We start from the raw sequence: 72089 nt of genomic DNA on the forward strand, positions 1-72089 counted from the left end.
TGGGGTGGGTAGCTATTCCCTTCTCTAGGGAATCTTCCCTACCCAAGGATAGACCCCAGGCCTCTTGCACTGCAGGCAGATTCTTTACCGTCTGAGCCATGGCACACATAGAAAGACCAAGAGTACTAGTTGTCAAGGAGATATAAATTAAAATCTCAGTGAGGCACCATTTTACACCCACTGCAGTGTCTGATATTAAGAATAAGAGACTATAGGAACTTCCCTGGTGGTCTGGTGGTTAAGACTTCACCTTTGTGGGTTTGATCCCTGGTCAGGATGCTAAGGGAGAAGGCAATGGCAACCCACTCCAGTACTCTTGCCTGGAAAATCCCATGGACGGAGGAGCCTGGTGGGCTGCAGTCCATGGGGTCGCTAGGAGTCGGACACGACTGAGTGACTTCACTTTCAGTTTCATGCACTGGAGAAGGAAATGGCAACCCACTCCAGTGTTCTTGCCTGGAGAATCCCAGGGACGGGGGAGCCTGGTGGGCTGCCGTCTCTGGGGTCACACAGAGCCGGACACAACTGAAGTGACTTAGCAGCAGCAGTAGCAGCAGGACGTTAAGATCCCACATGCCCGACAGCCAAAAACTAAAAGGCACAAGAGAAGCAGTATTGTAACAAATTTGATGAAGATTTTTAAAATGGTTCATATCAAAAATAAGTCTACTAACACATATATATGGAATTTAGGAAGATGGCAATGACGACCCTGTATGCAAGACAGGAAAAAAGACACAGATGTGTATAACGGACTTTTGGACTCAGAGGGAGAGGGAGAGGGTGGGATGATTTGGGAGAATGGCATTCTAACATGTATACTATCATGTAAGAATTGAATCACCAGTCTATGTCTGACGCAGGGTGCAGCATGCTTGGGGCTGTTGCATGGGGATGACCCAGAGAGATGTTGTGGGGAGGGAGGTGGGAGGGGGGTTCATGTTTGGGAACGCATGTAAGAATTAAAGATTAAAAAAAATTAATTAATTAAAAAGAAAATAAATAAATAAATAAATAAAATAAAAATACTAAAAAAAAAGTCTAAAAAAAGACTGTATATATTAACTATTAGATAAATGTGTAAGAAACAACACTTTCATATTTTACTGGGGAGAATGTCAGATGGTTTGAAGAACTGATTGGCACTTTCTTATCAAGTTTAGCATACGGCCAATGTGTGACCTTTTAAATTTCAGTTCTAACCAGCTATTCAAAATAAATGCAAACATCGGTCCATAAAGATGACTTGTTCAGAAAACTGCTGCTGCTGCTGCTGCTGCTGCTAACTTTATGGCAGACTAATTCATAAGAGCCCCTAGCCAGAAAGAATCCAAGCGCACATCAATACAAAAGCAAATTAAAAATACCACCCCCGAGGTAGACCCAAGCAGTAAACTACTAGTCAGCAATTAGAGGAAAAAGCAGAGACATCATTTTGCTGACAAAGATCCATATATAGTCAAAGCGATAGCTTTTCCAGTAGTCATGTATGGATATGAGCGTTGATTCATAAAGAAGGCTGAGCACTGAAGAATTGATGCTTTCAAACTGTGATGCTGGAGAAGACTCTTGAGAGTCCTTTGGACTTCAAGAAGATCAAATTAGTAAATCCTAAAGGAAATCAACCCTGAGTTTTCATTGGAAGGGCTGATGCTGAAGCTGAAGCTCCAGTACTTTGGCCACCGGATGCTAAGAGCTGACTCAATGGAAAACACCCTGATGTGGGGAAAGATTGAAGGCAAAAGGAGGAAGCAGCAGAGGATGAGATGGTTGGATAGCACCACTGACTTAGTGGACGTGAATCTGAGCAAATTCTGAGAGATAGTGAAGGGCAGAGAAGACCTGTGTGCTATAGTCCAGGGGGTCACAGAGTCAGGCATGACTTGGCGACTGAACACAGATCACAGTTAAAGAAAGCAGACCATTGATCCATGCAACATCACAGATGAATCTCCAAAAGGATATTTTAAGAGAAAATGAACACAAAGAGGATTTGTGCAGTGAGGCAGAGCACTGATTTTTTCTGTTTATAGTGTGTCTGCAAACTCGCACAACTACAGTGGCAGAAATCAAAGAGTCTCCCTGTGGTGGGTTGGAGAGGGCAGGAGAGAATGATCTGATAGACTGTTCAACATCTTCCTTTGAGTTTAGTTGCATAAATAGAAATAATCTACAAAATTTATAGGACTGAGCTCTTAGGATTTGTACATTTCAATTACTTTAATGGATGTTGATATTTTCCCTTTGTTAATCAGGGCTTTCCTGGTGGCTCAGACAGTGAAGAATCTGCCTGCAATGCAGGAGACCTGGGATTGATCCCTGGAAGATCCTGTGGAGAAGAGAATGGCAATCCACTCCAGTACTCTTGCCTGGAGAATTCCATGGACAGAAGAGCTTGGAGGACTGCAGTCCATGGGGTAACAAAGAGTTGGACACGACTGAGCGATTATCACATACACACATACACACCCATGACTTTGTCCACACATTTCAACATTGCTTACTTCACGATATTAAATTGCTATAGACAATCATGTCCTGGCTATTTCCCATTTTATAACTCAATTCTGTATATCCACTTTGAATATACATTTTGCAGGCCTTCTTTTAGAAATTAATGACATACCTATGTCCCACCTCCTTTGGCACACTGATAGTCACGCACCTGCTGATTTTCCATCATCTGACATAATTTCCCAAACTGCCACCTGCGATAGAACATATTGTACAGCTTCAATTGAAAAACGTTATGAATATTAAAAGCCAACACTACTGTTTCCTGGAATGTGCTTGGCTTCATATTCTACTCGCCGTGCCTAACCCAGGTGTTGATTTAAAATTCGGTGACATGAAACGATTATCTATCATTCTAAATCATCTCATATTCTTTTAATTCTTGATGTATCTAAGACAGAAGCCTGAGAAGCGCTTCCTTCCCCATTGACCATATAGCACATTTTGTCATTAAGTCTCCTGCCTCATCATTTGGAATTTCATTCTAAACAAAGACTCATAAGTGAGCCTTCCAGCTGCCTTGTCAGGTTGGTGAAACGGAAAAAAATAAATCTACTATATTTATTCCAAGCTTTTTCTGTAATGGATCTCATATGCGAGCTTCATTTTATTTTCTGTTTATCAGAAATAAGGCCTATCAAACTCAGGGTAGGCCAATAATTAGGTACAGATGGTAGGTAATAATGAGAAATTGTTGATGGAAATCTGTCCCTTTAGTGAGCAAAGAGAAATGGCCTTTGACTCTCTCTTAGAAATGATAATACCTGGTGCTTGTTACATGGGTTGACACCTCCACTTTACCAGAAGGAGATCTGGTATTGATAAGAAATGGTTTTGAATGGGGTGAAACATCTCATTTTATTTTATCAGTGCAGGTAGGCAGAGATATTAGAGAGAATGATAGATGGTATGTAGACAGAGCAATACTAGATCACAGATAGATAGATAGATGATACATAGATAGATAACAGATAAAGTGATAGATAGATGATAGATACTTTATTACTATTGCTGTTCAGTTGCTACGTTCTGTCTCACTCTTTGCGACCTCATGGACTAAAGCACACTAGGCTCCTCTGTCCTCCACTATCTGCCAGAGTTTGCCCATATTCATGTCTGTTGTTTTGATGATGCTTAAAACTATCAAGAAACTGAAGGTACATAGTTGGGATGAGTCTTTCATGAATGACAGTCATCTTTTTTTTTTAAACAGGTAACACACCCTTCCTTCTTTTTTTTTTTTTAATCTGCAATTTTTACAAAGATCAAATAAAACCAGGCTCAATTTAATAGTCTTCTGCAGAATCATTTAACCTATTTTTTCTTTTTTCTTTTTTTTTTTTGGCCGCACAACATGCAGGATATCCGTTCCCAGACCAGGGATAGAACTGGGACCACGTGCAGTGGAAGCAGAGTCTTAACCACGGGACCACCAGGGAAGTCCCTGACACTCATCTTTAAGCAGTTTTTAAAAGTTAACATCACGGAAGCAGATATGCAGCATTGTATAATGCTTTCATTTTCAGTCTTATTTATGTCATTACCGTTAAAATGGTAAGGCATAAAAAAACATTGGTTTGAATATTTATTAATTTATTCATTTAAAAGTATCTAATTAAGAAATCGGCATGTTCCTGACACTGTTTAGGAGAATAAGTTGTGAATGAGACCTCCTGGGCTTTACATTCTGCCTAGTGAGTGGTGCTTTGCAAATGGTTATCTGGTGTAATCTTAAGTCTCTGTACATGCATGCTAACTCACTGCAGTCATGTCTGACTCCTTGCAACCCTATAACTATAGCCCGCCAGGCTCCTCTGTCCATTAGATTCTCCAGACGAGAATACCTGGGTGAGTGGTCATGTCCTTTTCCAGGGGATCTTCCCGACCCAGGGAACAAACCCGGTCTCTTATGTCTCCTGCATTGGCAGTCAGGTTCTTTGCCACCAGTGCCACCTGGGAAGTCTCTGAAATGAGATTATATTCATCAAGCATGTATTTGCTCAACCAGAACTCTGTGAGTATTTACTATCTTCCAGTCTAGTGGGAAAGTGAGACTAAAATGAAAAAGTCCATGAGAAGCTTCACTCAGGAAGACTCATACTGACATTTTCAACCTCCCCACATGTAAATGTGTTCCTGCAAGTCAGTTAATCATCAATATGCCTGATGTGTGTAAGGCGTAAAGTTCAGGTTAGTTGCAGTGGTGATAGTATAAGTTCAGCAGTGGACTGCTGCGGGGGCAGGGGCTCTGGGTGCAGCAGACTTAGGTATGGCATAAGCCCTCTTGGAGGAGGTTGCCATTAACCCCACCATAGAGCCACCAGAACTTACACAGGACTGGGGAAACAGACTCTTGGAGGGCACACTCAGAAGCTTGAGCACACCAGGACCCAGGAGAAAGGAGCAGTGATCCCACAAGAGACGGACCCAGACTTGCCCGTGAGTGTCCGGGAGTCTCTGGTGGAGGCGTGGGTCAGCGGCGGTCTGCTGCAGGGCTGGGGACACTGAGTACAGCAGTGCCTGCAAGGGACTTTTTGAAAGAGGTCACCATTATCTTCATCACCTCCACCATAGTTTGGCCTCAGCTAAATAGCAGGAAGGGAACATAGCACCACCCATTAACAGAAAATTGGATTAAAGATTTACTAAGCATGGCCCTGCCCAGCAGAACAAGACTCAGTTTCCCCCTCAGTCAGTCTCTACCAACAGAAAGCTTCCATAAGCCTCTTATCCTTCTCCATCAGAGGGCAGACAGACTAAAAACCACAATCACAGAAGACTAACCAATCTGATCACATGGACCACAGCCCTGTCTAACTCAATGAAATTATGAGCCATGCCATGTAGGACAACACAAAACGGAAGGGTCATGGTGGAGAGTTCTGGCAAAACATGGTCCACTGGAGAAGGGAATGGCAAACCACTTCAATATTCTTGCCTTGAGAACCCCATGAACAGTATGAAAAGGCAAAAAGATAGGACACTGAAAGATGAACTCCTGTGGTCAGTTCAGTTCAGTTCAGTCACTCAGTCAAGTCTGACTCTTTGCAACCCCATGAATCGCAGCATGCCAGGCCTCCCTGTCCATCACCAACTCCCAGAGTTCACTCAGACTCATGTCCATCGAGTCCGTGATGCCATCCAGCCATCTCATCCTCTGTCATCCCCTTCTCCTCCTGCCCCCAATCCCTCCCAGCATCAGAGTCTTTTCCAATGAGTCAACCCTTCGCATGAGGTGGCCAAAGTACTGGAGTTTCAGCTTTAGCATCATTCCTACCAAAGAAATCCCAGGGCTGATCTCCTTCAGAATGGACTGGTTGGATCTTCTTGCAGTCCAAGGGACTCTCAAGAGTCTCCTCCAACACCACAGTTCAAAAGCATCAATTTTTCGGTGCTCAGCCTTCTTCACAGTCCAACTCTCACATCCATACATGACCACAGGAAAAACCATAGCCTTGACTAGATGGACCTTTGTTGGCCAGGTAATGTCTCTGCTTTTGAATATACTATCTAGGTTGGTCATAACTTTTCTTCCAAGGAGTAAGCGTCTTTTAATTTCATGGCTGCAATCACCATCTGCAGTGATTTTGGAGCCCCCAAAAATAAAGTCTGACACTATTTCCACTGTTTCCCTATCTATTTCCCATGAAGTCAGCAGGTGTCCAATATACTACTGGAGATCAGTGGAGAAATAACTCCAGAAAGAATGAAGAGATGGAGCCAAAGCAAAAACAGCACCCAGTTGTGGAGTGACTGGTGACCAAAGTAAAGTCTGATGCTGTATGGATGAATATTGCATAGGAAACTGGAATGTTAGGTCCACGAATCAAGGCAAATTGGAAGTGGTCAAAGGAGATAGCAAGAGCAGACATTGACATTTTAGGAATCAGCAAACTAAAATGGACTGGAATGGGTGAATTCAACAAAGATGACCATTATGTCTACTACTGTAGGTAAGAATTCCTTAGAAGAAATGGAGTAGCCATCAAAGCCAAGAAAAGAGTCTGAAATGCAGTACTTGGATGCAATCTCAAAAACAGCAGAATGATCTCTGTTCATTTCCAAGACAAACCATTCAACATCACAGTAATCCAAGCCTATGCCCTGGCCAGTGACGCTGAAGAAGCTGAAGTTGAGCCATTCTACGAAGACCTATAAGACCTTCTAGAAGTAACACCAAAAAAAGGTGTCCCGTTCATTATAGGGGACTGGAATGCAAAATTAGGAGGTCAAGAAATACCTGGAATAACAGGCAAATTTGGCCTTGGAGTACAAAATGAAGCAGCGCAAAGGCAATAGAGTTTTGCCAATAGAATGCACTGGTCATAGCAAACACCTTCTTCCAACAACAGAAGAGAAGACTCTACACATGGACATCACCAGATGGTCAAACCCAAATCAGATTGATTATATTCTTTGCAGCCAAAGATGTAGAAGCTCTATAAAGTCAGCAAAAACAAGATGGGGAGGGGACTGTGGCTCAGATCATGAGCTTCCTATTGCCTAATTCAGACTTAAATTGAAGAAAGTAGGGAAAACCACTAGATTATTCAGGTATGACCTAAATCAAATCCCTTATGATTGTACAGTGGAAGTGACAAATGGGTTCAAGGGATTAGATCTGATAGACAGAGTACCTGAAGAACTACGGACAGAGGTTCATGACTTTGTACAAGAGAGAGGGAGCAAGACCATCCCCAAGAAAAAGAAATACAAAAAGGCAAAATGTTTGTCTGAGGAGGCCTTACAAACAGCTGTGAAAATAAGAGAAGCAAAAGGCAATGGAGATAAGGAAAGATGTACCCATCTGAATGCAGAGTTCCAAAGAATAGCAAGGAGAGGTAGAAAGCCTTCCTCAGGGATCAGTGCAAAGAAATAGGGGAAAACAATAGAATGGGAAAGGCTAGAGGTCTCTTCAATAAAATTAGAGATACCAAAGGAACATTCATGCAAAGATTTGCACAATAAAGGACAGAAATGGTATGGACCTAACAGAAGCAGAAGATATAAGAAGAGGTGGCAAGAATACACAGAAGAACTGTACAAAAAAGATCTTCATGACCAAGATAATCACGATGGTGTGATCACTCACCTAGAGCCAGACATCCTGGAATGTGAAGTCAAGTGGGCCTTAGGAAGCATCACTACAAATAAAGCTAGTGAAGGTTTTGGAATTCCAGCTGAGCTATTTCAAATCCTAAAAGATGATACACTGAAAGTGCTGCCCTCCATATGCTGGAAAATTTGGAAAATCCATCAGTGGCAACAGGATTGGAAAAGGTCAGTTTTCATTTCAATCCCAAAGAAAGGCAATGCCAAAGAATGCTCAAACTACCGCACAATTGCACTCATCTCACACGCTAGCAAAGTAATGCTCAAAATTCTCCAAGCCAGGTTTCAACAGTACATGAACCATGAACTTCCAGATGTTCAAGCTGGATTTAGAAAAGGCAGAAGAACCAGAGATTAATTGCCAACATCCATTGGATCATCAAAAAACCAAGAGAGTTCAAAAAAAACATCTATTTCTGCATTATTGACTATGTCAAAGACTTTGACTGTGTGGACCACCACAAACTGTGTAAAATTCTGAAAGAAATTGGAATACCAGGCCACCTGATCTGCCTCTTGAGAAATCTGTATGCAGGTCAGGAAGCAACAGTTAAAACTGGCATGGGACAACAGACTAGTTCCAAATAGGAAAAGGCCTATGTCAAGGCTGTATATTGTCACACTGCTTTATTTAACTTATATGCAGAGTACATCATGAGAAATGTTGGGCTGGATGAATTACAAGCTGGAATCAAGATTTCCAGGAGGAATATCAATAACCTCAGATATGCAGATGACACCACCCTTATGGCAGAAACTGAAGAACTAAAGAGCCTCTTGATGAAAGTGAAAGAGGAGAGTAACAAAGTTGGCTGAAAGCTCAACATTCAGAAAACTAAAATCATGGCATCTGGTACCATCGCTTCATGTCAAGTAGATGAGGAAACAGTGGAAACAGTGACTGACTATTTTGGGGGGTTCCAAAATCACTGCAGATGGTGACTGCAGATATGAAATTTAAAAAAATGCTTGCTCCTTGAAAGAAAAGTTATGATCAATCTAGATAGCATATTAAAAAGCAGGGACATTACTTTGCCAACAAAGGTCTGTCTAGTCAAAGTTATGCATTTTCCAGTAGTCATGTATGGATGTGAGAGTTGGACTATAAAGAAAGCTGAGGGCAGAAGAATGGATGTTTTTGAACTGTGGTGTTGGAGAAGACTCTTGAGAGTTCCTTGGACTGCAAGGAGATCCAACCAGTCCATCCCAAAGATAAATCAGTCCTAAATATTCATTGGAAGGACTGATGCTGAATCTGAAACTCCAATACTTTGGCCACCTGATTCGAAGAACTGCCTCACTGGAAAAGACCTTGATGCTGGGAAAGATTGCAGGTGGGAGGAGAATTGGATGACAGAGGATAAGATGGTTGGATGGAGCACCAACTCGATGGACATGAGCTTGAGCAAACTCCATGATTTGGTGAAGGACAAGGAAGCCTGGTGTGCTGCAGCCCATGGAGTCTTAAAGAGTTGGACACTACTGAGTGACTGCACTGAAGTATAATTTCCCGTTATCATCATCATGATTGCTAGTATTAAGACTTTTTTCCAAACTTTTACATCTATATGTTCATTGTTCTACAATAAAACCAAATGCTTGAAACAACCATGAAACTGATAAAAATTTCTACTACATTTCTTGTGAAATATTTTGGGATAATATTATTAATAATCAATCCAATGGGGGGAAAAAGAGAGTTGAATATCATGATCAGAAAAGCAGATGGCCTCAACACAGTGCAACATAAAGTTGAATATTATTAAAAATATGTCTTAAGTGTGATCCTTTGAATAGCAGACAAATGTGTGCAGAAAATATTTCTATTTTCATTTGTTAGTCTTTAAAATGTTTATTTTATGTTGGACTAGAGCTGTTTAACAATGCTGTGCTAGTTTTGGGTATACACCAAAGTGATTCCGTGATACATATACATATGTGTGTGCATGCATGCTAAGTCACTTCGCTATTGTCCAACTCTTTGGGAGCATAGGCACTGTAGCCCACAAGGCTCCTCTGTACATGGGATTCTCCAGACAAGATTACTAGAGGGTGTGGCCATGCCCTCCTCCAGGGGATCTTCCAGACCCAGGGATCAAACCTGTGTCTCTATGTCTCCTGCATCGGCAAATGGGTTCTTTACCTCTAGCACCACCTGGGAAGCCCACATATACACTTACATGTACCTGTTCTTTTACAAATTCGTGTACACACTGCTATATTCAAAAGAGATAACCAGCAGTGACCTACTGTATAGCACAGAGAACGCTGCTCCATATTCTGCAAAAAGCTAAATAGGGAAATGGATTTGAAATAGTCTTTTTAGAGCATTCTTTTTGTGGATTTTTCAAAAACTCAGTCTCTAGAAGATATCAATTTGAATTAATCACTCTAAGAAGATACAGACATCAAGGTGGGAACCATTCAATCAACACAATATTATTATAATCATTTAGCATTTCATTTTAGAATGACTCAGAATAGATTTTTGTCATCCTGATATTGTTGGTATTTGGGGTGATATAACTTTATGTTGGGGTGACTGTCCTGTGCATCACAGGATGTTCAGCAGCAGCCCCGACCTGGACTCAGGAGTCCCAGAAGCAACCCCTCCTGGTGCTTGTCATGACAACCCAAACCTTTCCACACATCAGGGAATGTCGCTGAAAGCATCTTACCATCACCTGTGGAGAGCCACTGACTATGAAGAAGTGAATGAGAAGAAGAACAGTAGAGGCTTCTATAACGCAGAGCAACAAACGTCTCTGAAAAATGGTTTATACTTAAGAAACTGACCTGCCAGAAGCTGTGGCTGAGTATGACTTGGGATAAAAGAAACAAGCTAATTATGTGCAGTTAGTATTCTGAAGCCATTTTTGAGTACCACCTGAAATATAAGCTGGAATCAAGATTGCCGGGAGAAATATCAATAATCTCAGATATGCAGATGACAACACCCTTATGGCAGAAAGTGAAGAGGAACTAAAAAGCTTCTTGATGAAAGTGAAAGGGGAGAGTGAAAAAGTTGGCTTAAAGCTCAACATTCAGAAAACAAAGATCATGGCATCCAGTCCCATCACTTCATGGGAAATAGATGGGCAAACAGTGGAAACAGGGTCAGACTTTATTTTGGGGGGCTCCAAAATCAGTGCAGATGGTGACTGCAGCCATGAAATTAAGACGCTTACTCCTTGGAAGAAAAGTTATGACCAACCTAGATAGTACATTCAAAAGCAGAGACACTACTTTGCCGACTAAGGTCCTTCTAGTCAAGGCTATGGTTTTTCCAGTGGTCATGTATGGATGTGAGAGTTGGACTGTGAAGAAGGCTGAGCGCCAAAGAGTTGATGCTTTTGAACTGTGGTGTCGGAGAAGACTCTTGAGAGTCCCTTGGACTGCAAGGAGATCTAACCAATCCATTCTAAAGGAGATCAGCCCTGAATTTCTTTGGAAGGAATGATGCTAAAGCTGAAACTCCAGTACTTTGGCCACCTCATGCGAAGAGTTGACTCATTGGAAAAGACTGTGATGCTGGGAGGGATTGGGGCAGGAGGAGAAGGGGACGACAGAGGATGAGATGGCTGGATGGCATCACTGACTTGATGGACGTGAGTCTGAGTGAACTCCGGGAGTTGGTGATGGACAAGGAGGCCTGGCGTGCTGAGATTCATGGGGTCGCAAAGAGTCCGACACGGCTGAATGACTGAATTGAACTGAACTGAAATACACGCACAGGCTAAAGTAAGAGCAGGCAGACAAATCTCCAGAAGTAAAATGGTAAATGTGTTTTTCAAAGATGAATGTTAAAGCTTTAGTCTCTCCTGTCTGGCTCTTTGCGACCCCATGGACCATAGCCCACCAGGCTCCTCTGTCCATGGAATTTTCAAGGCCAGGATACTGGAGTGGGTGGCCATTCCCTTCTCCAGGGGATCTTCCTGACCCAGGGATCACAACAAGGTCTCCTGCATTACAGGTCCTTACCATCAGAGCCACCAGGAAAGCCTAAAAACGATGAGTGATTCTATATTTTAGTGAAAATAGTCTTAATCAGACACTTTATTTCAACACGTGTTTAAATATTGTCCTTCTCAGATTACAAATATAAAGTTATCACATACAGGTTTTGCCTATCTCTGTAATCATATTTTGACTTTCTTTTAAAAGATCAAATCCATATGTATACTAAATAGGTTATCATCACTTTTCTCAATGATCCAAACAGTAATTATGTCTAAAAACTAACCTTAATGAAACACGTGGTGTCTTTAAGAGCCTGAAACAATTTACATAGGAGTTTTACGCGATTTCAACTCATTTCAAGTACTGAATTTCCCAGTTGGGGAGATTTATTTATGGTAAACATGACTTTCCCCTAAAATGTTGTGAAGGTGGGCGATGGGGCAGTGTGAACTTCCTACTTAACCTTTCTCTTTTTTGGCCTGTGGTTTGGCTCCACTGCTGCACTCGGCCTTCTCTAGCCATGGCGAGTGGGAGCTACTCTCTAAGTTGCAGTGAGGCGGCTTCCCATTGCATTGCCTTCTTTCGTTGTGGAGCTCAGCCTCTACGGTGCGTGGGCTTGAGTGCTGGTGGCTCCCCAGCTCTAGAGCACTGGCTCAGAAGCTGTGGCACATGGGCTTAGCTGTTCCGTGGCATACGGAATTTTCCCAGACCAGGGATGGAACCCCTGTCTCCCGTATTGTCAGGCACCACTGGACCACGAGGGAAGGTCACCACCTTAGTCTGGAAAAATAAGTTAAAATGACAGCCACATCTGTACTATCAATAGGAAAATGTTGAAACAAATTCCCCAAAATCCAAACTATTTTCTTTGGCTATTTTTTTTTTTTTTAGCTTTCCTTTTTGTAAAATGGGAAAGTTCATTCTGAAAATTCACTCCCATTTGAGTTATTGGTAGAGCAGTAGCCAGCACCAACCCATTTTGAGATTACGTTCACCTGCACAGCCTAGAATTGAGTGAGGAACTGAGACTTCTCCCTGGCTTCTCTGACAGCTCAGTGGATAAAAAAATCTGCCCACCAGTGCAGAAGACGCAGGAGATGCCGGTTCGACCTCTTAGTCAGGGAGATCCCCTGGAGGAGGAAATGGCAGCCCACTCCAGTGTTCTTGTCTGGGCAATGCCAACGGCAGAAGAGCCTGGTGCGCTCCAGTCCATGGGCTCCCAAAGAGTCAGAGACGCCTGGGCAACTAAGCACAGCACCTGTGTGCCACAGAGCCAGGCCCTGACCCAGGCTGCGCCATCCTCTTGGTGTAGACTTAGACTCACTCTTCTCTATCTGTCTACACCTGTCTCAATCCACTTTGAATGCTGACCATGGGCCACCTTGCCACCATTTCAACCACATAATCCCCGAGGGCACTCTTAGGAATCTTAGCAACAAAAGATTCTTGCAGGCTTTAAAGGAGGCAAGGAAGTTTCCCTTGATTGCATTACTTTGGGAAATACCAGATGATATTAAGAAAAAGAAATTCCTTTCCAGGAAATAGAAAGTGAACTCCGTTTCAATGAGTGTAAAACTGACAATTCATGGTAGAAAAACACTGATGACTAAAAATATGTAAAAAAAAATTCAGACATAACATTTTCCAACGTTGTGTAATAAGCATATGGAATGCATTGACCAAAATCGCCATCAAAGAAAACACGCAAATGAGCTTAAGAAGCAGACGTTTCTACATCAGGAAAAGGATTACGGCATACAACCGGCAATCTAGTGAACATAACTCTGATAAAAGTGGACAGACTCTTTGAGACACATGGTACTTTCAGTCCATCCATCTAAAGTATAAATCTGTACTTTTAATTAAAATATGCCTCCAAAATCCAGCGCACATGGCTTAGCATGCTTAGTATTAAGCTGGCCTTGGCCTGGGTCATAATTTACATAGGTGGTTCAAGTTCTTGCCTCATTAATGAAAAACATACTCAGGACACTGGAAGGAAAATTGAGAACAATTTCTATCACGCCAGTTAAGCCCAGGATTAATTTTACTGTGAACTTCGTGTTGTGTTAGCCAAAGGAAGTTTGTAGGTGAATAGATTAGAGCTAACACACGTATGCATCTAATAATAGTACATGTATAAAGTATTTTAGTAATCCTGTTTTATAGTTTTGATCTGATTTCTGCTTAGACCTGGAGACAAAGATTTTCTTTCACTTCCTGAGTAAGGCGAGGAAGTAGTGAATACCAGAATAGATAGAATCATACAAAGGGAAAGTGAAGTCGCTCAGTCATGTGCAACTCTCTGCGTACCTGCCAGGCTCCTCCATCCATGGGATTTTCCAGGCAAGAATACTGCAGTGGGTTGCCATGCCCTCCTCCAGGGGATCTTCCAGACCCAAGGATCAAACCTGTGTATCTTATATCTCCCACATTGGCAGGGAAGTTCTTTACCGCTAGCGCCACGTGGGAAACCATGGAAAGTCCTTGAATGACCTTTGCTTGTGTTGCCGAGGTCACGCCAAGTACTTTGTGTGTGTGTCACCTGATTTTATCCCTATGTAATTCTGAGAGATTATGTTTAATATGACAGCTGTGGGTTGGATTGTGTCCCACCAAATTCACATGTTGAAGTCTTAACCACTGCCCTTCAAAACATGACCTTGTTTGGAAATAGAGTCAATGCTGATGTAGCTAGTTATCATGAAGTCACACTACAGGAGGGTGCGGCCCTCATCCCATAGAATCGCTGTCCTCATCAGAAGGTGGGCAAACTTCCCAAGTGGCGCAGTGGCAAAGAACCTGCCTGTCAGTGCAGAAGACCCAGGAGGAGCAGGTTCAATCCCTGGGTTGAGAAGATCCCCTGGAGGCGCAAATGGCTACCCATTCCAGTATTCTTGCCTGGAAAGTTCCGTGGACAGAGGAGCCTGGCGGGCTACAGTCCATGGGGTCACAAAGGGTTGGCTGAGCCTGAGCATGTACATACATCATTAAGAGACAACTGGACACAGAAGAATACACATAGGGAGAACACCATGTCAAAGAGGCAGAGATCTGGGTGATGGGTTTGCAAGCCCAGGGACACACTGATTGCCAGAAAATCGCCAGAAATGTGGAACCACCTGGGAGAGGCATGGAACAGACATGAACTCGGAAGGAAGTAACCTTGCCGGCACCCTAGTCTCAGACTTGTAGCATCTGGGACTGGGAGACAAAAGACATTTGTTGCTCTTGCTGCTTTAAATTTTTTTATTGGAATATAGCTGATTTACAATGTTTGTTAATTTCTGCTGTACAGCAAAGTGAATCAGTTATACATATACACATATCCACAATTTTTCAGATTCTTTTCCCATGTAGGTCATTATGCTATACAGTGGGTCCTTATTAGTTATCTATTATGTGTGTGTGTGTGCATATATATATATAGTATATATAATGTATAAACATAATAAAATATAAAACAAATCATTAAATTATATATATATATATATATAATTTATATAATACTTTGACCACCTGATGCGAGAGCTGACTCATTGGAAAAGACCTTGATGCAGGGAAGATTGAGGGCAAGAGAAGAAGTGGGCGACAGAGGATGAGATGGTTGGCTGGCATCACTGACTCAACGGGCATGAGACTAAGCAAACTCCAGGGGATCGTGAAGGATAGGAAGCCTGGTGTGCTGCAGTCCGTGGGGTCGCAAACAGACACGACTCAGAAGCTGGACAACCACAACAAAGTCCAAAGGCCAGTCAATCTAGCAGGAGTTCACCATTCTTTTCCTCACCGACTCTCTCAATAGGCTTCCTTCTGCCTGACTCTGTCCACTCTCCTCATCCCAGGAATGAGGGATTCGGAGTCACGAGTCTTTCCTCCCAGGCCTGGAAGCTGGCAGAAGCTGGAGAGGGAACCCTGGGGTCAGAGGTGTTCTGGTCAGGGAAGTCTTCCGCTACGTGCCACATGGAAGCTTGCTCTGAGCAAAATATCTCTTACTGCACAGGAACTAAGAGCAGGGATTCCCCCTCCCACGGCCCTGCACCCATCTAAACCCCTACTCATCCCTCCAGGCTAGTATTGACCCATCTTTCACTAAGTCATGCTCCTTTGTCTACTCTGAATTGCCTGGGGAGCTTAACCTGCACCCTGCAAAGTTTCCATTTCACAAGGAACACTGGGAGGGGCAGCGGATAGGCTGTGAGAAATATTACACTTTCTCTATATTGTATACACAAAAGAGCGGGTGATGCCTAAGATTGCTGTTGTTTAGTCGCTAAGTTGTGCCCAACTCTTTGCAACCCCAGGGACTGTAGCCCACCAGGCTCCTCTGTCCCTGGGATTTCCTGGGCAAGAATACTGGAGCTGGTTGACATTTCCCTTTCCAGGGGATCTTCCAGATCCAGGGATCAAATCCGCATCTCATGCATTGGCAGGAGAATTCTTTATTGCTGAGCCACCAGGGAAGCCTGATGAATAAGATTAACCCTAGTCTTTTCAATGCCCTTTATCAAAATTGCTCTACAAACACCAGTAAATAGCTCAGCATTGGTAACCAGTCTGAATGATCACCGGTTTTTGCTAACTCTGCCTGTCAAGCTTAAGTAGCTTTTGCTATCCAGCTATTCCCCTGTAAAACCCAGTGGTCAGTCCTCTCCTCTGCATTTATTTCTGCTTTCCTTGCAGTGACATTTGCCCTTCCCTTCAATTTCCTTCTCACTGTACTCCTGTTACTGAAAGTGGATTCTGGCTGCTTGCTGCTCTAAAACCAACACTGGAGAGACAAGGCTGGTGGAAAGGAAAGTTTGCTTCATTTCTGAGGCTGGCAACCTTGGAGGGAGAAGGGATGGGGCAGGACTACTGGCCCAGAGGGGGTGAGCGGCGGTGGAGATGGGCGCCAGGCCGTGGGAGGACCAGCTCCCACTGCCAGAGATCCATGGGCAAGAGCTTTCCAAGGGGCGTTTCAGGGGTACAGGAAGGGGGCTACATGCAGAAACAGCACAGTCAGCTCTGGCAGTCTTGAAGCTGGTCATCAGTGGTCTGATTAGTGTCATCCTGACTGTTTTCAGCACAATGAGTCTTCAGTACAGGGTTGGTTTGCTCCCATTTCCGTGAGGCCATTTCTCAGAGTTGAGGCAGCTTACGTCATGACTACAGTCTGTAGCTTCCTACCACAGATGGGGGTTTCAGTATCTATAAAACAGGCATAGGATATGGCTCTGAATATCATATACAGATCATGAGGAGGAAATGAAGCTCCTTGATTTTGCTAAATGACTTTTGCTGTTCAGTGGCTCAGGCACGTCCAACTCTTCGCACCCCATGGACTGCAGCACACCAGGCTTCCCTGTCCTTCACCAGCTCCCAGAGCTTGCTCAGACTCATGTCCATTGAGTCAGTGGTGCCATCCAACCCTCTCATCCTGTCACCCCCTTCTATTATGGCTTGGTCTTGTTTGCTTTCCTTTGCTTCTGTATTTTGTCGCTTCTCGGATTACACTTACTCCCTGTTTAAAGTGTTTCTATAGACAAAAGGCAGGTGAAAGGCATGGGGGTGGTTGTGGGCCCTGGGGGAGGCATAAGTCTCTGATCCTTTTTCCTCCTATTATCTGTCTGTAGCCTCTTCCTCTGCTGTCCACCCAATTCCTACTTGGATGAGCTGTTGTTGGAATGCTTTCCCACTACCAGCAACCCTCATTTTCTCACTGCTTTTGTTGTTGTTTGATGTGATTTTTTTTTTTTTTTTTGTTAGCCCTAACCTTCTAATCAACCATCCGTGGCCAGGAATTTTTTCTGTTTGAGTAGAGGGGTGCCATTTTTGAATCTCTGGTCTTCCTGATGACTGCTTCTCTGCAATGCTCCCCTTTTCCTTTATTTACTGCTAAGACTAGTTCATATGATGCTAAAAATAAATATACTGGCATCCTGAATCTCTCTTCAGTGGCAAACAGATCTTTGGAGGAAAAAAAATTTTTTTCTCACAGACATCTGATTGGATGGCCTCACCCACTTGATGTTATGAGGCAAATTGTGTATAGCATATTGCAAGGCTATTGTGCCTACATCATGATGGTGTTGCAGCACTGTTTCCGTGGCAGGTCATGCTGTAACTATCAGATCCATTCCACAGCTTCTGGAAAGACGGCCTTGAACTAGAGCAAAGCCAGAGCATGACGACACAGGAGCATCCTCAGCGCAGGCGCAGGATGCAAAGAGCTCTGCGTGAGGAGGCGGGGTCGCGCAGAGCCGCTGGCCGGGGTACAGCTCTGTCTCTGATTGGTCACATGATCTCTGAGCTCTAGTCTTCACATCTGGAAAATAAAAGAGCTTGCACGAGACAGTTTCTAAAGCCCCTCAACGTGGCTGGAGAAAATCAATTTCAGATTGTCAAAACCTGTTTTTCACATGGTTTTTAAAATCCCGCCAAGAAATAATAGAATAAATATGATAAAGAAGAAAAGCCCCCAACAGATGGCAGATAGTGCAGAGTCACTTAGACATGTTAAGTATTTCTATTTAGTAAAAGTAGGTAAAAAGTCTTATACCAGGAGAAGAAAGGAACTGCTCTCAGCTCTGCTTTCGCTGATGAGGAGAAAAGCCTCCAGAAGGTTTGGGGGATAATGGGGCTGTGCTGTGTGAAGCAGAAAAATGATTTCATAAATTGTGAAATGAAACCCTATGGGAAAATGACCACCTAGATGGCTTTTGAATGTGTAAGTTATCTGACGTCGAGGCGTTGGTCTGCAGGACGGATTTGATCAGCGGCATGTGTGCAAAGTCCGTTCAGTCATGTCCAACCCTTTGAGACCCCGTGGACCATCTCCACCATACTCCTCTGCCCATGGGATTCTCCAGGTAAGAATACTGGAGTTACTATGCCCTCTTCCAGGGGACCTTCCTGACCCAGGGAATGAACCCGCATCTCTTAGGTCTCCTGAGTTGGCAGGCAGGTTCTTTACCACTAGTGCCAACTGGGAAGCCCAATTTGATTAGTATAGGATGCTAAGAGAAACTTTCATCTCTCTTAGAAATCCCACCCAACCATCCCAAGGCCATTTTCACAGGTCACATAGTCATCATTAGTGTTTAGAAAAGGACCTACTCAGATGAAAATAAAGACAACTAAATTTCTTCTGTTACGACCTTCAGAAGAGTTGTTCCCTCACTTTTGGGTCTCAGAACTCTCTGATACCATTACCATCATCGAGAACTGACCTCACAGATATTTACCTTATTAGAAATTAAAGCTGAGAAAATTGAAACATGTTTATAAATTAATTAACATAAAATAACAATAAACCCATATGATATTATCAAAAAATATTTTCATGAAAAAGAACTAAAAAGCAATGAAAAGGTTGGAATTCTATTCCATATTTGTAAATCTTTTTAATGTCAGGCTTAATTAAAACTGAGCTGAATTCTCACATTTGTTTTTCATTCTATCTGTAGCAATACATGTTTTGATGGAATTATATGATGAATCTTCAGCTTCAAGCAGATTTGTAGTATTTTAGTGGTCATTTCAAATAGTTGGGGAAACTTTTATTTGATTTTACATCAGTGTGTGATGAGTGGTGGCTTTTTAAAGGTTAGTTGCAACTGAAACCCTGTTAATAGATGCTTCATATGACAATGCATTAAAATCCATCGATTTATCTGGCATTTTGGATGAATCTGGTAACCATGCACGTTTCTGTAGTTATGCAGTGGCCATTTGGAAAGTATTAGTTCACTCCATTATTTATAACTTTCAAATGTGGACACATTTCATTGTGCAATGTAAAATATTCACATTTGTTAATATCACTGCCGAGCAGAAGAGTCTTCAAGTAGAAGGTTCTTATCAAGTTCATAATAGTGAGGACAAATGTTCAAGATTCTGATTTTTCCTTCTTAGCTCAAAGTTTCTCATGGGTCAACCAGGTTGTAAGCTACTTTTAGGGACATAAAATATGCTCATTTTGTTCATGCTTGAGAAAAAGTTTGCAAAAATACCCAAATATAAATAAGCATCATCTGTCTACAATAGGCTGGGGCATGGAAGCATTGGTTTCATATTTGCTAATCAGTGGGTTTAATAGGCTGGCAAGTGAAAGATTCATAGGTGGGTTGATGTTCTCCAAGTTCCAAGAGTGGCTGTTTCCTTTCCTTCCAGGGTGCTTGCTATAATTCATCAGGCTGAAAATTTCCTGTTTTTATAGCTAGACATGCTAAGGTGTTGATTTAACTTTGATCCAGAGGCTACTATGTCACCTATTGGAATCAGCTGGAGCTCAGAGAGTCAAGCACCTTCTGCCATGGTTGAGTGTGGATGATCGGAAGGAAAATGGGAAGGAGGAAAGGAAGGTGGGAAAGGAGTATAAACTAGGTTGCATCTCTGTGTGCAGATGGGTTGGGAGGTGATGGTTGAGATTCTGGTGCCAGACATTTTTACTTTACATCCTACATTGCATCCAACGTTTGCTTGATTGCCCAAGAGGAAAAACTCTTAGAAGTCTGTGTCTCAGTTTCTTGATGTTTAAAGGGGGTGCATGCTGGCATCTACTACCTGAGATTGTGTGTTAGCTGCTCAGTCATGTCCGACTATTTGAGACCCCATGGACTATAGCCCACCAGGCTCCTCTGTCCATGGAGTTTCCCAGGTAAGAACACTGGAGTGGGTTGACATTTCCAGGGGATCTTCACGACCCAGGGATCAAACCCATCTCTTGTGTCTCTTGCCTTGACAGGAAGGTTCTTTACCACTAGCACCACCTGGGAAACCCCATGTTTGACCTCAGTACCCTCTGTTTCTTGAATCACTGAATAAACATCATATGTCAAGAGGTTCTGAGCGTGGAAAGCACTGACTAAACTTTTTAACACTAGTTAATATAACGTCACTTTTCATAGTCTTGTACGTCCTACTTGAGCCCTTTTAACTGCCCATTTCATTGTCAATGTTCTGTTGATTCAAAGATCAGAAAGCCTCCCAACATCTGTCACACACGCTGTATTTATTCACTTTCCTAGGAATCACCCCCAAGCTCTTGTGTCTTCTCATAAACCCCCGATTCGATTGCTCGAAACTCACTGATTTCTAATTAGCTCAGTTGATATCATTGTTATTTTCTCATTTCATTTCATTTTTCTCAAGATACAATTTTTGGAAGCCCTGATCTTTCATATTTTCAACATTCAAACCCCTATTTGAAAACCACTTTGCTCCCAGAAAAATTTCTGTGTCTGGAAAAAAAGATTCTACCCAACCTAGAATCTAACCTAAATCAAGATACTCCTTTATGTTATGAATAAATATATATGACATTTAGATGGTCATATTCATATAATGTATAATGTAAAACAAACCTCTACTTTTGAATTTTTGGAGAAAGCTTGTCAACTTTTCAAAATGAGTCCACGTCCTGAATGTGCATTTATGGGCCCTCGATATGAGATGTCTAATTCCTGTAGACCAGTGATGAATACAAGATATATGACCTTGAAGAAAATAAATTGCCAAGACTTCATATTTATATTGCAAGACTGATATTTCAAAATGCTTGAATTTTTTTCCATAGGAATATTGACTCATGAAAGGTTGATGTTTATTAAATGTTTTCATTTTCAGAAAGTTTATTAAATATGGTTTTTATCATCATGATGTAGAAACCACTGAATTTCTTTTTTAGCAAAGTCCACAAATGGAAATGAATAATTGTAATAAAATCCATACACTCAAGTTCTGAATTTGTCTCCTAAAAATAGTTTTGGAGAAAATCTTTATATTGTATTTATTATAAGTAAATATAATTATTGTCATTTCCCCACTAATGTAGTAGATATTATATCAATATAAGGAAACAATTATCTATCTGTATGCGAGCAATAAGTTGATCTTATTCAGAAAATTGAGTGATTGTAACATTCTTTTCCATCTGCTGCATCTGGTTTCTTATATATATATCTCACATTTTCTCTGACTCAAACCACATAATTTAAAGAATGGATTTCATTTGTAGACATACTTTAGGCTATTCATAAACCTTGTCAAAATACTTCCTAAAAAAATAGTTGAACTTATCGTTAATCAAGTTATGTATAAGAAAACCCACCTCCAGGTAGACTTTTCAGCATTTATGCATGGTTTTTTAGGTTGTAATTGAGAACTTTGATTTTTGTTATCGAAAGTAAATGAAGACGACAGGCTTGTTCATTTTGTTCTTTCCTAGGACTGACCATCCTTTTGGAAGCCTAAGACTGTAGTTTAGGTAGCTAATGTAAATGACAAAGTTTACAAGTCATTTCAAAAGTTGAAGGAATCAACATCAAAAGCGGAGGATTCATAAAATATATACATATATATTTTTTAGCACTGTATCCTAAAGCTATCTGATGGATTTACTTAACAGTTTTAATGGAGATAGTATTTTTTTAATCCACTTTCATCCTAATTAACATTTATTCTGATTCTCTGCTCTAAGTAATCTTTCTACCCTAGTCAGTAGCAAGCTAGCTTCAAGCTGGAGCAAACTCACTGTACAATACTTCAAAAGTTTAATACAATTCAAGGCACTATTCCTTGGCTCCCCTGATAGCTTAACAGTTAGAGAACGTGCCTGCCAAGGCAGGAGACACAGGAGACGCAAGCTCGACCCCTGGATGGGAAGATACCTTGGAGAAGGAAATGGCAACTCACTGAGGTATTCTTGCCTGGGAAATCCCATGGACAGAAAAGCCTGGCAGGCTACAGCCCATTGGATCACAAAAGAGATGAACAGGACTTAGCAACTAAACAGCAACAACAGCTCATTATGATGACTGTACTTTAGTAGTAAAGTATACTCCTAAATGAAGAATCAGTATGGTCCACCTAGTTACCCAAAATGAGTGAAATAAAAAGATATTCCATGTCTATTCCACGTATACTCTATCGCCAGTCTTTCTCAATTCTCTTTCTCTGTCTGAGCAGTTTTTCTTTTCTTGTACACTCAGATGGAATCTATGTTTACTCTTGGGACTAAAAGTGGAAACAATCATTCACTGATTTTCAGAAGAAAAATATCAACATGATGTGACCTGTCTGCAACCTATTTCCAGAGACAGGAATCCTGAACTCTTCACTGATGTAAAACAATCTTAACTGATGGCGCACTGTTAGGAAAACATGACAACATGAAATCAAAGTGAATTAAGGTAGCCCAAAGGCTGCAAGAACACCTCACTGCTGGGGAATGCCTGAGCTGATGACTATGGTGTATCAGTCGCCTTTGTGCTCCATCCAGGGCAGGCAAGCCCTGGCACCAGCAACTGCTGTGAAGGAGCCCCAGGCTCAGTGCTTGCCCAAAAACAACAGTTTGGTCATGGACCTCTGGAAGCAGATTTGTGGGTTTCCATCTGCTGGTTTGGGTCTCTGTCAAAACAGTATAATGCTTTTGGGGCTTCCCTGGTGGCTCAGACTGTAAAGAATCTGCCTGCAATACCGGACCCCCAGATTTGATCCCTGCTTTGGGAGGATACCCTAGAGAAGGAAATTATTCCCTATCCCAGTATCTTGCCTGCACAGTTCCATGGACAGAGGAGCCTGTTGGGCTGCAGTCCATGTGGTTGCAAAGAGTCAGACATGACTGAGCGACTAACACACACATGATGCTTTTAGTCATGTGTCATCATAGAGAACTTATCTTCCAGTGTGTTATTAAAGCACTTAGTGAGAAATAAATATGTGTTACTAAAGGGGAAAAGATGTGGGGAGATAAATTTGTAATTTGGAATTAACATACACACACACACACAAAAAACAAAGACCTACTGTACAGCATAGGGAGCCACTGATATCTTGTAATAATCTATAATGGAAAAGAATATTGAAAATAATGCATATATGTACATGTACAGCATTGTGGTAAACCTGAAATGATGTAAATCAAGTATATTTAAATAAAAAATTAAATTAAAAATTATATTAAAACTTTAAATGTTAATTCAATTCCATTAAGCACTAAATAAATGAATCCATGCATACACAGGTACATCCATACAAACACACATGTATACATCAAAGTAAAGGTGGGTTTCAAATTATGATAAGAATATACAGTGAGCATGCATTTGATCTGTACATGATATACACATTGAGAACAGAGTTGATGCATTTCAGTCAATCTGTCGTGTCGCCAGAGGAGGAATGAATGACAGCAAACAGCACTTTGTGCAGGAACTCAGGGGTGGAATGCTGATGATGCAGGGAGGCTGGGTTCCCTCGGCCTCTCATGGAAAGTCAGACTCTGGCACACCGCACCTCTGGTCAGTGGGCGTGACTGCTCCTGTCTCTTGTATTCCTGGTGGCAGGAAACCAGAGCCCTGGGGAAATAGAGCTCCATTCCTGACACTTTTCACATCACTTGCAGTTTACCTCCACCTGTGACTCTGAGGCATGTTTCTGAGTGGCTTCAGTAAAGAGGTTCTCTGGGGCATTCAGGGTCTCACCCAGGTGGTCAGCAAGCTTCTCAGAAGACCAGAATAACTCTGAAGTCACCGGCAATTGATTCAGGAAAAAAAGGAGTTCTGGCCATTTGCTTCCCATTACTGAATTCAGATCATTACATCAGCGATCGGGGTTTTAGATAAACTGTCACCCACTCTGAGATTTTACTCACCTGCAAGACTGTGTTCACTTGATCCAGAGTTCCTCCTACTCAGGTTCTCCCATGGGAGGCAGCCGACAGCTCTTCCCAAAGGTTCCAAGTGGACCACTTTTACCTCCCCATCCTCCTTCTTAAGGAGGCCATGGCAACCCCCTCCAGTTCTCTTGCCTGGAGAATCCCCATGGACACATGAGCCTGGCAGGATACAGTCCATGGGGCTGCAAAGAGTCAGACACGACTGAGCATTCACACACACACATACACACACACACACACACACACACACACACACACACATTTCTGAGCCCCAAGGAGGTTTCTACCTTTGTGGTGAGTCACCAAATGATAGAATTTCTGGCAGCCTTCTCTCTCCAGGTGTCCCTTGAATTTTGGGATGTCTGAGCCTTCAGCCCACTCTGGAATGTCATGGCCTGTGGCGAATGAGGCAAGCATCCCACACTTCCTTTCATGGGACCTGCTTTATCACAGGCTTTCCTGACTTATGGATCCTGTGAACACCTGGAAATAGGTGACTCACTCTCTGAGCCATCTGGAACTTACAGTGACTCACCGTCACCTCCAGGGGATGTTTGTTCCCATTAACTCAAGGGCAGTATGGCCCACTGACCACCATGCGGCCCTGTGAATACTGTTCATTCTGATAACTAGCTTACCCTCACCCCTTGGTGATATCTCCAGTCCTGGGGATGACCCAGCCATGGCCCCTAGCCACTGACCAAGCACTTGGCTGAGGAACCCAGGGACAGGATTTAAGCAGGTGTCAGGTTCCCATTTGCTTCAAACTGTGGCTCTGGAGAAGACTCTTGAGAGTCCCTTGGACGGCAAGGGGATCCAACCGGTCCATCCTAAAGGAAATCATCCCTGAATATTCACTGGAAGGACTGATGCTGAAGCTGAAGCTCTAGTACTTTGGCCACCTGATGGGAAGAGCCAACTAAGCATTGGAAAAGACCCTGTTTCTGGGAAAGACTGGGGGTGGAAGGAGAAGGGGGCAACAGAGGGATAAGATAGTTGGATGGCATCACCGACTCAGTGGACTTGAATCTGCGCAAACTCTGGGCAACAGTGAAAGACAAGGAAGCCTGGTGTGCTGCAGTCCATGGGGTCACATGACTTAGAGTCTGACATGACTTAGTGACTGAACAACAGAAAGGGTTCCCGCATCCTGGCATCCTATAGTGAGCCTGAAAGTCACTGGGACTAGAGGCTCCTGGAGGGGAGCTGCCTCACCCTGCTGCTGTCCAAGAACAATTATAACTGGGCAGCAAACACATACTGATCTCAGGTTCTCTGATCAGGAGACTGCTGGCAATACCAGCTCCCCTGAATCTGAGGGTCCCTTGCTGGGGAATGGAACTTGAGCAGGACACCACGCCTGCTGAAAGGGACCCCAGAACTCACATTTGTAGAGGTGCCTCGTGGGGCCATCCGTGCACAGGAAAATTCTACTTCTCTCTATTTAGTCACTTATGTAGGAAAGACAGTTTAAAGCACCCTTAGAAATATTCTCGTCACTGGATCAGCAAAACTACCAGCCTATCTGCTTCCCAAATTACTTTCTTACCCTCAATTCTATTGTAATTGTACCAGAGGCCAATTACTCCTCTTATTCTAGAGTTCTTATCCTCATTGCCTTCTCGTAGCATTTTCTTTGCGTGGAGGAATTTCCTCTTCTGCTGCACCTCTCACTTCTTCCTCTCCAACAGGTTATCCTCATCATTCCAGAAACAAGATCCAGTATTTCCAGTCTTTAAAAAGTGAAATAAAATGAAGGATACCTCTTGTTCTTTTAAAATCCCGATCCAATTCTGTATGCGTTTCCTCAACAAAGCATCCTGAAATCGCTGCCTCTAGTCATCCCTCTGGTTTCTCTACCACTGAGCACAGACTGGGTCCTTCACTTCCACCACTGGTCTTATTGAGGTGTCCAGATATGCCCACGTTCATTGGCCTTTGAGGTTTTCTTCAGTAATCTCTCAGCAATGTACTCAAAAGGTGACTGCCCCTACCTGCCTGCTCTGATCCTCCACAACACTTCATCCTCTCGTATTTCATTCTACCGCTGAGGCATTTCTCTTTCATTCTTCTCTTCTGTTGCCTCTTAAACCTTTTTAGGTGGCACAGTGGTAAGGAATCTGCCTTCCACTGCAAGAGATGCGAGAGGTATGGGTTCAGTCCCCAGGTCAGGAAGGATCCTCTGGATGAGAAAATGGCAACCCACTCCAGTGTTCTTGCCTAGGAAATCCCTTGGACTGAAGAGCCTGGTGGGCTGCCATCCATGGCATCACCAAAGACTTGGACACAACTTAGGGCCTGAACAGCAGCAACATCATGCCAGGCATTTCTGTATCTTGCCTGGACTGTTCACACAGCCTCTTGTCTTCCACTCAGCTCTTACCCCTCCTCTGTGCTCAATGTAATAGCCGAATGAGCCTTGAAAGCCGCACGGAATATACCACGACTCTCTCGCGCTTTAAACTTTTAGCTGGCTTGTCATCAGTCTTAGAAGATTAAAGAAAATTCCCTTCTCTTGCTTCCTGGGTGCTACAAGTTCTGACCCTGTTTCATGCCATCCTCTGCTTTGCCTTCTGAGCATGACAGTGTCATGAATATTTTTTAAGCAAAATTAGTAGAGAACTGTGTTTCCTAATGCTAGCCAAGTGCCAAGGAAGATGGGTTAGACACAGCCTTATGTGTTAATCCTCTGGGGTTACACCATCACTGGATAGAGACCACTGTGTTCTCATGTGTCTCTTGGCTGAGGAGACGAAGTGGGCTGTGAACAGCGGTGCTATCCACTCTTCAGCCTGCTAGGCGTTCAGATTCCGTTACATGCTTTTGAAGGTTACCACGACTTTTCAGAATTAAGGAGTCAGCCCCATTCTTCAAAGCACCCAGTCACTCCCCAGACAAAAGACATCTTCCTCTGTCTCACCTTGATCCACTAATAGACTCAGTCCGGCTCTGTAGGAATTGGGATAGGAAGCTCAAGTCTACCGTGAACAAGTCACCACTGGAGAGTGATTGTTCCTCAGGCTCAGATGTGGATTTAAAGGCAATAAAGCAAAGGATAATGGTTGTTTTTGGACATTTCCTAATATATCAGGTATTATCCTCAGCACTCGGGGTACAGTTCCTACCTTAGGCCTTCAGCACCGAGTCTCACTCATAATGTTCTATCAAGATGAGTTGTTATCATGATAAATAATATGGCTATGTCAGCCCTGTGAAGTCAGGGCTTTATCTCCCACATTTTAGAGAGAGGAAGTGGAGACTTTCAGGGTAAGGGGATTTATTTTTGCTCCTAAGCTTTGCAATTAGGTGATCTGGCACTTAAACTAAGGTGCACCGATTCTAGAGATGGCAACCCACTCCAGCATTCTTGCCTGGAAAATGCCATGAACAGAGGAACCTGGTGGGCTACAGTCCATGGGGTCACAAAGATTCAGACACAGCTGAGCAACTGAGCACACCGATTCTTGACTTCTAGCTGTGGTCTCACCAGGATGATCTTAACTGGAACTCTCCACATCTTTTCACCTTGCAAAGATGATTACCTAATGCAGAGTACCACCATTTATCTCCCTGTGTATGTGAACTTCCCCCTCACCCCCAAGACACTCCTACCAGCTCTGGAAGCTTAGAGATGCTGGCTGACTCCAACTTGGTCCTTGTCACTAGCACAGAGCCAGATGCTTGGTGTGTTCAATAGCCTTTGATCAAGAAAGGAGTGAAAATGCTGGCACACGGCCTGCAGCTCACTCAAGACCAGAGCTGTGTTACCGTCTCACAGCACCTTGCTGGAAAACAGAGGCAACTGCTTGCCTTTTATTTTCAATAATTCCTCTAATAATTGTTATGCTAAGTCACAGCACACTCACTATGTATCAGAAATCACTCTAAGCAGTTATATATTAATTCATTGTCTATATAGTCCTCTGGGGCAGCAACTGTTATCCTCCTCATTTTGCATCTGCAGAAGCTGAGACAGAGACCCATGAAATGGCTATCCTAGGCGAGAAGGAAAAACAGGGGAGACCAGCCTCAGACCCAGGTAACCAGGTTCAGACTGACTCTTGCCCTTCCTGTGAAGGTGAAAGAGTCTTGTAAATGAAAGAAAACTATATTCCCAGAAATGAGACCACAACTGGAGTCCCGTTGGTTAGAAATGACAGCTAATATCACAAGAATTTAATAGTCATTAAAGCTGAGAAAGGGGTGTGTATCACCCTCAGAGGTGCCTGAGCAGGCGGATCTCCCACCTGGCAGAAATGAAGTCTCTGTGAACTCAGATGCCATTAGCTTCCTCGCCTGGATGCTCACCATTTCCGAGGAACACAAGATTGATTAGATTAGATGAACATTAGATTTCAGGCTTGATGTGGAAGTCTAGAACATATAGCCACACACTCCATGTTGCTTTCTCTCACAGGAACCGAGAGATAGACTCAAGATAAAAGATAGTGAAGGAGGACATTTTTGCTGGGGATGCATTTTCATGGTGCCCAGCAGAGAAGGAACACACAGCGTGTGGACATTTCTTACCCATTCTCCTCCCTGATGACCTTAGATTTAGAAAACAGCTATGCCAGAACTAAAAATGGATACTCCACAGATATTCCTCCATCAACAGGAATGTTTACCATATAGTGTGCGTGTGTTAGTTGCTCAGTCATGTCTGACTCTCAGGGACCCCATGGACTGTAGCCCGCCAGGCTCGTCTGTCCATGGAATTTCCCAGGCAAGAATACTAGAGTGGGTTGTCACTCCCTTCTCTAGGGGATCTTCCTGACCCGGGGATTGGACCTGGGTCTTCTGTATTGCAGGCAGATTCTTTACCATCTGAGCCACCAGGGAAACCCTTACCATATGATACGTTATTAAAAATAATGTATTAGCAATAAGAACTCTTAAATTGTGTTTTTATTCATAGTAAAATGTATATGAATTCAATAAGCACTGCTAAACATCTTTTTTTTTTTTTTCCCAAAGCTACGCCTAAAGATTAAAGAGAAGGGAAGAAAATGTTCTACATAAAGAAATCCTCTGTGAATATGATGAATTCATAGTTTTGGCAATTATAGATAGAACCTCTGGAATACACCTACACAGCAGATGTTATACAATGTTTTGTTTTTTGCAAGCATAACTGAGGCTGCCAATAGAAGTACATCATTAGATAGAAAACGGAAAAAATGATAACATCCTCCTTACTTAAATGACAGTATGTTTACAATTTTTTAAATATTTACTTTTATAGAGCTAATTTTTTATGACTTTTAGAGGCTGTGTTCTCTTTTCTGCTCTAGATTTTTTTCTTCCTTCCATTTATGGGTCTGTCATCCTGGGGCCTGAATCACTAAAATAATGGAAGGTGCATGGAGAGATCTTAGTGATGTAATTCAATAAAACATATGACAAAGTTAATCCAACACTAATGTTATTTTTGCAAAGCCATTGCTGTCTGTAAAAGGATTCTTGTTCAGGTAGACATAAATAAATGTGATAAATATAATCAGCAATAGTTTTATAGCTGGAGTTCAGTATTTCCAGGTTGAGAATGGGGTGACGAGAAGGAGAAAAGTAGAAAGAGCACATTCATCTCTTTTTCCTTACACACAAGTGTGTCGGGTTTCTTTCCTTCTCATCTCTTACCTCCATATCCACACCCAGGGGTACGACACTGGGATCCGATGCTGACTTCATTTCAGTCAAGGTACCATCTTTCTGAGTGGTTGAGATTCGTCTGCTTAACTCTGCCGAGGGTGGGAGGGGGAGCAGAGGGCAGGGGAGGAAGAAGAAGAAGTTGCATGTTTTGGCAAAAATCAGGTGGAGACAAATATAAAAATGCACAACGATCTTGCCCCTCAAATGACGAAAGATCCAAAAACTGATTAGGCCAACAGGAATGTATGAGCATTATATAAATTAAATTTTACTCTCACATATATTCTATATTGATCATTATATTATGTATATTATATATAATTATATGAGGTCATCTTTTATAAATTGTATTATGATTATATGTGATGAATTATAAGCCATTATATTGATATACTTACATGATTAATTATCTACTTAATCGTTTATCATGAGTTATCAAAGTAGAGTCATGTATCATGATTTATCCATGTAGCTATCAACTGACTTTTCATACCATCATTTATAGTAAAGAATTTAAAGCAAACTCTGTACTCACATCCTAGGTACTAGTGAGTTTGTTATCCATGTATTCTTTCTCTGAGTCAACTGCCCTCTGCCCTCTATAGCACATCTTTTTAACTTTCATTGAAGTTACATGAGGAACAGTCCCTTTGGGGATCCAAATATGAGGGTACTGTGGGCTTCCCCGGCGGCTCAGTGTTGAAGAATCCACCTGCCAATGCAAGAGACTAGAGTCCGCTCGCTGGGTCCCGAAAGATCCCCTGGAGAAGGAAATGTCAAGCCACTCCAGTATTCTTGCCTGGGGAATCCCACGGACAGGGGAGCCTGGTGGGCTACAGTCCATGGGATGGCTAAGAGTGGAACATGACTTAAGGACTAAGCAACAACAACGATATGACACTATTATGGAAGATTTTATATCAAGCCACAAGTGCAGATTTACACAGCATTAAGACTGTTGTCATTTTATTTGGTTCTATAAGTGTAAGTTCAAATGCTCCACATGTGAGTAAAATTGTTTACTGTCTTGCTTTTCTACATATATTAAAATTCTTATTTATAATGATATCCAACACTTGAAACAATGAGCTCATCCCCAAGGGGGAAAAATCATAAATGTGTATTTGATTTCATTGTCCCTTTTTTTCCCTGTAACTTTGGGTGACCTCTGTAAGCATTCTGAGCTGGCGTTGATTGAGGTTCTTCAGGGCATATGTCTTCCCTCAAACAGTATTTTGTGGTTCAAAATAAAATGACTGAAGAAGTAACATGAGACACTCGGCTAGGGTCATATACTAGGTGACTTTCTTTACTGAGGGATAATTTAGACAAATGTCACTTTGGGTTTATTCACATATGAAAAGGTTTTCTGAACCATCCCACCTATAATTCAACCAGCAGAGGACCATCTGCAGTTCTGTGCTTTGTGCTGTCTTAGGCTGTGCTCAGCTGCCTTTGACTCTGTGCAACCCTATGGACTGTAGCCCGCCAGGCTCCTCTGTCTGTGGGATTCTCCAGGCAAGAATACTGGAGTGGGTGGCCATTTCCTCCTCCAGGGCATCTTCCCAACCCAAGGATTAAACCCACTTCTCCAATATTTCCTACATTAGCAAGCGAAATCTTTATCTTTGAGCTACCTCAGTTCAGTTCAGTTCAGTTCAGTCGCTCAGTCGTGTCTGACTCTTTGTGACCCCATGAATCGCAGCACGCCAGGCCTCCCCGTCCATCACCAATTCCCGGAGTTCACTCAGACTCACGGCCATCGAGTCCATGTTGCCATCCAGCCATCTCATCCCCTTCTCCTCCTGCCCCCAATCCCTCCCAGCATCAGAGTCTTTTCCAATGAGTCAACTTTTCGCATGAGGTGGCCAAAGTACTGGGGTTTCAGCTTCAACATCATTCCTTCCAAAGAAATCCCAGGGTTGATCTCCTTCAGAATGGATTGGTTGGATCTCCTTGCAGTCCAAGGGACTCTCAAGAGTCTTCTCCAATACCACAGTTCAAAAGCAACAATTCCTTGGTGCTCAGCCTTCTTCACAGTCCAACTCTCACATCCATACATGACCACTGGAAAAACCATAGTCTTGACTAGACGGACCTTAGTCGGCAAAGTAATGTCTCTGCTCTTGAATATGCTATCTAGGTTGGTCATAACTTTTCTTCCAAGGAGTAAGCGTCTTTTAATTTCATGGCTGCAGTCACCATCTGCAGTGATTTTGGAGCCCAAAAAAATAAAGTCTGACACTGTTTCCACTGTTTCCTCATCTATTTCCCATGAAGTGATGGGACCGCATGCCATGATCTTCGTTTTATGAATGTTGAGCTTTAAGCCAACTTGTTCACTCTCCTCTTTCACTTTCATCAAGAGGCTTTTTAGTTCCTCTTCACTTTCTGCCATAAGGGTGGTGTCATCTGCATATCTGAGGTTATTGATATTTCTCCCGGCAATCTTGATTCCAACTTGTGTTTCTTCCAGTCCAGCGTTTCTCATGATGTACTCTGCATAGAAGTTAAATAAGCAGGGTGACAATAGACAGCCTTGACGTACTCCTTTTCCTATTTGGAACCAGTCTTTTGTTCCATGTCCAGTTCTAACTGTTGCTTCCTGACCTGCATACAGATTTCTCAAGAGGCAGGTCAGGTGGTCTGGTATTCCCATCTCTTTCAGAATTTTCCACAGTTTATTGAGTTACCTTAGGAGCCCTTATTGGTTGGCATTCTTCCTGCTGTGAATTAGTTTAGATAGCTATCCTCCCAATCATCTGTCCATGAGTACTGAAGGGCACCTCCTCTTGCCAGGGCTGTGTCAATACTTGGGATTCAGGGGAGACCAAGCCGATGACTTCTTTGCACCAATCCACCCTGGAGCCCAGCAGGAAAAACAGACACTGAATACATCACCATTATTTGAATAAATACCCATGGAAGGAAAAGTGGAGAAGAAATGTAGAGATCTCAGAGAGATCTAACCTGGGGATGCTGGACCACCATCTGCATCCTGACTCAGACCTGGCCTCTCTTCAAAACCCTAGAACCTCTTCCACATGTGACCAGGAACAAGCTACTAGGCACTTCAGCTCCTCAACTTCCTCTTCTGTAAAATGATGACTATAAAAATGATCACGTATGTTTGAAGATTAATTGATTGTATGATAAATAAACATATAGCTATTCAAATGTATATCCATTTAATTTTAAATGCTCATTTACTGTTAAATGTATGTATTGGGTTGGCCAAAACATTCATTTGGGTTTTCTGTAAGATGTTACTGAAAAACCCAAACGAACTGGTTTTGGCCAGCTCAATATATGCATAACTGTGTATACACATCTTCCCTGGTGTTTCAGATGGTAAAGAATCTGCTTGCAGTGCAGGAGAACTGAGTTGGATCCCTAGATTGGAAAGAGCCCCTGGAGAAGGGAATGGCAACCTGCTCTAGTATTCTTACCTGGAGAATCCCAAGAACAAAAGAGCCTGGCAGGGTACAGTACATGGGGTTGCAAAGAGTCGGACGTGATTGAGCAACTAACACTCACTGACTCATGTACACACAAATATATGTACAGATGACTTTATTAAGCATCTATTTTCAAGAACGAACCTGGATATGTTGTAAGTTCCCGTGGTATAACATGTCATTATTTAGCTCCAAAGAAGACACATTCAAGTTAAAATAAAAATGATGAGTAAAATTTATTCTTGTAGGGTGTGAGAGCAAAGAGAATTGGATTGGATTCACCAAAAGTAGAGACGGAAGCTCACATCCAGGCTCTGAGTTAGGGAATAATTAGATTGGAAGACAGCAAAGAAGTCCAGAGGACTCAAGTCAAGGGACCAAGGCGGAGGGTAGTTTGATGAGTCTTTTGGAGGCAGACAGTTTTGTTCTTGCAGAAATAGGAGCACCTAGTTAACAAAGAGGAGGACATAATGGTGAGACTTTAAGGAATGCAGGAGGAAAATGGGGCAGGACCAGGTTCAGTTCACTTCAGTCGCTCAGTCGTGTCCGACTCTTTGCGACCCCATGAATCGCAGCACGCCAGGCCTCCCTGCCCATCACCATCTCCCAGAGTTCATTCAGACTCACATCCATTGAGTCCGTGATGCCATCTAGCCATCTCCTCCTCTGTCGTCCCCTTCTCCTCCTGACCCTAATCCTTCCCAGCATCAGAGTCTTTTCCAATGAGTCAACTCTTCTCATGAGGTGGCCAAAGTACTGGAGTTTCAAAAGCATCATTCCTTCCAAAGAAATCCCAGGGCTGATCTCCTTCAGAATGGACTGGTTGGATCTCCTTGCAGTCCAAGGGTCCCTCAAGAGTCTTCTCCAACACCACAGTTCAAACGCATCAATTCTTCGGCGCTCAGCCTTCTTCACAGTCCAACTCTCACATCCATACATGAACACAGGAAAAACCATAGCCTTGACTAGACGGACCTTAGTCGGCAAAGTAATGTCTCTGCTTTTGAATATGCTACCTAGGTTGGTCATAACTTTTCTTCCAAGGAGTAAGCGTCTTTTAATTTCATGGCTGCAGTCACCATCTGCAGTGATTTTGGAGCCCCCCAAAAATAAAGTCTGACACTGTTTCTACTGTTTCCCCTTCTATTTCCCATGAAGTGATGGGACCAGATGCCAGGACCACTTTAGCGGAAGAGAAAGGGCTTTCGAGGCTGCTAACTTTCTCTGAGAGAAGGAAGGCGTCAACGTTCTTGTACCGTTACTCAGGAGGTGAACAAACGTGATCATTCATTCTGGGTTGGCCACACTGTGATCATCCCCTTGAGTTTTAGTTCTCTGCTTTCACTGAATAAAGCAAGATTGCTGGTCCTTTGGGAAGCCACTAAGGGGAGTTCCTTTCCCTGACAGCCTTGCTGGCCCCCAGGGAGGAAGCATAAACTTGAGTGAGGTCACGCCCTTTCCAGGGAAGACCTGAGCTGCCTGCTGACCTCAAGCCCCGCCTCTGCGGCTGAGGGGGTGGGTGTGCAGATCTCAAAGGAGAACCTGGGTGGCTCAACGCAGTGTCCACCGCGGTGTACACAGCTGCCTTCCTGAGGCGATGTGTGAGTAGAACTCCGAATAAAGAAAGAAAACAAGAGTCTAGGAAAAGAATTTTCCAAGCAGAGAACTGAACAACTGTGAAAGGGCTGAGGAAGGCAGGAAGCTGTCTACGCGGAGGTCTTCACAGGAGAGCTTGTGGCTGCAGGACTGTGAGCAGCCGCAGGGGTGCGGTAGGCCGTCTAAGAGGGAGGGGGCACTGAGATCATTAAGAAACTATTGTTCCACCTGGTATTATACTGTGTTGTTGGATGTGTTGTGATTGGGATGTCTGTCTATTATCTCTTACCCCAACCAACTCAAATTGGCTGTAAGAAAGTGAAGGGTAAGGAACCTTCATATGTGCAACAGGGGGGCTAACTGAAACATAGGTGTGAGCTAGTATTGTATTTTACCAAGTTAGCTCTTAAAATTCCTAAGGTTACATTTTTAAGTTAGGCCCTTCAAAATCAATATTTATATTCAAAAATATTGTTGTTCAGTTGCGAAGTCACGTCCCACTCTGCAACTCCATGGACTTGTAGCGTGCCAGACTGCCCCGTCCTTCACTATCTCACGGAGTTTGCGCAAATCCATGTCTACTGAGTCCGTGATGCTATCTAACCATGTTATCCTCTGCCACCCCTCCTCCTTTTGCAATCAAAAATATGTCTGATGGTTAAAAAAAAAAAAAAGACTATTGTTTTTTACAATCTGATGGTTTTCTTAAAACTTGTTAGTAAAATATCATGAGGGTACTTAAGCAAGGAGAATTGGTTAAAGCTTCAAAAGCTACAGAGAATTAGTGAGATGGCTAAAAATTTGTGGATTTTGTTCATTAGAAGTCAATTTCAGATCTAATTTTTTGATAATGTCTTGATAATTTCCTATCTAAGTCTTTTGCTAAATTTTATTTCAAATCTATGCTGTGATTACCAAATTAAAGCAAAAATGATTTTCATGGAGCTGAAAGACAGTAAATGCTAGATGAAAAGTTAGTGAAACTTTTAAAATAAATTATTTAGTTAATCTGTAGGCCAGCAGAGCTACTGTGCAATACTACAAACAACAAAATTCATATAACTTCAATTACATTCTGCAAACATTACTGATAGAAAATGAGACAGAGCAGAGATTTATGAGCAGGTTCTTTGTGTTCAGGGGTTTGGATGTGATGAGGGATCAACATATGTGTAAATATTGATACAAATTACTGGATAGTAAGTGTTATATTAGATGTGTGACAGTGTGGTATATACAGTCATCTGAGAAAACTGGGATAAACTTGTAACATAGAGGGCGTTAAGACTGCATTAAAAATCAAGGTTTATTAGATAAATCTGACCTAGGAGAGCTATAATTTTATATTCAGGAAAATAGAGAATTTAGAACGCATGATCTACACCATTTGTAGACAACAGGAAAAGATAATTAAATAAAATTAGCAGCTACACCAATCGTGAGGTTGTGGGTAAGTTGTTTGGTAAGACAAATGATTTGGCATCAACACAGTCTAAGACTCAATGATTTTTAAAAAGAAGAGGAAATAAAATAACTTGGGTTGTCAGAAGTTTTTCTTTTTTCTATGATGTAAAGAGATAGCCACAACATACAGCCATCTGCCAAAGTATTAGAGCAGAAGCTCCCCTGAAATGGGTTTTATTCAGAGCTGCATTTCTTAAAAATGTTGCTGTAATTCAGGCTATCTTGATGCAAGAGACAGCTGGAATTGATAATCGCATTTCTCAAGGCTGTCATTAGTTCTGCCATATCAGCTGGAAATTAGTATGGAGGAGAATATAAAGTTCATACAGATTTTTGGTTCAGTTCCTTCAGCACATAAAAGATGAAATGACATATTTTAATAAGTTATTCGAACTTGTTTTCTTCAGAGTAGTCTTGAGTTTCAAAAATATGTTATTAGAAATTCTTCTTTACTAAGTGTATAGAAATTAATTTATTATAGTCATGTTGCAATCTAATTACAAAAATATTACTTCCCAAAATATAGAATGCTATTACTTAAAATATATATATTTCCATTGAATTATTTATGTAAAAATCTTTAAAGGGAGATTTATATATGTTGGTAAAACATATATTAGTATAATGCATATTATATGCAGTAAATAAGATAAATTTTGTTGATTAAGATAAAAATAGCAGTCTTGGTCTCGAGACAGTCAATTCTATGTCCTTCATTGGATCCAATATGGTTACTATTTGCTGTTGCTGTTATTTAGTTACAAAGTTTTTATGACTTTTTGTGACCCATGTACTGTAGACAGCCAGGTTCCTCTGTCCATGTGATTTCCCAAGCAAGAATACTGGAGTGGGTTGCCACTTCTTTCTCCAGGAAATCTTCTTGACCCAGGGATCAAATCCACCTCTCCTGCATTGACAGATTCTTCACCCCTAGCACCACCAGGGAAGCCCATGGTTACTATTCGTGCTGTGCTTAGTCACTCAGTTGTGTCTGACTCTCTGAGGTCCCATGGACTGCAGCCCGCCAGGCTCCTCTGTCTATGGAATTCTCCAGGCAAGAATACTGGAGTGGGTTGCCATGCCCTCCTCCAGGGGATCTTCCCGACCCAAGGATGGAACCCAGGTCTCCCACACTGTGGGAGGATTCTTTACCATCTGAACCACCAGGGTAGCCCACTGTTTACTGCAGATCAAGTCTATTAGAAGGCAACCTCATTCCTTCAAGGCCAACTGTGCAGACTCAACATACTAAAGGCATATCATCAGGCCAAATTATCTACAGATACTAAAGAATCTAAAGAAAGAATATTTGCTTCAGTGATGTAATTACGTCTATCTTTTGGTGGACAGGAAGCATTCCCTTAATAACAAAAGTGAGAACTATATACAAATATTTTTTATATTTATGTTCTATTGTTGTAGACAGCAAATTTTGAAAGACAAGATCTTATGTGAACTTTACTGAAAATGCAAAAATGACATTTAATTAACCATGGATATAAAATAACACTAATAATATGGCTGTGATATTTTCAATTTATGTAATCATTAATGTGACTTCCCTGGTGGCTCAGTGGTAAAGAATCCACCTGCTAATGCAGGAGATGTGGGTTCAGTTCCTGGGTCAGGAAGCTCCCCTGGAGAAGGGACCTACTCCAGTATTCTTGCCTAGGAAATCCCATGAACAGAGAAGCTTGGCAAATTACAGTCCATGGGGTTGCAAAAAAGTCAGGCATGACTTAGCAATTAAACAACAACAGCATAATCATTAATCATAAAATATATTTAATTATATTTAATTGTATTTTAGTAAACAAGACAATATCTTTCTGACTTCAGGGAGAAATTTCCTTAATAGACACAAAATGTGCCAATCAAAAGAATGAGTTGATATTCTAGACCACCTTTGAATCAGAACTTCTTTCAATAAAGTACATTTTAAAAAATGAAAAGGTGAATCAAAATTCAGAAGAAGGTATTGGCAATATATACAGCTGACAAGCATTAGAATCCTTAATATATTCTTTATTAAGATAGATATAATTGTTCAGTACATATCTTGTTAACAAAATGAGCAGACACTTCATCAAAGAGAAAGCATATATGTTCAACTTCATTACTAATTACTGAAATGCACATTACAACCCAAATATACAATTTTATATTTTAAAACATGAAAAGAACAAGAATCTAACACCATGAAGTGTTGGATAGCATGTGGATAACGGGAACTTTTATGCATTATCTTAGGATGATCAATTGTTAAATTCACTTTGGAAAACAATTTAGCATTTATGTCAAACAATTCAGCAATTCCATGCAGGGTTACATCGAAGATAAATTTCTGTTTATTTGCTTCAAGAGTCAGATACAACATATTTCAGTGAACACTGCTTCATTCAGTCCAGTTCATTTCAGTCGCTCAGTCATGTCCGACTCTTTGCGACCCCATGAATCGCAGCACTCCAGGCCCCTCTGTCCATCACCAACTCTCGGAGTTTACCCAAACTCATGTCCATCAAGTCAGTGATGCCATTCTGCCATCTCATCCTCTGTTGTCCCCTTCTCCTCCTGCCTCCAATCCTTCCCAGCATCAGGGTCTTTTCCAATGAGTCAACTCTTCGCATGAGGTGGTCAAAGTACTGGAGTTTCAGCTTTAGTATCAGTCCTTCCAATGAACACCCAGGCCTGATCTCCTTTAGAATGGACTGTTTGGATCTCCTTGCAGTGCAAGGGACTCTAGAGAATGGATAAATCATTTGCTGTAGATGAGTATAAACAGGAATATTTTATAACAGTAAAAATGAATGGACAATAGCTACATGCATATCACAGAAAAACGTTATAAACCTGAAGCTGAGAACAAAGGAATTCCCATAAGTCCGCGTGCAGTATAAGACCACATCTATATTGCTGTAAATAAAATAAAACTTAAAAATGTATTTCTTTACCATGCATACATATATGACAAAATTATTTACCAAGACAAGAAAAACAGCACAAAATTCAAGATGGTGGTTATTTATTAGTGGAAAGCAGGGGATGGGAGAAGTAGAAAAAATTGTGCAAGAGATTATGTTCAATTTTCTGAGCAAAGTGATAGGTTTACATGTATTCTAGACATTATTTTTCTATGCAGCTTAAAATATGTGCCATGCTAGCTTTGCATTTGTCAGTTATTATATATCAACACATAATAAACAAAAACCTAAAGGCACTACATATAAACACTTGCAGAGAATTTACCAAAGACACACAAGCAAGCACTTGCAAATGTTTTGATAAGAATCATAACCTTCCCCAAATTTTCTTCCATGAAATTGCATAACATCTGTTATAGAATTTCAACTTTATTTTTATATGATTTTTTAAATGCTTTTATGTTGAGAAGCAGGCAAGCGTTTTCAGGGGACCATTGGATATATGCTTTGTGTTAGTGGAAATTAGGCTGGACTGCAAATTGGGAAACTGATATTTTGGCCACCTTATGTGAAGAACCAACTCATTGGAAAAGATCCTGATGCTGGGAAAGATTGAAGGCAGGATAAGAAGGGGATGACAGAGGATGAAATGGTTGGATGGCATCACTGACTCAATGGACATGATTTTGAGTAGGCTCCGGGAGTTGGTGATGGACAGGGAAGCCTGGCGTGCTGCAGTCCATGGGGTCACAAAGAGTCAGACATGACTGAGCAACTGAACTGAACTGAACAAACTGGGAAAAATAGATTCAAGAGAGCTGTACAGTTAACTGTCAGTAAATTTGGGCACATCACTTTAATTTTTCCAACCTCCTCATTAGTGAAACTGGTAATTGAATTAAATGTTCTATGAAGTCCCTTCTAACTCTAAAATTTTACACAACTGTGACCTTAATTTGTTATAAGCACAAAGTTTGAAATAACATAGGGCAAATTGGCTTGTTTAATTATTAAGCTAAACTATGTATACATTTTTGTTATAAAATATGTTGAAAATTCTTTTTGAAAATTTACTTGGAACTTTTTCATTCAAGCATGTATAAAAATGCCAGTTGTATAATTCAATAAAATGTTGATAAAAGTGAAAGTGTTAGCCACTCAGTTGTCTCAGAGTCTGTGTGACCCCGTGGACTGTAGCCCACCAGGATCCTCTGTCCATGGGATTCTCCAGGCCAGAATACTGGAGTGGGTTGCCATTCCCTTCTCCAGGGGATCTTCCCAACCCAGGGATCGAACCCAGGTCTCCTTCATTGAAGGCAGATTCTTTAGCAGCTGAGCCACAGGGAAGACCAATGAAATGTTGATACTTGATATAAACATGCAAACATTAAGGCAAAAATATAAATGCCTGCTGTAGTGGCAATACTTTGAAGAGTACATCAGTGAATGAAGTAACTAATGCACTAAGTTGAATATTTGAAGGTTAATGTACTTACCTGATGTGAGTAATTTTCAATTTGCATATGAATTGAATTCAGATCCATTTTTTCATTTACAAGAAAGAAGTATTAACAACTGAAATCTGATGTTTTCCTAAAATTCAAACACTACTTCTGCAGATATTTTTTTTTAAAGGAAGCTGAACAACAACAAAAGATTTGAAGGGAAGAAGCTTAAAATAAATGATAGGTGATTAAACACCAGATTTCCTAATATTTCTGTCTCCAAGTCAAATAAAATATGTAACTATGGTTGATTTAATTTTTGAGATTCAGTGTTATAATTTATATCCATTAAAATATTAAGGAAGTGTTGAGTGTGATATGCAAGGTATCTTAGATATCACTAAGCAATATGAAAGTATAAGCAGATGCATTATCCATTAAATCTAATAATTTCCCCTGGAAACAGATTTTGACAGACTTCTGACTTTTAAGAGAACCATATTATTACTTTGCTTGGTGTAACTGTCAAATATCCTTAAAATCACAATTCACCATTTTCTTTCCCATGCAGCTTTCCCATTCGTTTGTATTATTAGCTTGTATAGTCGGTACTTTTCTGTAAAAACAAAATATTTTTCACGAGAACATTTTTGTGATGTTTCATTTATTTGTTTTAACAAGTATCTATTTTAATAATTTAATTATTTGTTTTAATAATTTTATTTCCTTCCGGCTGCACTGGGTCTTCATTGCTCTAGGGCTTTCCTCTAGCTGCAGCGAGCAGGACCAGCTCCAGTTGCAGAGCAGAGGCTTCTCATTGTGGTGGCTTCTTTTGTTGCAGAACATGGGCTCTAGGGCTGCTTGGCCTTCAGCAATTGTGGAGTATGGGCTTAGCTGCTCCACAGCATGTGGGGTCTTCCTGGACCAGGGATCGAACCCATGTCTTCTTACATTGGCAGGTAGATTCTATCCCTGAGCCACAAGGGAAGCCCTGTGATATTTTCTTTTAATGGTTACATGTGTCTTTTGGAGGGGTGGGTGTTCCATCAGTGAAACTATATGGACATTAAAAGTAGTTGAATAACCTTGATTATAATTTTAGTCTTAAAGTAAGTGGTTACACAGAGGTCACAAATATCTATTCAGATTTCTCCTGTATAAGAAGTGCTTATGAATATATCTGTAGAAGGGTGGATATTGACATATAGGTATATAGATATCCACCTGCTGTACTCTCTAAGGAAGCACTGAAGCTACATTAAGATTTTTAGTAAATGTTACTCAAATTCTTACACATTACTTTTTCAACAACAACAACAAAATGTTTCCTGTTGTGTTACAGGTGCACATCTTGAATATTTTACATCCCAACTGGACTCCAAGGGTTTTGATTTTCTGACGATTACATATATTACTTTAGTCCAAGACTTTGTGACATATTTTGTTACTGTAGGGTGTCAAGAGTCAGAGTCTTCATTATAAATATGTTAAAACATACATGGCTTTTTTCCATAACCACTGTATGAATCTTAATTTTGAGAAGCCTTCTTGCAAATGCATGCATTTACATATATTGGAAGATGGGAACATTTGGTAAGAGACTAAGAATAAATCAAAAATAAGAATAAATTGGGGATAATTGATCAGAACTACTGGAAAATGATTTCTGAAGAGAAAAATACAGTTATTTTCACATGTGTCTGCAATTCTTCCCATTATGTCATTCATAGAATTTGATAAACAAGGATTAATGAGCATCTTTTCTGATGCAATGCTTTTGGAAGAATTGGAGAATTGAGTAAAAGAAAAAGGGTAAAATCCTGTTTCTGATGGTGCTTCACGTCAGTATCCTTGCAGTTTACTTCTATTACCCATGAGAGCTCATTGTGGAAATACACAAGGGTTGCACACGGGTCTCTGTCATGATGCCCTTTGGATCAGTGGCAATAATCAGTCAGCTTCTCTACGACATCCTCCTGTAAAGAACATCCCTGATGGACCCTTGGACTTCTTTATTCTTTGGACAGTTGAGATGGTCCCTCAAAAGCAGATCACTTTGTACAATCACTTTGTTCATTTTGGTTCATCTGTGACTTCTACCCCAAACTGTTTTCATCCAAGCAATTTCCAAATTTTAACCAAAATAAATTGACACTTGTACTAAAAATTGCCTCAATGACTGTTTGAGTGTATGACATGCATGATTTGTCATTTTTTTCCCTAATTTTCATGAATATAAGAAGCACATCGGTATGTCTAAGATGTGCTAACAGTGGACATTACAATCTCTAATAAGGTAGCATTTTTAATCAGTAAAAGGAAATGTTGATCATTTTTAAACTCAGTATTAGGTCCTTCTTGACCGTTTCCTGCAAGACACTTGAGAACATCTGTGAAGCTATCACTATAGAGGAGTACTCTCAAAGTCATCTCTGATGAGAGGCAGTTTCCGTGTGTTATACTGGCAGTGTTATATTGGCATAGTAGAGAAAAATGATGTTTGATGTCTATCAAAGGGTCAACTACAATGGTTGTACTTGTGAAGCCTTAAACAGGTTGATGGTATGTTTTAGATGTTATATTATCCACTGTAGTGTGTGTATGTATCTATAAAAGTTCTCAGAATTCTGTTCTCCATTTTGAAATGTGTAATTTTCTTAAACATACGAGATGCTGAATTTTTGCTATGAAAATGTCATTGTCATAGGTAATTGATAGCTATAAACTACTACGAAAAAGGATATCATTTTTAATGGGAATGGCTTAGCTAGAGACCAATTAGTACTAAGGCAAATGAGAAGCAATTTCACAATCAAAATGCCATCAAGGGTTTCCTTATGCCTCTGTCCTTTTTTATGACTCTTTTAATGTGTATATCATTAAAAAGAGGCTAAATTATTCAGGTTGATTCATATTCATGTATCAGTAAGTGATAGTCATTTGAAGAACAATGTTTATTATAAAAATAGTGAAAAGAAAATTACTAAGTTTTTTAACCATATTATTTTTTTTAGGCTATACCCTACAACATATGGGATCTTAGTTCCCTGCTGCCCCTCTGCCTTGGAAGCAGAGTCTTAACCACTGGACTATCAGGTAAGTCCGAAACTATGAAGTTTTATGAAAATACATTTTTTGAGCTTTGTGCAAAATATATTTAAATTTCTGCATAGTCAAACTCATTTATTATTAAGTAGTCAGGAAATACAGAGAAAATAATAAGAGTATAAATGGAGCAACAGATGCAAGAGAAAGAAGTAAAAGAAGTAACAATCTGATATTTTTTTAAGTGTGCTTTCTGATCCTTCTCAACAAAATTATTTCTATTTGTTAGAAAATTTGCCTTTTTATTTTTTTTTTTATTTAGGTGCTTGAAATTGACATGCATACTGAATTATATAATTAGATTAAATGCATATATATATTAAAAAATGATGAAAAATGTAAAAATGAAAATGAATTAGAGGATGACATTTAGCTCAGCGTAAAAAAAAATTTAAGGAACAAAATGGTTAGCTTTATCTTACTATTTCCATAAATTGGTAATGGTTAATTCTTCACAAATAGGCACCTAATTGACATTTAATCAAGCATACACAAGTGTATGTTAAATATAAATTAATTACTGTATGTTAAAAATACTGTAATTTTATGGTGTGTAAACATGTAAGTACATTTTAGTTACCATTTAATTACTGATTTCACAGACTATAAATGTATAATTACCTAACTAACAATTCTCTACCTTTCTAAGGAAAGCGTATTTTAGGTTAAATATGAAGTAAAGTTAATTAGATGTTATTTCTACAAGAATACATAAAAAGTTGTAAGTGATTTGGCCTGTCTATTTCACTTCTGAATTAACTCATCCCCACAGTAATATATGTGGAAATTATAATGTGCAGAAAGACTACTTATAAATGCACAGTTATATGATTGTGTTTTGATTGCCTGGCCCAATGCAACGGCATGCTCATGTAAAATGCCAAGAAATATGTCCTGGGGTTATAAAATAAAATGTTATCTGTTTATAAAGTTCAGTTAAAAAATAAAGCTGAGTAAATAGCATACCAAAAATATATTTTAAAATGTCTATTTCCACAAGTAATGCAACAGTATAAATCATCTTAGAGCATTTTGAATTATTATCTTTTTCTTGATTTTACCCTATTGCTGCTTTTTTTTTTTTCCTAAATACTGGTTTTCCTCTATAATTTCCTTTTCCATTTTCTTTTATGTGTTCAATAAGCAAGCTTAAATTTGATGTGGAAGAAAGTTGTGTCGCACACTGACCTCAATTAGTTTTACCCTGGATAATGATTCTTTTTTTTTTGTCAGATGTTAGAAACCTTGTGTGTAGGTTCTGGGTGTTGAGCACACAAACTCTAGAGCTGGAAGTAGGTTGCCAAGAAAACTAATTCCAGACAAAATTCTGTCACACACGTGAGGGTTAACCAGTACTTAGGCAGGATATCCCTTGCTTTGCTGCCTTTATTGTAATCTCTAGGAATCCTAGCACAGCTCTTCATATGCTAAGGTAACACTTTGGGTGACAGGTTCACAGGAGGCAGCTGCAGCAATATTGCAGAAGCAGGGAGAGAATGAAGGACAAGGGAGCCTGGTGCAGTGCAGTTCACAGGGTCACAAAGAGTCAGACATGACTTAGCGATGGAACAACAAGGTTTCAACGAACCTCATTGGAGTCAGATTCTGTGTTTAATGACTTCATGGGATCCCAAAGCCACATTTCCACTTGAAGAGGTCAAGACTTGGGGCTCAGAAGAGCACACGGATCATGGAAGATGGCTGTGATGCTTGGACAATATTTCGAGTCAGTGCAAGAACCACTTAACATCCCTCTAACATCCCTTTAGCATCCATATGGCTAATCATCAAGCCAGCTAGTGTTGATGAAGATAAAGACAGCTGAAGACTTACAGTAACAGGTAACTGCAATATAATTTCCTGACTGTAGTCCACCAACTAGGGTATGCCAAATATTAACAAATATTCATAGATTGCAGATGACTGCAAATAGCTACCTGTGAATATATGGAACTGCTCAATCTGAAATATTTGAAACTGAATTACAGACAGTAGTATTTTGTCACTATATTGCATAAAAAGATCATTTTAAGTTGTCCAAGTAGTCTATAAACAAAGTTAAAATGTAAGTCTTTGCCTCATCTAAACAAAACATTCTGAAAGTCTGAGGGGTGTCCAAAATAAGGTTAACCTGCAAGCTCTTCCCTAAATAAGTTTATTATAATCTGATTTTGGAAACAAGATTTGAAAAATAATTAGAGGCAGAGAAAAGTAAAGTTATCTAACGAGTTATGGAAATCCATGTTTGAAGTGGTCAGTTGCTTAATATAAACATAAGCCCACAGAGATTTCAAAAAAAAAAGTGGGGGGGAAGTGCAATTATTTATTAAGTCTTCATGGAGTACTTATGATGGGAATTATGAAAGAACTCATGGCCAATTGCAAATTTTAAGAGCTAATAAAACCTTTGATTTTTCATTCAGGCGATGCTTGAAGGAAGTCTCGCTTCTGTAAAGATCCTGGCAGTAGGCACTGATACCACAGTGAGAGGAAGGAGTAAATGTATCTTAATGTTTAAGATGACAGAGGATGAGATGGTTAGATGGCATCACCGACTCAATGGATGTGAGTTTGAACAAACTCCGGGAGATAATGAAGGACAGGAAAGCCTGGTGTGCTGCAGTTCATGCTGTTGCAGAGTTGGAAACAAATTAACAACTGAATGAATGAACAAATGTTTGTTTATTCATCTCCCCTTAATGTCTTCCCTGGTAGCTCAGCTGGTAAAGAATCTGTCTGCAATGCAGAAGACCTGGGTTGGATTACTGGGTCAGGAAGATCTGCTGGAGATTGGATAGGCTATCCACTCCGGTATTCTTGAGCTTCCCTGGTGGCTCAGGAGGTAAAGAATCCACCTGCAGTGTGGAGAACAGGGTTCAATCTTTGGGTTGGGAAGATCCCCTGGTGAAGGGAAAGGCTACCCACTCCAGAATTCTTGCCTGGGCAATCACAGGGACAGAGGAGCCTGGCGGGCTACAGTCCGTGGGGTCCCACGGAGTCAAATACAACTGAGCAACTGACACACACATGCAGTGTCTTCCTAACAGCATTTTAAAATAGCATTCGTATATTTTAGTTATATGAGTATGAAAAAACACATTTTTGTCTTCTGTTTTGTAGGATTGCTTTAGAGCTGCTGTTTTCAAGCTATTTGGTCTCTACATCTGAACAAAACATTGAGGACTTTAAAGAGCTCTTGCTTTCCTGAATTATACCTACCAATATTTACCACATAGAATCAGAAGAAAGTTAAATAATATTTTTATTTCATTAAAATAGCATTGCAAGATGCATTATGTGATAATATGCATTCTTTAAAAATAATGCAGTCTTCCAAAAAATCAAAAAGAATAGCATTGTTTTACATTTGTGTAAATCTCTTTAATAACTGACTTAATATTAAAAACCTGTTTTCTCCTATCTAGTTCTGCATTCGATCTGTGGCAATTCATTGTTTTAAAGCATATGGGGAAAAATCTGGTCTCACACAGATATGTAGCTGGAAACTCTTTCAGATAATTAGGATATTATTTTTTGTTATCACACCAAAGGCTGATAAACAGAATGTAAAAAAAATCAATCTAATGTGTAATCTAAAAGCATATTAATACATTTTCAACTGCTTTATATGAAAAGCCAATGTTATATCTTGCACTTTGAAGAAATCTTTTACCCAGTAATGGTTTTATAACATCACCCATTGGTCATTTGGAAAATTGGTTCACTAGCTTATATTAAAACTTTTCCACACTTGGATACAATTTACTATTTAATCCAAAACAAACATCACCTTCACTTTCTCCAATACTTAAAGAAGAGCTTTTAAGTATTGGAAAGCTGTAAAGCTTATGATGATATACAGACATTTCCTAAGATTCTGACTATCCCTTGAAAGTTTTACTTTTACCGTTGGTAACACCTACTGTGACTTGCTCTCCCCAAGTGACAGTTGGACTTCCTTCATTTTTAGGAAGTCTGCCAAATACCCAAATGTGAACAGTCTTAGTTTTCTCTCAGTGGTCGTTTCAAGTAAAAGCGATGTTCCATAAAAGAAAGGGTAACCCAGGGCCCAGGTAACAGACACTTGGGGGCTTTTCACTCCACGCCTGTATGCAGCCCACAGGCTCTCAGGTACTTTTCATTTTCCCACATATTCCTAAGTAACATTTTTAAAAATGTACATAAGCCTCAATGTTAATGACATTAAGAGCTTGTATTTACTTGGTCAGGATATTCTTATGTGAACTGACACTTTGGTTTTTCCTGGGACCAAGAGGGATAACAGAAAGTACGTGTTCACTGTTTACAATAGCCAGGACATGGAAGCAACCTGGATGTCCGTCAGCATGTGAATGGATGAGCAAGCTGTGGTACATATACACAATGGAATATTACTCAGCCATTAAAAAGAATGCATTTGAATCAGTTCTAATAATGTGGATGAAACTGGAGCCTTTTATACAGAGTAAAGTAACTTTCAGAAAGAAAAACACCAATACAGTATATTAACGCATATACTTTTTCAGAAAGAAAAACACCAATACAGCATACTAACACATATATATGGAATTTAGGAAGATGGTTACAACAACCCTATAGTGAGACAGCAAAAGAGACACAGATGTAAAGAACAGACTTTTGGGCTCTGTGGGAGAAGGCAAGAGTGGGATGATTTGAGAGAACAGCATTGAAACATGTATATTATCATATGTGAAACAGATTGCCAGTCCAGGTTCGATATATGAGACAGGTGCTCAGGGCTGGTGCACTGGGATGACCCTGAGGGATGGGATGGGGAGGGAGGTGGGAGGGGGTTTCAGGATGGGGGACACGTGTACACCTGTGGTGGATTCATGTCAATGTATGGCAAAAACTACTATAATATTATAAAGTAATTAACCTCCAATTAAAATAAATACATTGATTTTTTTTTTTTAAAGTACATGTCCAGTACTGTTGGCACCAGTTTCCCTACTCCTGCTAAGGCACCGTCACTAAACATAGCCCCACAGTAAACACAGCAAGGGTGTCTTAGCTTTAGCATGAAAATAGCTTTCTCCTACAGACCCCTTGGATAATTTTGGGAATTTCCCAGGAAGTCCAAACCATGCTTTGAAAACCAGAGCTGCAGAGTTACAGGAAAATGGACAAAGTCGCACATTCACACACCCATCTATCCACACACACCCCTCCACACACACACACACACACTATATATTTAAACAAACAATTTTTTAAATTGAAGTATAGTTGATTTACAATGTATTAGTTTCAGATATAGAACAAAGTGGTTCAGTTATGTATCTGTACCTGTTCTTTCTCAGTCTTTTCCCTCATAGGTTACTATAAGATATAGAGTATAGTTTCTTGTAGTATATAGTAGGTCCTTGTTATTTACCTATTTTATACATGAAGGTGTTAGTGAAAGCATTAGTCACTCAGTGTTTGACTCTGTGCAACCCCATGGACAGGCTCCTCTGTCTATGGGATTTCCCAAGCAAGAGTACTGGAGTAGTTTGACATTTCTTTCTCCAGGGGATCTTCCCGATCCAGGGATCGAACCCAGGTCTCCTCCACTGTAGACAGATTCTTTACTGTCTGAGGCTCTAGGGAGCGCCCCATATATTTTATATGTAGTTGTGAGTCTATGTCAATCCCCGATTCTGTCTGTTCCTCCTCTCCTCCTTCCCCCTTTGGTAACACAAGTTTATTTTCTATGTCTCGCGAGGTTATTTTTGTTTTGTTACTATGTTCATTTGTATCATTTTGTTAAATTCACTATATGAGTGATATCATATATTTGTATTTCTCTGTCTAACTTCACTTAGTATAATAATCTCTAGGTCCATACACTCTTGACCACTTCCATTTCCCCTCTCACCAAAACAGTTTTTCACTATCTCTGCTACAGCAGGTTAATGAGTAGAATGACTGGGAACAATATTGAGTTTTTTTCTTCTTCCAAGTTCTAATCACGGGGCTGAAAACAATTTTATTCTGATTTTTTAAAACTTATTTGTCTTGTCTTTTCCTCAGAACAAGCCTATTCAGGCAGCCACACTTGTGTGGTTGCTATTTTTGTAAAGGAAGTTACAGACTCTGCCCCAAATACCGATTCGGCTAGATTTTCTGAAAACTCAAATTTACTAAAAATGTGTGTCCCTGAGATTGCCACATTATCTCCTTCAACATGTTGTGACAGTCTCATGAAATGATGCAAGGAAAGCTCAAACTGTGACTGAAGCATTCCAAGCAGATCCTCCGCCCTATACTGCCCCCTTCCTCCCCCAGCTCCTCGTCCTCCTTTACCATCATCCCTTCCTCCCCCCTTCCTTTTTCACTCTGGAACTTTCTCTGAGCTTAGCACAGTGACTGGCCCATGACATATAACAGGGGTGTAGTAACTGTGTGCCGGTAGGTGACTTCTGAATTCAGTTGGCTCTCAACTTTTCCTCATCTTATTCTTGCATCCTCTTTGTTGTACAAAGGTGGGATCTTCTTGGATTTTAGCAATGTGGCTCCCCGCCCCCCCTTATTTTGCTACTGGAATAATGACCCATTATATTCCAAAGTTCACGACCTGGAGTTTTTTTCAGTGTCCACTATACTTAGGCATCATTAGGCACAAATAGAACAAAGGACCATAAATATATTTACTGAAAGTAAGCTGAAAAGGAAAATAGTAGTTTCTACACAGGATGCTCCAAGTTTGGACCCTTTGGTCAAGCATTGGACTTTAACGGGAGCTAACAGATTTTATATGCGCATTTACTGACCTTGTCTTTGAAAGGTTTTATACGAAAGCCACTCTGACATTTTTCAATACTTCAGAAGCCAGAAAGAATTGGGGGTGTGTGCTTTTCACTTGAGTGGTGAGGAATTTTAAATGTAAGTTTGTGCCTATGAATATATGCATTCTTCTAATGCAAGGACATGAATGATGCCAATGGAAAACAAAATTAGTTCATTGACATAATATTAATTCTGGAACTAACTTATTCTCTTCAGGTCTCTTACACAGTTACCAATGCATCACGTCCCAAGGAAAAATAGGCATTTTGGAAGATGAATAGCACATGTGAAATTTGTTCTTAAATAACTGTTTTTGGAAGAGTGAGAAAACACCCAAAGTATTCAAGTGGAAGAAGTACTTTAGGGCAATGTTAAGCTTCTATTTTCAGAAAAGATATAACTGATATAAAAAGGAAAATATTTAAGTACCATAACGCAGGTATATTTGTAAATTGCCAACACCAGTGATCTGAACTTAAATTTCAGTGTGTAGGCTGTGTGTTTCTTATAATAATATATCATAAGTTCATCTGAATGCAGTTTTATTTTTGTGGACATGTTTATGTTGCTAATAGATGGGACTCTGAAATCATAAGGAAAAGGAATATTCAAAGGCAGCCAATTTTATAGAGCCTGGACTGAAGGTCCTGTAGCATCATCACTCTCACCTATTCGATATGTCGGTCACACGCAGAAATGTGCATCTCAGAGGACAAGACTGAACTCCGCAGTGTGGTACGGAAAGCATTTGATTTGGAATCAGAGACATTACATTTAAAACATAGCCCTGCTCTCTGGTAGTTCTGAATCCTTGACAATTTACCCTCCTAACCAACTCTGAAGAACAAATAGTCAGACGAAAGCTCCTGCTGCTGCTGCATCAAACTTAGTAAACACAAAGTAATAGCTTGCTCCTTCTAATTCCCTTCTAGTTTCACACATATTTGAGACCTTAATTTTTGAGTGAACTATTTTAAGCTCTACTCAGTTTGCAGTTATTCTTTCAGAGAAGTGCTTTCACCTTTGACAACCTAAAATCATTTTAAGTTGCCACTGTCTGAATATATCATTCTTTAACCATTTTATCTCAGTGAATTTCTAGGATGTTTATAGTTGGCCAGTGCTTGAAACCATTGCAGCCAGCATCATTTGGCACATTATTTCCACACTGTGCCATTTTCTCAATAAAAGAAACTCCTCAAAGTAGAACTTGGTTGGTCATGGCTTTCCTCAACTACACTTTGGTTTATACAGCAATAGAGCGCTCCAAATTTGTGACGAGTTGCTCTATTTTTAAATAGTGCATGATTTATTGTTATAAATGATGGAAGATTTCAGACTCATTTCTTCAAATGCTTACTAATTCTATGCTTTATAGGATTTTTAGATATTTGCTGAGCTAGGAGACAATTAGATTTTTAATTTAAAAATTGCTTTCCTTAGTTATTTGATTAGTAGCCGGGTTAAATATCTTTTTATATGATATTAATTTTACTTTGATATTGGTTACCCATCCCTTTAAAAAATCTTAGTAAGACTTCTTCATATTAGAGATATAATAATTTGTCATATTTATTTTATACAATAAATGCATTTTTTTAAAAATTTGGTCTTTTAACCTTGATTATGACTTTTTGATGCAAACTATATTTTTATTTTAGAATGTTAGAATTGTAAACTGTAAATTTTTATGCATCCTAATATTTTTATTATCCATTTATTCATTTAATATCCCATCCTTTTGGAATTCTTTTGATATTTTATGTTAGAGGATGAAACTGTTGTATTTTTCATATATTTTAGGGTGTTAATGCTATTTTTCATAAATTTATTTTTTCTCCTTAAAAATGATTTTTGAAGGATACTTCTTAAAAAATTAAAAGCATTTTAAATTGCAGTATTTGTTCGTTATTTTTTCCTACATCTATATGGAGCACTGGTCATAATCAAGATACCATGCTAGGTACCATGGACGGAGAAGAGTCAGAGGGGAGTAAAGAAATGAATATAATGTTGACCATGTTCTCCAATGCAAATGCGCAGTTGATAGATGCCAAACACAGGATCATAAACAATTCAAAGGATATACAAATACATCTTATTAGGATTCCAGAAAAGAAGAAGATGCTTTGATGATAAGAAGAAAATATTTAATGTGACTCCTAAATTCTGAATATAAAAATGAAAACTAAGAGAAGAAAAAAAATTCTAGTTGGAGGAAATGATGCAAAAGACTAAGAGGAAATGAGAGAGATGTTCTTGAAAACAAAACCAAACCTAGATTAGAGTTGCAGTCAGATGAATTAATGGCAGAAAAGGTTTAAAAGAAAAGTCTGGGATAGAGACCTGAGGGCTTTATTACCAGTATCAGATTGAGTTCAAGTTTAATTAATTAGTGAATGGGAAATCACAGAAGTTTTACGACGAAAATTTTAGGAATTTTGATATGCTCAAATTAATAGTTAAGACCAGTGTCAATTATAAAGCAGTTGGCAAAACCCGCATAGGTTCCTAACAGACAAATTGAAGAGAGGCATAATTCCCTGACATGTGACATTTTGAATGCTTTGATGATGTTTATTACCTTCTTTATAAACAGAAAAGCATACTTAATTTTAATACAATTCAATGTGAAAAAACTAATCAGTAAATGCTACGGAAGATTTGTCAGTGTTTCTTAAAACTTGATATCCATTATCCTTTAATGAATTATACATATGTAATATCAATATTTGAATAGATAATTTTAAAATAATAAAAATAAAACATCTAAAGTATATTTTAGTTAAAATAATAGTTATTATACCAACGCAAGAGATGTCATCTTTTATAAAAAATTATTTTTGTAAGTTGTGTTAGTCAGTTAGCTAAATCATAACTCATGTTAACACTGATAACAAAACAACAAAAAGACTATAGTGCAAATAGTTATTGAGTGTTTCCTCCTTAAAATGTTCTGCACATATCAAGACTACATTAATATTCTTTGCATATATTATTTTATTTGAGTTTAAAATAAAATATATGCTAACATGAAAGTGAATAGCAGTTCATTTTTCATAGGCATAATTACATGTTATATCTAACATTGTACCTTGATTAAAAAATCTTGCTAAGAGCCCTTTTTTACTAATTTCAAATGCTATTTATTTATCATTAACTTCTCAGGAATATTGTGACTTGTGCCTTTTAATGTATGGCAAAAACCACCACAATATTGTAAAGTAGTTAGCCTCCAATTTAAATAAATTAATTGAAAAATAAATTCAGTTTATTTCAGTCAAAAAAAGATTATTACAACCTTGACTCCCAATAATGCCTTTGTAGCTATGTTCTCGTCTCTTCCTTAAAAGATAAAATTAGTTTTGTATGAGAAATGTTATTTTTAACTTATTCTTGAAAACTTTAATTGATTCATCTTTATGAAAATGAATGCTTCAATGGATTCTTGTTTCTGTTTGACAAAATTTTATAACACACCTGTACTAGGGATCACTGGACCAATAATAGTTTTCACATATTACCATCATGCTTTATATTGGTGATTTAATTTTCCAGAAAGTTATATAGAATCATCACAGTCAAGTACTGAATTTATCTCATCCTATTCAAATTCACACTTCTCATGTACAGTTAAGTTACCTTATTATTTTTACTATATAATGAGGAGAAGGTTTAAATTATTGTTCTTATCAGTATTTTATGTTTTAATTAACCACTTTAACTGATATAATCACTTTGATAGAAATAACTAATAATAATAAGGAGAATGCAAATTTAAAAAAACTAAACAATGACATCCAAATTATATTAAAAAATATTCACAAACATACTCCGTGTGTCAGTCATGATGAGCTGAACAACATGGATCATATAACTTGTGTACAATCTTACAGAGCATAACAGTTTTAAAGTCTGATTGATTTTGTGAAAAATGAGAGTAAACTTTAATTCTATGATATTAAATGAAATCAGGGACATGCTTTCATCCTTTTTTTTTTCATTCAGAAACCAACTTTTTGAGCATAATTTGAAAAGCAGTAAGACTCCTGTTCTTCCCTCAGTATTATCCACCTGCTCCTATTACCTCTTTTATGATATCAGATGTGGCAGCCAATCCACTTTCTAGACCACCAGAGACGTTTTAAGGCTTACTTTCTTTCTCCTTTATTTTGACAATGACAATGTTTGCGTCATCCTCTTGGAATGACTGGCCCAGTGGTGGTGGATCCCTTCAAGGAGTACAGCAACTTAAATATTAATGAACATAATGGCAGCGCTAAGGTATAATTCTAGATGGATGAGCCCCACCTCTCCCATGAAGTAAAAAACAGCTTCTAATTTCCCTTTATGGACTGGATTATAGATAACAATGAACAATGGCAAGGAAATCCACATGTCCTATGAAATACGGAAGTCCTGCTAAATCTACTTAATCGGGACATTTATCCTTTTCTGATAGTGTCTTCCCTTAAGTTTACAAGAATATATTTCCTTTTGTTTATCAGTTCTGTGTTTAACTAAGTAATTTATTGGCTATTTTAATCTATTTATAGACAACTCATGAGTGGAAAATAAAATCAAGCTTTGACAGAATATGTCTGTTGCTAAAAGCAGGACTTACTATCTTAGCATTTAGGTCATGACTGTGTATAATTTCTCCAGTGAGGTAGTGATCAAGGTACAGTCAGAATTGAGTCAGCAGATTAATCTTTCTGCCCCTTCTGGGAATCCCAGTGGAGCCTTACTAATGCAGATATTAACATGGAGAAAAACTGGATAGGAGGTATATGAGAACAATCTGTATGATCTTCAAACCTTTTCTGTAAGTGTACAGCTATTCTAAAATAAAAGGTTTATTTAAAAAAAAAAAGAGTTGAGTCAGCAGAGAGTCAGGAACTTTCCTGCCTTAAATTGAAAGGGGGAACACAGGCAGAAATGAGAAAAACCCTGGAAACACATTTAGCTACAGAAAATGAAACCCAAGAGTTAAAGGGGATGGTAGAAAACACCCCTAAAACCATGGAGACACTGCAGAGAGGGGAGTGAGACTCGAAGACCAAGTAATAAGTAGTGATGAGCAGCGCAGAGCATGCGAGCTTAGATGTGAGCTTAGCAGTGAAAATGGGTAAAAGCTTGGACAAGAGAGAGCGAGAGAGCAACCAAAAGATTCAAGAGGAAAGCTTCTCCAATATCCAAACGGATTCTGATGAGTAAGTGTTTCCAGATGGTGTTGGACTAGACTTGGTGCATTCTGTTTGTTCTTTACTTGCTCTGGTTATAAAGAGCTTCTTTCCTGGTCTCCAAGGGGTGGTTGATTCAACTTGTAATAGTTGAACTCGTAGGTCAGGAAAGAGAAGACTGTGGGAAACTCATTAGTGATGAGACGAAGAGGATTTGAAAAGGCTACGTACGAGCAATCCACAGTGAGGGAAAAACAAAGAAAAAACAGACACAAGAAATGTTTATAATGCTGTTAGGATACCTTGGTAACTGCACACAGAAGGCAAGGAGAGAGCAAACCGTCCTGTAAGATTGTGAGTTTGAATGATGGGGACATAAGAGGGTGAAGCAAGAGATTGCTCTGAGATGCAGACATGCTTCATTTAGAGTTGTAAGACTGCACCCGGGTGGGGACATCTGCCAAGCATTTGAATATATGGGTTGAGAAAACTGGAAGGAATCGGGGTTGAAGACACTCATGTCCACGATTGGGAATGGATGAGATTATTAATGCAGAGTTTTATGGCAGGAATATGATGTAGGGCAGACATTTGAAAAACATTTAGGGGCTAAGTCTATGAAGAGAAGCCAGTTGATGAAATGGAAGACACAGTGGTCCAAGAAGTAGGAGACTCTGGAATATGCACTAACATATGCGATTAAGGAGATCTTTCCATGGCATTTCCTTAATTTCCAGGGGAGGTGCCCGTAGCTTTGCATGAAATCTTCACTGTGAGTGTTAGAATGAAAGAGGGGCAGTTACACATAATCATTGTATATATCATCATCATTATCATTATTTTTACTGTTATTATTATTCTAAGGATAAGGCTTTTAAGCATAAAACACTAAACACACATCATTTGACACAGTTTGCAAACATGTAGTGAATTCCTAATCTTCCCATTGATGTAGTGGATTTTCAGTGTATCTCATGCCAAACTGATAAATGTGTTGCTTTTATCCTTCTCTCAGGCAAGAATAAGTTCATGCTGTCTTCACTAACTTACCCAGAAACCAGAGTCTCATGGGTTTTATCAGAGGATGGATGGTGTATCTAATTCCAGGTGTTACATTTACCACTACTTTCCCAGTTGCAAATATCCAATTCTGAAAGTAAAATATTTATTCAGTGAGAGGCAAGGGTGTCCCCGAAGATTCACTAGTCTCTGAATAGGATTCATACTAAACAGAGGAGGAGAGGAGATACTTACAGAAAAAACTCAGAGGAGGACAGTGCCTAGTGTTATTTGCCCAGTCGTGTCTGACTCTCTGTAACCCCATGGACTGTAGACCACCAGGCTCTTCTGTCCATGGAATTCTCCAGGCAGGAACACTGGAGTGGGTTGCCATTCCCTCCTCCAAGGGATTTTCCCGATCCACGGATCGAACCTGAGTTTCCTGCATTGCAAGCAGATTCTTTACCATCTAAGTCACCAGGGAAGTCTGGCAAGATCTGAAAAAGAAGGTGGAAGTGATGAGGAGAAGTCTGGATTGAAACCCAGATACCAATGACTAGAGACAGAGCCTTGAGGGAAGTGTCTGGTTAAAAGGTAAAATGTCTGAGCACTCTTCATTTTGAATAGTAGCTATGGTAAAATGCAAAATGAAATTACATGAAGGACCTCTTTTCATCAATTTTACATCAGTTAACAGTCCAATAAAAAGAATGTGAATACGATGCTCGCTTGGCGTCTTCCTTTATTAAATACACAGAAAGCTTTGGAGCCAAGAATGCCATGTCCTACTACAAGGAAACACTTGTTCATATTGCTTTACGTTCATTTACTCAGGCTGTTGGTAATTTGGCAAATTAAAGTTTGGCAAGTTAAACTTCAGGGAAGAAACAAGTAAACAAAATGTTTTACGTTTCCCTGTCTCTCCCATTACCGTGTCATGATTTCCTTCAAAAGAAACGCGTGTCCAATAGTTAGTTTTGATTCACACATGACAAATCTATTAAGTTTTACCAAGGTACCAATTCATATTTAGAAACTTTTGTCAAACTACCTGCATTCACTCAATTTTATGTAAACACAAAATTTATATGGTCCTGTTGAGTATGAGGGCTTGAATATATTTGGATAAAATAACAGTAATACCAATCCACAATTTTCCACTCTGATTTTCTCCTGACAATATTATTTCCTTTGCATACACATCATCCTGTCTCTCACAGAAAGTGACTCTATTTTTTTTTTTTTTTGCTTATGCTCCCACTTAACAGCAGTCATTAATTTACTGATACCCTGTCTATCAGTCCCACATCGTCTTGATTAGGGCTGTTATCCTAATCAAAAGGCTGATAATTAAGACTATCCATCTGTAGAGTTCTAAGTGCTAAGATGAGTTGAAGATCCTAATTAAGATTATTTAGGTGTTACTTAAATGCCATCATTTGATTCAGCTAATCATACCAGCAGGTACATTAGATTTGCATTAATGTTCTGCTGAAGCCAGCAGCTATTTAGGCAGATCAAAAATGTAGATTGCAAACACTATTTCAAACATCTTTATTTGAAAGTGATATTGAGACAATATGTTAAGATAAGCAGGATGTTAGAACAGTTTGGTTATTTCAATGTTGCTTAATTTACTCTACGGTAATAAGTGGAGTATTTAAAATAAACAGCCTATTTATTGAATTTGCTGTGTATCTTTCATCATCTTACACCCTCTCTCTCTCATACACACACACACGCAGGCCAACAGTGATGCATTTTACCAGGATTTCCCATCTTGCCACTGAAACTTACTGTAGTACTCTAAAAGTCTCACAAACTAAGTTCCTAAATAGCAGTTCTTATGACTAATAAAGGATTTTTGTCTCAATCAATGCCTGATGCTACCTTGTGAACAAATAGGTGAAAGGATATGCACTTTACTGTTAAAAGTCACATTAATATCCAATTATCCTGTAACATAAACAATCAAGAATATTAGCACAGTAAAGTATAATTCATTAATATCTTGTTTTCTTGTACTTTATAGAAAATGCAAAATAGATTGTTTAAAATTTTACAGGTATAATGGACGAAAATGTGTTCATAGTATCTATGCTAGGTGTTGCTTTCAGCTTACTTTTCCCCAAGTTTTGATGATGAATAATAGTACTACTTGTAGAGAAGATGGGATCACATTTAAAAGAGGTATTCTCATAAAGTCAGTTCAATTCAGTCACTCAGTCGTGTCTGACTCTTTGCGACCCCATGAATCGCAGCACGCCAGGCCTCCCTGTCCATCACCAACTCCCAGAGTTCACTCAGACTCACGTCCATCGAGTCCGTGATGCCATCCAGCCATCTCATCCTCGGTCATCCCCTTCTCCTCCTGCCCTCAATCCCTCCTAGCATCAGTCTTTTCCAATGAGTCAACTCTTCGCATGAGGTGGCCAAAGTACTGGAGTTTCGGCTTCAACATCATTCCCTCCAAAGAAATCCCAGGGCTGATCTCCCTCAGAATGGACTGGTTGGATCTCCTTGCAGTCCAAGGGACTCTCAAGAGTCTTCTCCAACACCACAGTCCAAACGCATGCGACCACTATTTTCAGTTTTCTTGCTCTGGCAAGAAGAGGAAAGAAAGCATACACTTAAGTTTTCTGTTAATGTGTAACTTCTGTCATTGTATTCAGACATATTTCAGGTGGGACAAGCAGAACAGATAAAAAGGGATATCATAAGGCAAGGAAAGTGATCTACTTCTTTATAAAGCTCTTGCTTTGTGCTGTATACGGTTAGTAGCATATATGGCAGCTATGCCAACTTTTGGCTCCAGGGGTATAGCCCTGTGAATATCTGCTTAATATTAATATCTATATTATTTATACACTGAAGCAGTTCTAAATTCCTTGAGCATATCAGTATTTTAATGATTTTACCATTGAATATTGGACTTTTAAGGATATACATGATTTCTAGAAAGCATTCTTCATTCTTCATGATTTATATAATATACTTATCCTTGTGTTTGAGATATGACATACTTCATAATTCATCTGATGCTCAAAGACACTGGTTTATGTTTCAAATCATAATTTAAAAATATAACAGTCTTTAGTTTTTATAATCTTCCCAGTAATCTTTAAAAATCTTTGGGCTTTCGTAAGTATCCACCTATTGTCTATATGCACATTAATGAAATGATTACATTTATCCAGATGCTCCAATGTAATTTTTTCTGCCCTCAGCTATTAAGGGGTTAAGTGCTAAACTTGAGATAGTGCTTAGTAAACCAAAAAAAATACAGTGGAGAACAGAGTAGCCCAGGTATCAAGAATATAGCCTAATCTGGCACTGAATAATTTAGGGATGAATATACTGGGAACTATTAAGACATTGAGGCTACTAATGACAGCCCTTAGTAGTTTCAGTTTCCTTGAAAAGTGACAAAAATTACTTATGGCTCCATGATTATAATGGAATCAATGCATATTCTGCCTTAATGGCTTACTAAAATAAATTTACTACAAAGCATACACATTTATTGAAAATTTTATTTACATTGTTGATATAACACTGATTACTCTAAGTTATCCTGTAGCCTTCCTGCTAGATGTCCATTTCATTTTGTTGAAGGATACTTCGCTTTGAGAAACTTACTGAATATTAAGAATTGTGAGCAACAGTGAACATAAGTTCTAAATACAAATTCAAGTATAAAATATTGCAAAAGTGCTAAGAGTGAAGTTGCCATTATTCACTGGACATCTACTATTGTGTACGAGGCACGTCGTGTGTATCTTCAACTCTGCTCTTCATCAGCCTGTAAACAGACACAGTTGTCCTCCTTTGACAGCACTGAGAGAATTAAGAGAACTCAGTTAACTCTCACTGTTTCTGAGAACATCTGTCTCATCTACAAAGTGGGAATAACAATATCTACTTTTTAGAGATATTTCAAGACTTGAGATTCTTGTTTTCACACCTTTTTTTCCTTAAATAAAAAAATCTCATCCTGCAGTCTTTTCCATCTCACTGAATGACAACTCGGTTCTTCCATTCCCCAGAGTTAAAATTCTTTGGAGACATCTCTGGTGGTTCTCTTTATCCTTCATTCCACAATTATTTCATAAACAAATCCTATTAGCGTCTTTTCATGACATTTCCATCTTGCCACTTCTCACCATCAATCACTGCATTAATTCAAGCCCACACTTCACTGGCAAATGATTGAACTAGTCCCCAAACTAGCTCCCTGTTTCTGCTCTCAGCACCGTGTCCTGCCCACCCAGAGTTTCCAACATCAGTAACCAGAGAGGCTGCAAAAATGCAAGTCAGTTAATGCTGTCCGCTGTGCTTTGAATGTTTGTGTTTCTCCTAAATTCATACTCTGAAGTCCTAAATCCCAGTTCCATGGCAATAGAAGGGGCTCTTTGGGAGGAGCTTAAGTCATGAGGGTGGGGCCCTTAAAAGTGGGATTAGCGTTCTTATAAACAAGACCCCAGAGAGCTGCTTGCTCCTCTCAACACATGAGGATGCAAGGAGAACTCTGGGGCAGAAGAGGACTGTCACCAGACTCTGATCTCAAACGTCAGCCTCCAGAACTATGAGACATCAGTTTCTATTGCTCCGACATCAACCAGTTTGTGGTACTTTGTTACAGCAAACTGAGTGGACTAAGACACCACCCTGTGCTCAGAATCCGTCAACGGAAAAATCGAGATCTTAGCAGGGTCCCCTTCCTTTATTACCTCACCCTCTCACCTCTCAGCACTCTGTGGCAGGACCTGAGACCGCTGCTCATTGCCAGCACCTGCAGCTCTTCTCCTGGGAGTTACCCTGGCTGTAAGGTCGGTGATGGCTACAACAGAGCACAGAAGAGTTGAAGTGCCTTGGAGCAGCCCTCAGCCAACGACAGAGGAGGCAGTGGGTTATATCCCAGCTTTCTGAACTCTTAGGTGAGATAGGTCTCAAGTATGTCACGTTATCCCCCAGAGAGGCTTCGCCGGTGGCACTAATTGGCACTCCTGCCAATGCAAGAAACCTAAGAGACTGCGTTCAGTCCCTGGGTCAGGAAGATCCCCTGGAGAAGGGAACGGCAACCCACTCCAGTATTCTTGCCTGGAGAAGCCAATGGGCAGAGAAGCCAGGCAGGCTATAGTCCATAGAGTAGCAAACAGTTGGGCATGATTGAAGCATCTTACCACACTCATTAACATCCCCCAGAAATCCAAACAAAAATGTAATTCCAGTTGCCCTGAGCAGTAACCAGTTCCCAGTGTTCTCTAAATTTATACCCTTTCCCATTCCATACTGGTATTTCCTATAATCCCCTTCCAAATAAACACCTTTGCCTCAAACCCTGATCTTGGGGATGGAATCTAAGTGAGCCCATCTTGCCCACAGTGTTTTACAAAATCTTCTCCAAAAGCAATATACTGCAGTTAAATTAAACACACACACACATGCACAAGATATAAACAAATAAAAAAAAATAAAGCTGTTAGGTTAATATGAAATTAATTTGGATAATTAAATAAAGATTAGAATCCTGTGTGCTTTTTCACATAGACCACAATAACTAGTTCGAATTCATTTACATAGAATAGAAATGTATATGATTTTGATTCAAATGATCTTTCTCACAATAGTAAAGGATGGTTTACTATTTGTTTGGATGGTTCAGGTTACTTGCTCAGCATAGGAATGTTTACCTAGAAGGGACATTTTAAATTTTACTTACATTGGCTAAAATATACAAGCCAATGTTTCCTACGCTTGACCTTAGAAGCTCATCTTTCTGGAATATTTCTCTAGACTTTGCCAAAGTGTTTACTTTCCTAATTACCTCCTGTTACATTAGTTAAGCTCCCTTGTGCTGGCCTAGGGAGTTCTTCTAGCCCACTGGTATTTGCACTTGGAATTTAAATATTTGTGAGAGTACTTGCCCTGTTCTTTACTCATCAGTTAGCAAAGTCAAACATCATTTAGTCTCAGACTTCACGACCATGATGGAGGGAACGCTAGCCCATCTTGGCTTTTTATGTTTATCTGTTCTGGAACAACATTTGTTTTCAATGCCAGGGTCACCGATTATTCATTCATTCACCATCCACTGAACATCTATATGACAGGCACAACATTTTGCCTGTGAATTTAAGGAGTTTTACTCTAATGGGTAGAGACAGATATGAGCAAATAATTACAAGGCTATTGGACGTGTTCTGGTGTGCACAACATGTAACTGGACGTGTTCTGGTGTGCACAACATGTAATGAGCACGCAGAGGATGAAGAAACAGGCTCTGACTAAGGGCACTGTGATGATGCACTGGAGGTTAAGAAGAGTTATGCAGACAGAAATCTAATACTTAGTTTAAAAATTTTTTTAACTGTGGTAAAAGTTGCATAATATAAGACATACTATTTTAACTATCTTTAACTGTACAGTTCAGAGCACTAAGTATATTAGTATTGTTGTACAACCCTATCATCCATCTCCTGACTTTTTTACCTTCCTAAACTGAAACTCTGTCCCCATTTAACACTAATTTCCCCATAATCCTTCCCCACGCCTCACACCCCAGCCCCAGGTATCTACTAATGTACTTTCTGACTCTATGAATTTAACTAGGCTAGGTACCGCATGTAAGTGGAATCAAACCATATTTGTCTGTACTTAATATATACTGGGATACATTTTTAAGGTTAACTTAATATATGTCCTACAAATAGATTGTAACTTCTTTTTTTCCCCAATACTTAGCTTTTAACATTTGTTTAGCAGATTGAGATTTGATAAACTCTGCATGTTTAAAATATGTACTTTGATAGAGGTATGTATGTCTGTATGTGCTTATATGTATGGATTCCTGAAATCTCACCATAATTAATATAATGAACATATCTATCACCCCAAAACGATTCCTCATGATATTTTGTAGTTTGTCCCTCTTACCATCTGTCTCTGGATCCTCTCTCCTCCATTATTTTTTCTGTGGATTTTGGGTGGGGAATAGAGGTCTGACTTTCTTCATTCAGAATAAGTATTTTGAGATCTACCCACTTTGTAGCATTTATCACCAGCTTATTATTTTTGTTACTGAGCAGTTACAATAGTTTGTTGATTTACTCATTCAATGTGATGATTTGGGTTGCTTCCAATTTGGGGCTATTTCAAATGAAATTTCTGTGAAGAATTTTATACATAGGAAATATAAGTATTTGTAAGACTTATATGTATTTATTTCATTTCTCTCAGAAAACTATTGAGGAATGAAATGACTAAATCATATGGTAGTTTAAACCATTAAGAAACTACTAACTTCTTTTCCAAAGTCTTTATATGATTCTTTATTTCCACTACCAGGATTTAAAAGTTCCAGGCCCTTCATACCCATGCCAACATTTGGTACAGTCATTAAAAAATATTCAGTCACCTTAAAAAAAGTGTAGTGAAACCCTACCATGGTTTTAATTTGGGTACTTGCGACTAATGTTGGTTAGCTTCTTTTCATAGGGTTCTTTGCCATTCATGTATCTTCTTTGGTAATGAATCTCTCTTCAAATCTTTTGCCTATTTTTTATTGGGTTATTTGTTTTCTTAGTCTTGAGTGTTGATAGTTCTTCTTTACATATTATGGATATAAGCCATTTTCCAATTATGCGATCAATAACCATGTCCTCCTAGCCTGTGACGTTCCCCTATATCCTTTTTCACACTGTCTTCAGGAGTCAGGTATTTTCAATTTTGATGGTGATCAGTTCTTCACTGTTCTTCTTTGCCTTGTACTTGGCACGTTTATTTTAGAAATGATTGCCTAACCCAAATTGACAAAGGCTTTTATCACAAATTTTCTTCCCGTAGATTTATAGTTTTAAGTTTTACATTTAGGATTATAATCCATTTTCAGTTAGCTTGCTTATACAGTGCTAGATATTAATAGATTTTTTTTTTAATTTGGCTAACATGAAAGTGAAAGAGGAGAGTGAAAAAGTTGGCTTAAAGCTCAACATTCAGAAAACGAAGATCATGGCATCCAGTCCCATCACTTCATGGGAAATAGATGGGGAAACAGTGGAAACAGTGTCAGACTTTATTTTTCTAGGCTCCAAAATCACGGCAGCCATGAAATTAAAAGACACTTACTCCTTGAAAGAAAAGTTGTGACCAACCTAGATAGTATATTCAAAAGCAGAGATATTACTTTGCCAACTAAGGTCCATCTAGTCAAGTCTATGGTTTTTCCTGTGGTCATGTATGGATGTGAGAGTTGGACTGTGAAGAAGGCTGAGCACCGAAAAATTGATGCTTTTGAACTGTGGTGTTGGAGAAGACTCTTGAGAGTCCCTTGGACTACAAGGAGATCCAACCAGTCCATTCTGAAGGAGATCAGCCCTGGGATTTCTTAGGAAGGAATGATGCTAAAGCTGAAACTCCAGTACTTTGGCCACCTCATGAGAAGACTTGACTCATTGGAAAAGACTGTGATGCTGGGAGGGATTGGGGGCAGGAGGAGAAGGGGACGACCGAGGATGAGATGGCTAGATGGCATCATGGACTCAATGGACGTGAGTCTGAGTGAACTCTGGGAGATGGTGATGAACAGGGAGGCCTGGTGTGCTGTGATTCATGGGGTCGCAAAGAGTCAGACACGACTGAGCAACTGAACTGAACTGAACAGATTCATAATTATTCAAGACATTTATTTAAAAGACTATCTTTTGTCCATTCAGTTGCTTTTATGCCTTTGTTGAAAATTGTTATTGTTTAGTCACTAAGTTGTGTCTGACTTTTTGTGATCCCACGGACTGTAACAGACTGGGTTCTTCTGTCCTTGCGATCTCCCAGGCAAGAATACTAGAGTGGGTTGCCATTTCCTTCTCCAGAGGATCATTCCCATCCAGGAATTGAACCTATATCTCCTCCATTGGCAGGCCATATTCTTCACCACTGAGCCACCAGGGAAGCCCTGGTTGAAAATTAGTTGTCTATGAATGTGTAGGTATAAATCTGCACAGGCTATTATATTCCAGTGATCTGTTGCATCGTTATGTGTGAACCCCCCCACCCCCAGCAGAAGAGTTACAGTATCCCTAAGATAAAGCACAGCCACAGTCTTCCTGTCCAGGCAGGTCCAGATAGCTCACCGTCTTCCAGGTTTCTTACACATTCTCTTGTCCATCCCTAGTTCTCCTTTATGTTTCTTCACAGATTGTCTCAGAAGTTCAAATTTTTCACCTGGAAATTCTGTTAAAGTGTTTTAAATTTGTTGTGCTTGAGTGTGACTTGCAAACTGTATTCTGAGAACATGTGTATCTGTTGGAGGAAGGGGGACCCCTTCCAGGGCCCAAAGCTGGGCTTTTGTCTGACACTCAGAATGAATTGTCCAAGGAGACACATGTGCTGACAAAGCAAGAGATTTTTTTGGGAAAGGGCACCCGGGTGGAGAGCAGTAGGGTAAGAGAACCCAGGAGAACTGCTCTGCCACGTGGCTCGCAGTCCCAGGTTTTATGGTGATGGGATTAGTTTCCGGGTTGTCTTTGGCCCATCATTCTCATTCAGAGTCTTTCCTGGAGGCACACACATTGCTCAGCCAAGATGGATGCCAGAGACAAGGATTCTGAGAAGTTGACTGACATGCGATGTCTCTTTTCGACCTTTCCTGAACTCTTCCCGTTGGTGGTGGCTTATTAGTTCCATATTCCTAACCAGGACCTCCTGTCATAGAACAGCTCATGCGAATGGTTACTAAAGGGCCTGGCCAGGGTGGGCAGGTTCAGTCAGTGTGCTTTCCCTAACATATACATCCCTTTATAAGATTTAATCAGTCAAATCAATACTTAAGAACAAAGTTCTTATTCCAGCAGATTTGTTCCAACAAAATCGGTCAAAGGAATACCACAAAATGTGAGAAAAACATTCCTAACATCTTAGGATAAATGAAATACTTGCCATCAAGTTGTTTATTTTTTTATCATATTGATGATTCCATCTTATGAAATCATTTATCTATTTTGTTATAGTTATTGTTGTTGTTTAGATCCTAAGTCATGTCTAACTTTTTGCAACCCCGTGGACTGTACCCCACCAGTCTCCTCTGTCCATGGGATTTTCCAGGCAAGAATATTGGAGTGGGTTGCCATTCCTTTTTCCAAGGGATCTTCCCAAGCTGTGGATCAAACCCATGTTCCCTGCATTGGCAGGTGAATTCTTTACCACTGAGCCAGTAGATTTTTAATATGCTAGAAATCTCAACACATATTAGGTGAATTTTAAAACTATATTAAATGCAATTATATTTTATAGCTTGATTAAGTATATTCGTATCTGATGAGGGGTTAACATCTGAAGTATACAAGGAATTCATACAAATAAACAGCAAAGACCCAAATAACTCAAAATATGGGCAAAGAATCTGAGCAGACATTTTTCCAAAGAAGACACACAAATTTCCAGCAGGTGTATAAAAAGGTGCTCAGTATCATTAATCATCAGGGAAATGCAAATCAAAACCACAATGAGTGATGAGTTCACATCTGCTAGTATGTCTGTTCTCAAAAAGAGTAGAAAAAGAATGCTGGCCGGAGTGTGGCAAATAGGAAACCCTTGTGCACTGTTGGTGGGAATGTAAACTGGTATGGGCGCTAAGGAAATCACTATGGAAGCTCCTCAAGAAATTAAAATAAAACTACCTCACGTTCCGTCAATCCCACTCCTGGGTATATATCCAAAGAAAAATGAAATCATTATCTGGAAAGGATATTTGAAAAGATATCCTGTTGTTTGTAGCAGCACTATTCACAATAGCCAACATACAGAAACCACCCATGGGTCTGCCAGTGAATGAATGGGTCAAGAAAACGCATACATATATTCCATTGTATATAGTTCATTGTGTGTACGGAATGGGCTATATTCAATGGAATGTTATTCAATCTTTTAAAAGAAGGATATCCTGTCATTTGCAACAACATGAATGAGACTGGAAGGCATTATGCTGAGTGAAATAAGTCAGACAGAGAAAAATAAATACTGGATGGTGTCACTTATATGTGGAATCTTTGAAAAAAGTTGAAGTCATAGGAAGAGAAAAGTGGAAAAGCAGTTGCCTAGGGGTTGGGAAAAGGGAGAAAAGTTGGTCAAAGTGTATAATCTCTCAGCTCTAAGATGAGTAAGGTCTGACTGAATGATGATGGTGACTATAGCTAATAACACTATATTCTATAATTGAAATTTGCCAAGAACTTACATGTTCATAGACAAAAAAAAAAGAACATATGTGAAGTGATAGACAAGCTGATTCACTTTGCTGTAAAGCAGAAACTAATTCAGTATTGTAAAGCTAGTGTATGCCAATAAAAATTAATAAAAAGGAAATGTATATTTGTGTATAATGCATGCTAAATAGCTTCAGTCATGTCCGACTCTTTGCAGCACTATGGGCTATAGCCCAACAGGTTTCTCTATCCATGGGATTCTCCAGGCAAGAATACTGGAGTGGGTTGCCATGCCCTCCTCCAGGGTACCTTCCCCATCCAAGGATAGAACCTGTGTCTCCTGCAGCTCGTACCTTGCATGCAGGTAGATTCTTTGCCACTGAGCTCCTGGGAAGCCCATTGTGCATAATACATTCATACAAAAACACAGAGTGGTTTCTGCAGCTGTAATCAGGAATCAGGGACGTTCTTCCTGACAACTGATGGATGACTGAAGAAATGAAGGATTTTCCTGTTTACTGCAAGTTGCTCCTGGTTTTGAAGAACATTCTGCTCCAAATCTGGGAGACGGCTCCTGAGTAGCTCTGCTTTGCCTCCCTAGTCAGCCTGGTGGTCTGTTAAGTAAGCGTTAGTTACTCAGTTGTGTCTGACTCTTTGCATTGCGACCCCATGGACTGTAGTCCCCCAGGTTTCTCTGTCTGGGGGATTTTCCAGGCAACAATATTGGAGTAGGTTGCCATTTCCTCCTGTGGACATCTTCCTGACCCAGGGATTGAACCCAGGTCTCCTGAGTCTTCTACACTGCAGGCAGATTCCTTACCGCTGAGCCACTGGGAAGTTAACTCTGAAGCCCAAAATGGTACTGCAATCTTTCCTCACCAAGGGAGACGATGGGAAGGGAAGAGAGAGCAAAATTTATAAACGTTATATCTTGCTCTTCTCGTTTTTTTTTTTTTCTCTTCCGAATATGTCTTTCCTGCGGATTTTTTTTTTTTTTTTTCTGTTGCAGTCTGTGTCAAGGGAAAGGAGAGCTTTGGGCTTCTCAGAGATTTGCACTTATCACTTTCCAGAGGAAACCCCCTACGGTGCTTCCCATCATCAATTTTCCATCTCCCCCCACGTTGCCCACAGCCCCCCTCCTGGGAAACTTCCTGTGTCATACGTCTTCCAGCCTGCCTTGTGGTTAAGATGTCAGGCGTGTTAGCAGGAAGACACGGAAGGATAAATGGCACGTAAAAGGAGCCCACAAGCACAAAGGATCTATATTCCACGTGTGCTTGAAGGGAGTGTGATGAAGATAGCATTTTACATCGGGAAAAGAAGGATACGTTCGTTGGTTAACAGATGGTATTGGACCAGTTGGCTAGCCATGTGGAAAAGGAAAATAAAGCTAAACCCCTACCTCACAACATGCACCCTAATAAAATCCAGATGAATTAAACCACAGAACGACTGAAATGAAGCAAAGGTGAACAAGTGCTGTTGGCGTAAGGGGCGCCCTGGAACACATGCGTAAAGACAGAAGGTAGAGAGAGCAATAAATCTGACCGCAGAGCTCGAATTGTTCCAACGTAAAGAAGGCAGGCCACAAATACATGATTTATCATATAGAGCCTCAATATTAATATTCAATTTATAAGTATCTTCTAATATTTGCTAACAGAAGACATCATTAGAAAATTGAGCCCAAAGAGTATAGGCAGATAAGCAACAAACGAAAGTTAATGCAATAATCAAATTTTACACTGTCTGTAAGATGAATTAAAATGCATTATTCAGTGCTTATCAGGCTGGGGTAAAATACACCTTTTCATATATATCACCTTAAGTTTTAAATTGGTTCTTCATGGTGAACAGCTTGGAAAGATGTATCAAAAGCCTTAAAAGCAGGTATATTTTCTGCCAAATTCCATTTTTTAACTTTAAGGAAAATTGAAAGCAAAATATTGTTAAAAATATTCAAGTATTGAAAAGTATTTGCATATTAAATTATAAAGATTTGACTAAGCACATTATTGCAGTGGTCCTCAACTTTTTCAGCACCAGGGACCATTTTCATGGAAGACAAGTTTTCCACGAACCAAGTAGGGGGATGATTTCAAGGTAATTCAAGTGCGTTATATTTATTGTGCACTTTACATTATCAGGCATTACATCCCAGAGATTGGGGACCCCTGCATTATAACACATAAAAGATGCTGCTACATATCCATTTTAATGTTTTTAAAACCGTGGATAAACAATTACTACTTAGGTATTAACTGTGAGTTAAAGGCATACGTGAAAGTAAAAAAAAGTAAAGAAAAACTAGAAAATCTTACAACATAAAATGTATATATTTATACATCTTAACAAACAAGCTTTATTTTTTAAATGCACTTTGAAGTTGTTCAGTCACTAAGTCGTGCCCGACTCTTTGCAATCTCATGGACTGCAGCACGCCAAGCTTCTCTGATTTTAATTTATCAGCCATTATCCCAGAAGACGTAATACAGAGATTCTCAAGGAAGCTGTCTTCTCTTGTAGAAGCAGTGGTCATTGACCTAAAGGCATGTCCTTTTGGATATGGCAGGGGTGTGAACACACATACTTGTGTTTCTGTATCCGATTGACACCAATCATTACAGGTTTGCTACAGGAAAAGTTTTTATAGGGATTTTTGGATTCTCAAAATTAAAAAAGGAAAAAAAATAATTTAAAAAAAACCCACAAGGAATTAAATGAAAGTAGAAAGTTGTATGGAAAACTTCAAATTCCATCTCAAGTAGAAAATCATGGGAAAAAACACCTTTGTCCATTTTTGAGTAAGGCTGTCTGTGAAAGTGAAAGTCCCTCAGCCAAATCCAGCTCTTTATGACCCCATGGACTATACAGTCCATGGAATTCTCCAGGTCAGAATACTGAAGTGGGTAGCCATTCCCTTCTCCAGGGGATCTTCCCAACCCAGAGATTGAACCAGGGTCTCCTACATTCCAAGTGGATTCTTTACCAACTGAGCTACCAGGGAAGCCCCAAAGTATCAAAGTATCAGTATCAAATAATTTTTTAAAAAACGAAGAGGATATGATTTAATTTTCTTTTTATGTAACATATTTAGAATGCACAACTGGATTTCCAAGTTCATCATCAGACCACCTTCACAGCCTTTAAAAGGGCCACAGGTAATCTCACCAGGGTGGAGGAATATCTGCCTTATTCATATTTTGGAAGATAAAGCGATTCTACCTCTCCTTGAGTAAGGTATTTATATCTTTACTGGACTGGAAATCATGCCTCAAGCTTATCTAAATCTCTCTGGCTGCACTTCAATAGATTGATAACTAGTTCTATTTAGTTTTGGATTTATGTGTGTTCCATTTGATTCAAGGAAGTTAAAAGTGCTTATGACTATTTATCACATCCTAAGAACCTCCTGGTATCCAGGATTGGGAATCAGAATACATAAATTCATGCCCCAACTTCATCAGGCATTCACTGTATCACATTCAGCAAGTCACATCTCCCCTCTAAGTTTAATTCCTTCCTCGGCACAAGTAGAACCTTTTTTATGCAGTTGTAAGAAATCAAATACAATAATTCATACAAAGGACTTTGCAATTAAAACGAGATGCCACATAGATATCAGTCACTTTTAACACAGTTAAATATGATTAGTCAAAAATGTCTTGGATCATTCTTTTTAATAATTAAATAACAGCACCGATTGTACCAGTTGGTTTGCCACACAAGACTTTGTTTCCGCAATGCTAATTTATTCCCCAGCTTAAAGCAGTAATACATTGTTCGGTCTTGAAACATGGTATCATTTTTTAACTTCTCCCCCTTTTCATATTAGTCTGCATGTCTAAAATGACTAAATATGTTCATCTCTCCTTAAAATGTTTCTCCCATCCATCCCCCATTTCCATCCCGGTGTGTTTCTCGTATCTTCAGCTTTTGCCAAGAAGGAATAGATGCATCAGACAGACTCATGTATGAATTCTCCACCTGCTGGGTCCTGTTTGTGTGACCTTGTTCATATTATGTAAG

The sequence above is a fragment of the Capra hircus genome, chromosome 12 (genome assembly GCF_001704415.2).
Source record: "Capra hircus breed San Clemente chromosome 12, ASM170441v1, whole genome shotgun sequence".
NCBI lineage: Eukaryota > Metazoa > Chordata > Mammalia > Artiodactyla > Bovidae > Capra > Capra hircus.